The sequence below is a fragment of the Lathyrus oleraceus genome, chromosome 3, assembly GCF_024323335.1.
Source record: "Lathyrus oleraceus cultivar Zhongwan6 chromosome 3, CAAS_Psat_ZW6_1.0, whole genome shotgun sequence".
NCBI lineage: Eukaryota > Viridiplantae > Streptophyta > Magnoliopsida > Fabales > Fabaceae > Lathyrus > Lathyrus oleraceus.
Genome location: NC_066581.1, coordinates 494,491,507 through 494,563,595, shown reverse-complemented (window position 1 = coordinate 494,563,595; position 72,089 = coordinate 494,491,507). Strand labels below are relative to the sequence as shown.

General features: G+C 35.5%; 2 protein-coding genes across 2 annotated transcripts; one reads left to right on the top strand and one right to left on the bottom strand.

Annotated features, from left to right (window-relative positions):
• Positions 1–6,836: 6,836 nt before the first annotated feature.
• On the bottom strand, positions 6,837–9,088 carry LOC127128345 (CRIB domain-containing protein RIC4). The gene is made up of 3 exons (XM_051057598.1): positions 8,817–9,088; positions 8,581–8,718; positions 6,837–7,227 (listed from the first exon to the last, which is right to left on the bottom strand). Exons 1-3 carry the CDS (start codon positions 8,938–8,940, stop codon positions 6,983–6,985), a joined length of 507 nt encoding a protein of 168 aa, XP_050913555.1. The 5' UTR covers positions 8,941–9,088; the 3' UTR covers positions 6,837–6,982.
• A 12,230-nt stretch (positions 9,089–21,318) lies between these two features.
• Positions 21,319–32,443, top strand: LOC127131816 (uncharacterized). Its single transcript, XM_051060716.1, has 3 exons — positions 21,319–21,676; positions 22,058–22,249; positions 32,196–32,443. The coding sequence occupies exons 1-3, from the start codon at positions 21,319–21,321 to the stop codon at positions 32,441–32,443; spliced, it is 798 nt and encodes a 265-aa protein (XP_050916673.1).
• Positions 32,444–72,089: the final 39,646 nt, after the last annotated feature.

The window sequence follows — 72,089 nt, the reverse complement described above, 5'->3', positions numbered from 1 at the left end:
GATTTTTGATTTTTAAATTCAATTTCAAAATGATCATCATAAAACTTAATTATATTTAGCTAAAAAATAAATAAGAGTAGAAACAATTGGATGAAAAGTTCAACTTTATTTAATAGAATGGTAGTCTGTAAATGGCAAGACTCCATAGATCTTTACAAAAGTTGAAAAATGGTAATTTACATGGAAAAAGGTCTACATTGAATACAATGATCACTAATCCTTCTACCAACTTCAATATCCATTCTGCTTAATTTACATGGAGTTGTTCTTTTCTTTTTTGGGTGAAGTATTTCTTGATTGCATCGGAGTTCACAGGACAGGTGAACTCTTCACCATCCATAGTTGTAAGAATCAAAGCACCGCCTGAAAAGGCTCTCTTAACAACATATGAGCCTTCATAATTAGGAGTCCACTTGCCCCTAGAATCGGGTTTGAAAGATATAATTTTCTCGAGCACAAGCTCACCTTCTCTAAATACACGAGGCATGACCTTCTTATCAAAAGCTTTCTTCATTCTCTACTGGTATAACTGACCATGACACATGGCAGTTAACCTCTTCTCTTCAATCAAATTCAGCTGATCATACCTGGTCTGAACCATTCAGCTTCAGTCAACTTGGCTTCCATCAAAACACGTAATGATGGGATATTAACCTCTACTGGGAGCATAACTTCCATGCCATAAACAAGTGAGAAAAGGGTTGCCCCTGTTGAAGTGCAGATGGATGTATGGTACTCATGCAAGGAAAATGGGAGCATTTCATGCCAATCCTTATATGTCACAACCATTTTCTGAATGATCTTCTTGATGTTCCTATTTGCAGCTTTAACAACCCCATTCATCTTAGGTATGTAAGGAGAAGAATTATGGTGTGCAATCTTGAAGTCTTTGCAAAGAGCTTCCACCATATTATTATTCAAGTTAGACCCATCATCAGTAATGATCTTACTTGGCACACCATAAAGGCATATAATCTGATTCTTGATGAACCTTACAACAACTTGCTTGGTTACATTTGCATACGATGCCACTTCAACCCACTTTGTGAAGTAGTCAATAGCCACCAGAATGAAACGATATCCATTTGAGGCTTTGGGCTCAATCATGCCAATCATATCAATTTCCCACATGGAGAAGGGCCATGGAGAGGAAATGACATTCAACAGAGTTAGAGGAACATGAATCTTATTTGCATATATTTGACACTTGTGGCATTTCTTCATAAATTTGCAACAAACAGATTCCATTTTCAGCCAATAGTAACATGCTCTCAACATCTTCTTAGCCATAGCATGTCCATTGGAATGATTACCAAAGGAACCTTCATAGACTTCAGTCATCAATAAGTTTGCTTTGTGTCTATCCACGCATTTGAGCAGAACCATATTGAAATTTCTCTTGTATAACACATCACCATTCAGGTAGAAGTTGCCAACTAATCTTCTTAAAGTCTTCTTATCTTTCAAAGATGCCCCAGACGGGTAAATCTGACTTTGAAGGAAACACTTGATATCAAAATACCACGGCTTCTCATCTTTGACCTCTTCAACAGCAAACACACGAGTTGGCCTATCAAGATGCATCATAGTAAGATTGGGAACTTCATTCCAAAATTTCACCACAATCATTGAAGCCAACATTGCAAGAGCATCTGCCATCCGGTTTTCATCTCGAGGGATATGATGAAACTCAACCTTTGTAAAGAAAGTTGAAATCCTCCTTGCATAATATCTATGTGGTATCAAACTGGGTTAATTTGTCTCCTATTCACCTTTGATTTGATTCACAACCAAAGCTGAATCTCCATAGACGTCAAGATACTTGATTCTGAGATTAATGGCCTCTTCAAGCCCCATAATATAGGCTTCATACTCAACCATGTTATTTGTACCCTTGAAAGTCAATCTAGCTGTAAATGGAAAATGAGTGCATTGAGGAGTAATAATCGTCGCCCCAATACCATTACCATAATGATTAACAACTCCATCAAATACCATGCCCCAACGGGAACCAGGTTTTGGTCCTTCTTCAAGCAATGGTTCATCATAATCTTTCATTTTCAGGTACAAAATCTCTTCATCGGGAAAATCATATTGTATTAACTGATAATCTTCAATCGGTTGGTGAGCCAAATGGTCAGCCAAGACACTACCTTTAATTGCTTTTTGAGATTGGTATTCAATATCATACTCAGATAACAACATCTGCCAACGGGCCATCCTCCCAATTAAATGAGGCTTCTAAAAAATATACTTGATTGGATCCATTTTGGATATCAACCAAGTAGTATGATTTAACATATACTGGCACAGACGCTTAACAGTATAAGCCAATACGAAACAAGTCTTTTCAAGCATAGAATACCGAGTCTCATAGTCGGTGAACTTCTTACTGAGGTAGTAAATTGCATATTCTTTCTTTCCAGTTTCATCTTGCTGACCCAGAACACAACCCATACTCTCATCAAGCGCAGTTAAATACATTATCAAAGGTCTTCCTTCAATAGGCGGGAACAGAATCAAAGGCTCAAGTAGATACTCTTTGATACTGTCAAAAGCTTTATGGCAATCTTCGATCCAATCACAAGACTAATCTTTCCGAAGAATCTTGAATATAGGCGCACACGTGGCAGTCATATGCAAAATGAATCTTGAAATTCTGGTATCAGGTATGAGATGTTGACAGTAATGTCACGACACTAATATCTGAACAACAACTAAAATATAAATAGGATAAAAGACAAAGAAACAATAGTGCAAGTGACACAAGCAATTGTTAACCCAGTTCGGTGCAAACTCACCTAAGTCTGGGGGCTACCAAGCCAGGAAGGAAATCCACTAGACAGAATTAGTTGAAAGACTCTCAGTAAACAACTTCAAGTTATAGTCTTTTCACCTAATCTTTACCCGTGTGACTTCTATCTAAGAACTCTTAGATAAGAGACCCTACTCACTCCCCCTCAATCACAGCAGTGATATAAAAACAAATATTACAAAGAAAGAAGACACTCTTCAAGAACACATACTTGATCTTGCTTAAAAGCTTCAACCAAGTAAACACACATTCATGCTTCAAAGCTTAGAGTGGACAAAGTACAACACAAAAGTCAGTCCAATTCAATCATCAATAGGATGAATGAATGACTCACAATACACAACCTCACACAAGACTAAAACCCTTATTCTCTCTCACTATTTCATTCATTTTCTTGTGTGTTAAAACCAGGTTTTACATGGCCTTTAAATAGAAGCTTTTGAATGGGCTTGGACATCATAAAACCCTAAATCTATTTTCCTTTCGTATCTTCTTATAGGGATACTCCCCCTAGGGACTTCTTTCTTCCATAATGATCTCTCAAACTTGCTCCTTTTCCTCTATTAGAAGCTTTGTCTTAAGCACAACAACATGAATCTAGTCGATCTCAAGGCCAGTCTCTTTGACGAGACAACCATCCACCTTTAATACTTTGAAGTAGTCCAGCTCAGTGAGATCAATCTCAAGATAAAAATATGATAGTTATGCCCTTTCCTTCTCAAACCCTTGATCCCCCAAGAGGAGGAATTCTATTCAAGTCTCATCCAGATCCTTCATCAGGCCATCCACCTAGACCTCGACCCTGACAAGCTTGTCACTTGTGTTTTTGAAGGACTTATCTAAAGATTTTTTATACCTTAGAGGGAATATATCTCCTTGTCCACCTTATAAAGATTCACGCGATCATGTACTAAATATTTCATGAGAGGTTATGCTTTCATTTGCCCAAGTTAGCATAGTCTGATTAAACTCTTGGCCCTTCTTCATCTTCTTCATTTTAGCCTTCAAGTTGTTTTCTTGTTGGGTGAACAAGCTGAAATCTTTGAATAGAGCCCACCTTATCATGACACTCCTCATCAAATAAGTCCATCAAACTCTCCTTCTCAAGATCCTCATTGGCGTTAAGATGGTTGTAGAGGAACACCGTCCCATAAAACTTTGATCCAAAAAGTGAAATTCCCTCGCACCATAAGGCGAAAAGGAGCCTCCATGATGACGTCCACCACCACCCGCCATAACAACCACTGCTTCTAAATTAATTAAAGTAGCAACATCCACATCAACTAGCATATTTTTGGGATTAACCTTGCTCTTTTTTGCGTGAGGTACTTTGTACTCTCTATAGTAAGAACATGCATGATAGTGTTTAAGGGAACAACCTTCATTATTTCCCCCTCAAATGCATTCTTCCTTTTCTTGCCCAACATAATTTCTATGACGCACATGTCAACAAAGTCTGATTGACTAAAACTAATTCTGTCAAGATTGACTAAAAAAACAATAAAACTTTTAGAAGATGAACACATTACCTAGAAAACTCATAAACATGGGATTGTCTGTTTCATATCTAAATAAATCCCTCACCCACATGGTGCATAATTGCTTGAAGAAGTCCACCGCCTCCCTCTTTGTCTCGTTGAGTTTTTCCAGAAGAAAACCCTATGATAGTGAGAGGCTCATCCATCAAATAAAGGAGAAACCTACATGACCCGTCATCCTCAAAGATAAATTTATAACATTGGGCTCTGTCTCTAACCCTAATAAATTTTTCCTTCCAATTCTTTTAAGGGGGGTATAACGTGAAAGCATAGTCTTCTATAGGTTGGCGCTCATTGAGACCCGTCCACCCCTAAGATACACCTTTAGTTTCATGAAGATAGAGAAGATACCGACCATGGGTGTAACATCGGGACTCTATCAAAGAATATGAAACTCTAGACAAACACCTAACTATTTGGATGTAGCCAAGAATGGGCGACATTGAGCACTTGGAGAATATTATATTTAAATGGATTAAAGGGGATTTAGAACCTAAAATATTCAAAGACACCAATATAGAAATAAAAGAACTCATTTCAACCCAAGAGGGTCATTGCGTGCAAACCCTTTCATCTCGAATACATGGTTCTAAAATGATGTCGATTCTGATATCAATATTTGACATCTTCAGGCCCTTTCAAAATGCTTCTACCCAATCATCTTCAAGACAAAGGGAATCCAAACTCAGAACCTCTTCACAGGAAGAACTTGGGGGAGAGGTGGAGAGCACCAAGATGAATTCGACAGAACATGATGAAGAAAACCCCAAATAAGTGTCACTATCGTTAGATAAACTATTAGAAAATACAAACATCTCCCTCTCCATAAATTTTCATTATACTTTCCTATGTTCTATGTTTTGAAGATTTCAAGCCTCAAATCCACAACTTAGTTGTTTCTGAAATGTTTTAGGGGTTCCATGGCTTTCCCAAAGGCATCACACTCTCGAATAAAAACCATAACTTAGAGTAAATAAGAGAAAATGGTCGATATGTTACCTACAATTACTAGCGAATGGTGATTGGGAGAAGGGAAAGAGATTTGAGCAGAGAACACGAAAGAAACCCGTGTAAAAAACAAAAGATGAACTAACTTGAAATGGGAAGTGATGATGTCTACTTAAAGGCGTACATGGTAGATAAGAAGGCGACGACACTTAAGATTAGAAGCCTAGGGACATAGAGTTAATAATGACCCAACTTCTACGTGAGTCTCAACATAGACAATAATAATTAAAGCTAAACCCCTAATAAAATATGGAAGGTCAAGAGATAGGAAAAAAAACACTATAGGTTCGTGAGCGACTTTAGATACCCCTTACAAAAAGGTGAACATCTATTTCCCATATACCAGAAATAATATACATTCTGGTTCTTCACAAAAAAAGCATCTCGCATATACAAGCTCCATGTTTAAGGGATTGTGTGCATTCTAGTCTCTTACTCAAAGCATCTCTCCCTTACATGTATCATGTTTGAGGCACTATGTACATTTTGGCCTCTCACTCAAAGCATCTCACCCCTACATGCCTCATGCTTGAGGGATATTATACATTCCAATATCTTACTTAAAGCTTTTCACCTCTATAGGCCTCATGCCCGAGGAAATATGTACTTTCTAGCAATCTAGGTCGGATTCAAACACTGAGTAACATAACCTACATCGACTTAATTCATTTATGGGCAAAGACCAGGTTGGATCACTCCTATTAGGCCAGGTCAGGTAGACCAAACCAAATTTAAATACACTCAGTTTTTATTAATGCCCTTTATACATGCAAACAAGCATATAGGCCGTTAAATACTTTTAATTAAAATGACTGGGCTTAGACAAAGAAACATAAGACTTGATCCCCTTTTAATGTTTTGAGTTAGACAATAGACATATATCATAATAACAAATAAATTGATTATAAAAAACTCATAACAAAGAAGGCCTTGTATAAGCTATCAATCCCCGAACACAAATGACACATTCTTTCCTTACTACTTATACCTAAATTAAAATTACAACTTTGATTGATTTAACATCAATAGAGTTATCAACTAGTGTATACAACGTATAAAAATCAACTTTTTAATTTATTTTTTTATTATGTATGATCGTAATAAAATAATTATAAAAATAAGTACAATTTTAAATACTAATTTTTTAAAAATTGTAGTATTAAATACAATAAATATATATATATATATATATATATATATATATATATATATATATATATATATATATATATATATATATATATATATATATATATATATATATATATATATATATATATATATATATATATATATATATATATATATATATATATATATATATATATATATATATATATATATATATACCATTGGTCGAATTATCACACCAACACGCGATCATGCACGAGTATTATGCTAGTTTATGTGATAAAAACAATGAAATTCCTAAGTAATTTCAAGAATCAATTAAAACAAGTGAGAGTCCAAAGACAAAAGTTACAAGTATTAATGAAATTAAATTTTATGCACCATGTGAATTTCTACACATACATATCCTTATCAAGCATGATCAATATTAATCTACAATTAGAAGAGACTTATTATAATGGCAACAATAATGAGTCCCACAAGTATACTTTTAATCACATTTTGGAAAAGAATCATCAATGAGTGGTTGGTGAGCTTGGGTAGCCATGGCCAATTCAAATTGCTTTAAAGTAATTGGATTTAAAGAAAGTAATTCAGGTGGCTTAAGATTGTCCCAACCCTTAACATTATTCGTGGTTGTTGAGCCATCAAGTCCAATATGTGTTACATGCTTCACATCTGTTGGATACCCAATTTCCATGTCTTGTTCTATCTCTTCAATGTGTTCTTTGTAAACTATATCAATTCAAAAGAGAATATTCAAAATGTGTTACAAATTTAATATGAAGAGTTATAGCAACATAACACATACATGCGATGATAGCCGAATAATATTGTAAAAAATTTAGAGTGCATTTTGCTATTTTAGTTATAGTTTGATAAAATACTCATTCTAAAAAAATAAGGGTCTATATTAGCAAAATCATATAATAATAATAATAATAATAATAATAATAATAATAATAATAATAATAATAATAATAATTATAATAATAATAATAATAAATAATTGTTCGTCTAATATGGTTTTTTTAACGGAGGGGTATAGACCTATGATTTATCATATTCAAATTTAAGACTTATGGTTTATTATAAATTTAAGTCAAGTTAGACTTTTCTTTAAATAAAAAAGATTTAGGTTTTTTATAAGTATCTCTAGTTAAAAAGATTAGACTATGTCATATAATTTATTTTTTAAATCTATCAGATTGATGATTTAAATAAATCTGAATATTTTTTTATTATATTATATTCAGTAAATTAAATTAAAATAAAAAATAGAGCTTAGATATCTTAAAGAATTTATGAAAATAATTTTTAAAAAATCTTATAAATAATGTTAAAATTGTTTTATAAATTTTCTTAAAAAAATAATTTCAAAAAACTTGTATTATTAGTTATGCTAAGATAAGTTAATGTAAATATTTAATCTCTTAATATTTTAATTTATTAGTCTATTTAAATATTAATTAAATTATTTATTTATATATATTTAAATAAAATAAATTTTTAAATAGAAGCCAAACAAAAAAAATTCAAAAAGTGCAATCTTCAACCTAAAACTAAGTTTATATAGAATAAAAATAAAATTAAACTTAAACTATGACAACTTACTAAAATGTCAAGGCATACCATTGAAAACATATTTGACACATCTTTTAATTAGGGGTGATAAACTAACATATTATTTCTGTTTGGACCCGTTTTGCAAAAATTTGTAAAATAAATTATATATTTTAAGTAAAAAAATGCAAAAATTTATGTAAATATTCGTGTCCGCAAAAATTTGCGAAGATAACGTGGCTGGGCGGGACGAAACCTGCACTAAAATGCGGGAAAAAACGGGAATGTTCAACGGATCGGACCCATTTTATGACCCCTACTTCTAATAATAATAATAATAATATGAAATTGATATATATATATATATATATATATATATATATATATATATATATATATATATATTACAGAAAGTATTTGAAGAAATTAAAAAAAAAATCCAACTACAAACAAAAACATAATCTTTCTAATTCCAACGACAAAAAAATTGCAAATAAAATAAAGTAGAAGTTGTTATAAACTCACAAAATAATTGAGAAAAACTCTTGATACCCTTGATCAATCTCTGTAAGCCAGCAGCTACATGAGCCTTTGGAAGAACAAAAAATCCAGAAGATCTCTTTTTCTCCATTTTAGTTGCAACTATTTGTCCTTCTTGTCTTCCTTGCAAAAATAATAATAACAACAATTCAAGTTTACACATTTAGAACTCCAAACACCTAAGAAAAGAAAAATGAAAGAATAAAGAAAAAGAGAGATACTTGAAACAATGGAGTCTTTTGAATATTCTTTTGATTCTTTGGATTCACCTAACTCCACACTTGAATGTGAAGCACACCTCAAAGAGAAAGGAAGAACAACAAATCTTTCCATATAAGTTCTCATAATTTCTTATAAATCCCAAATATTTGTTTGTATAGTAGAAAATTCTTATGCTAGTTTGAGAGAGAATAGAATAATATCCTAGCTATGATTAATGAATAGAGAACCTACAGTTGGTGTTATTATATTTAGGTTCCTATTTGTCTTTGTAAGCAAGCTAGAATGATTAATGTGGGGAATTAATAAATTATTTTTAATCCATGTTTGGTATGTGAGATATAAAGTTTAAATTAAATTATAGTGGAGTGGGTATATGTCATTAGTGTAAGAGTTGTTAGTTGGTTAAACTGTGCTACTCAACTTGCTTTAGAGCTTTTGAATACTAAACCAAAATTGTTTTAACAATAATTAAATATAGATAATTTAATTTATATATATTATTTAATATAAATGTTTATTACTTTGTTAACTAATTATATATAATAGATAAATAAAATAAAATAATTTGATCTTTATTATAATTTTTCTAAAATTATTAGTTGTGTTTTAATTTGTTTACACTGACAATTTTTATTCTTATGGTTTATTAATATCAAGCTCTAATTATGATTGAGTTTTAAATTTATTTTTATTTTTATATAATTTCTCAAATAATAATATTAATGCCTATTTTAATAGTGGGCTCCTCCTTACTTGAATCACTTGTGTATTAAGGTATTCTTTTTGCAGACTTTTCACTTTACATCATAATAAAGTTTTTGTTTTTCTCATTTTATAAGTTTTGTTGGAACTTACTTCATTAGGTAACAATTTGAGCCAATGATTGAGTCTTACTTGTATATAAACAACACATGTGGTAGAGTGAATCTCAAGGAAATTCCGCAAATAATAGTCAAGCACGTGACCAAGGTATTTGTTATTGTCACCTCCTTTATGGTTTGGTAAAATATGTATATGTGTATTTGATTATTTATTTATTTAAATTAAATTTTAACAATTTGTAACCGATATAATTAGTTTTATGGTAGTATACCTTCAAATTTCAAGTGAAAAAAATAAATAATTAGGTATAATTAGTCATCAAGTCCTTTAACTTAATTTAATTTTTCACTTAATTTTTTAATTAAAAAATGTTATAAGTTAGTCTCTTAATTTCACTTCCGTTATTCTATTTAGTCTCTTTCATTAATTTATGAAAAAAACGTTAAATTTTTATGACGTAGCGTGACAACAAGACCATTGATACAAATCTAAGTCAGTATATGTAATTAAAAATGATACACATGTATAAATTGCAAAAACAATATCCTCGCAATTTAAATCGTGTATCAAATTTTAACTATATATTCTGACTCAGATTTGTACCAATGACCTTGTTGTCACGTCACGTCACGTCACTTGAACTTAATATATTTTTTTTGTTAAAAGTTGACGAAAAGGATCAAATAAGATAACAAAAGTGAAGTTAAGAGACTAACTTGTTATGTTTTTCAGTTAAATGACTAAAGCAGAACATTAAATAAAGTTAAGGGACTAAAACATGTATTAAGCCAAATAGTTATACTTTTGGTACGGTTAGTTTTTCAAACTTGTTCGCGGATCCGTTTGTTAATGAGTTATATCTTAGAACCATTAAAGTTTTGTTAATTATAAATATGATCTTCTATTATTTGTTGTTAACATAAGTCTTTTTTTAATAAATGTCAATATATATTAAATAGCAAAGGTGTTACGATAAGAAAATTGGGGCACAAATAAACCCCAACAAAACTAAGAGAGCCTAAAGAAATGTATATCTAACATTTTCTTTACAAAATTTCCTTTAATATCTAGAAGGTGTATAAAGTAGAAATTCTAAGGAGAACAAATAGTAGAAATGTTTAGGTTTTGACATCCTTTTCGGGTTACTAAATGGATTTGGGAAACAATTTAAACACTTTGGATTTGTGTGATCCTTGTATTAAGAATCAGAGAGATTTAGAAACACTTAAGAAGGGGGAGGTAGAAAATAGGGTTTAGTTTCAAAACTTTAACATGTATTGTCTTGTAACTCATATTGTAATCTCTTATGACAACTTTTTGAAGTATAATGAATAAGTGAATTGATGTACTCCCTAACGTAGATCGATTTGATCATATTGGGTAAACAATTTATTTATGTTCTCGTCTTTTTTTAGTTGCTTAAATCTCTTTTGTTGATTGCCATTATTCTTTGTCCCACATTTCAAAGTACGGGTGTTTAAAAATCATTTGTACTTATTTTCTCAACAAGCATTGCCTACTGTGGAAAAAAATGGGTTAAATTTATAAGTGAGCATGGGCTCCAAATGAGACATTGAGAAGTTTTCTAGAGACAACAACTTTAGACTATGGAAGGTGAATACAAAAGCAATACTAATTCAACAAAGGTGTGTAGAAGCATTGAAAGGAGAAACATTGATGCCTACAAGCCTAAAACAAGTTGAGAAGACCGAGATGCTAGATAAGACTAGAAGTTTCATTATCTTGTGCCTTAGAGATAAGGTGTCAAGGGAAGTCGCGAGGGAGAAGATCATGGTTGTGATGTGGGTCAAGTTTGAATCATTATATATGACTAAGTCATTAGCTCATAGATTGTGTCTGAAATAATAATTGTATTCTTTATCTATGATGGAGAATAAATTTATTGTAGAACATATGGAAAAATTCACAAGATTGTTGATGTTTTTCAAAATATTGAAGTAAAATATGAAGATGAGGACAAGGATATACTCTTGTTAAACTCATTACCCATATCTTTTAAACACTTTAAGGATGTCATACTTTTGGTAAGGAGGGTACTATCACTATGGGTAATGAACTTAACAAGAGTTTATCCTTGTCCACATCTTCATATTTTACTTCAACCATCAACAATCTTGTGAATTTTTCCATATGTTCTATAATAAATTTATTCTCCACCATAGATAAAGAATACAATTATTATTTCAGACACAACCTATGAGCTAATGACTTGGTCATATATGATGATTAAAACTTGACCTACATTACAACCATAAAGTGTAAGGATGTCATACTATGGATGAAGTCCAGACAACTTTAAGATCAAAGAAGTTATTATCAAAGTTGAAAGTTTTAAAGGTTAACGATAGTGGTGAAGGCTTAAGTGCCTTAAGAGGAAGGTGTGAGAATGGAGGAAACCAAAAAGGAAAAAGAGCCAAGTCAAAGTATAAATCTAAATTTTTTGATTAATCAAACTTTAAATGTGTTACTTGTCACAAAATTTGTCACTTCAAAAAGGATTGTCTTGAAAGAGAGAATTGGGATGATTATGTTCAGATTATGATTTCCTTCGACGAAGATCATTATAAAAGTGATGGAGCACTAGTATAAAAAGTTTAGAAAAAGAGAAAAGTCGGGTTATGGGCTCATGTTATTCTTATCACATGTGTCTAAGTAAAGAATAAATTCGTTTGGCTTGGAAACCATAAAGCGTGAAAAGTTCATGGTTTTGATACAATCAGATGAAAAATGTTCGATGAATGTGAACTCCTTCTATGCAATGTGAGATAACTTCTCGAACTTAAGACAACTTTATTCTCCATAAGCATATTTATGATCTAGGTTACTACACTAGAATGAATATGGGGTGTTGAAAATTTTGCATGATACATTTATAATAGCTAAAGGGTCCAAAATATGTGGGTTGTATATTTTGGTTGGTTCCACTATTATTAGTTGTGCATCAGTCGCTAGTTAAGACCTTCTTGATAAATCAAAGTTGTGGCATTTGAGATTACAACATGTTAGTGAAAGAGGTTTAGTTAAACTTATTAAACAAGGTTTGTTAGTGAGTGAGAAGTTAAATAAACTAAAATTTTGTGATAATTGAATTCTAGGAAAGCAACAGAGGATGAAGTTTGGGAGTGGTGTGCATAACTTTAGTAGACCTTTTGAGTATGTTCACTCAAATCTATGAGATCCAACAAGGGTGACAACTCATAGGGATGGATTATATTTCATATCTATTATTGATATTTTCTCTAGAAGAATTATTGGTCTAAAGTTCTAAAAAGTAAAAATAACACCTTTGAAAATTTTAATGAACGATATACTATTATAGTAAATCATTTGGAAACTAAACTTAATGTATTAAGAACTAACAATACTTCAGAGTTTGTTTTAGAGCAACTTAATGAGTTTTGGCACACCTCAACAAAATGGTTTAGTATAACACATGAATAGAATCATTTTAGAGGGAGTGAGGTTCATGTTGTTGGGAGATGGGTTACCAAAGAGTTTCTAGGATGAAGTTGTTTCTACAATAACTTTCTTGATTGACAGATGTCCATCCACAAATATAAACTTCAAGACATCTATGAAAGTTTGGAGTGGGAAAAATGAAAACAACTAAAATTTGAGAATTTTTGAAGCTTTGGCATTTGCTCATATCAAACACGGCAAACTTGATGCTAGGGCTATGAAGTGTGTCTTCATTGATTATTGTGCAGGAGTGAAAGGCTACAAACGGTGAAAGATGGATCATGGAGGATAAAAAATTATCATAACCAAGGATGTTACACAATTTTAATGAGACCTATATTGGGATGAAGTGAAGAGACATGGAGGTTAAAGAATAAAAAACTATGGTAGAAAAAATCTTAGTTTGAGGAGGAGGGTTCTATTATTGAGATTAGACACGAGGAGGTAGTTAAGACTGTAAAGACAAAGAGTCAGACAACATACGATCGCAAGTTTCGATGATGACAAAAGACCATCATGCACGTCTACAAACAAATGAAACACATCATCCACCATATCCTTTTCTACGCTTGTCTAAATCTATTATAATGACCAAAAAACATATGTGGACAAAGTGTAATCATGACGAAATGCATGAAAATCACAAAACACAGTCTTATGCAGATTTGAAGGCTTTGAGTCGACCATAGGGGTCAGCTCAAAGCTCACGGGTCAGCGCGAAGCTCAGCCCAACTGAAGATGGTCAGCGCATGATGCCTTGCGTCGACCATAAGGGTCGGCGCATACCTCACGGGTCAGCGCAAAACTCCTTTGAGTCGACCACAAGTCAGCGCTTAGCATAATGATGCTATCCTGGCTCAGCGCATGGAACAATGGGTCGACCATAGGGGTCGGCGCATCACTCACGGCTCAGCGCACGCCGACCTATGGTCGACCGCTCGCGCGTAAACTCAGTTTTCTGAGTTATTTTCCATGTTTGAAATTCTGTTATTTTTAATTGGTTTTGTCTGTTACTATATATAGAAGTTAAAACACTTTTATTAACTAACATTTGCTAATTGAGTTCAAGTGTTCAAGGAAACAAGAAAGTGTGAAAAAGGTGTCCAAGACTCATCATCTTCATCTTCAACATTTCACAACTCATCATCTGCAAACAATTACTTTTGATGTGGTTCGTGATCGAGCAAAGGTGATAAGGTTCGAAGCTGTGATCGAAGAATCCAGTTCGGGTTGATTCTTGTGGCAGGTTCTTTCTTGAATAAAACCGTTAGGGTTTTGTCCTCCAATACGGGTTTGTATTTGGGGGTTTTTGGACGAATCGTTCTTCAATATTCAGCCGAGCGAAGGTGATTGGGAAGAGGAAAGTCTTCATCAGTCTAGTAGCGGATTCGGTGGCATTGAAGTGAAGGATTCGGGTTCGACTCGTTGTGTTTGAGATCAGCCGGGCCGAGGGTTTGAAGAACGGAAGATTCTTCAACAAAGGGGCTGGAATCGGAGGTCTAACATCAACGATCGAAGGTCTTGATTCATCTTGAATCAAGGAGCAAGGATAAGAAGCATCATTCAACACATTGGAAGTTCTGTTGTTTACATGCTTTGCAATCCTTGTATAAACGATTAAATTTCACAGGTGATATATAATTAGTCATCTCAATTCTATTTTTAGAATTGAGGGCAGACGTACCCCGAAGCGAGGACGGCGGGGGAACTGCCTCATCAAATCTCGGTCTTCTTTAATTTTCTGCATAATCTGTTTTTTCAGCTTAAAAATTAAGTGATTTTAGTTTAAGCAATTTTACCAAACGTTGATATAAGTTGAGTAAGAGATTAAAACTGTTGTTTGAATACAAAGTACAATAGTGTATTGTACTAGATAAATTTGAATTACTTACTCAACTCAAATATCTCTTGGTGTGTATGCACACCAAGTGTTTGTGAACTTGCATAAGCCAAAGTTGTCTTAAATTTACATCCAGTTTAATTTGGTATTTTGGATCATTGGAACTAGGCTTGCTAGTTAGTGAAATATATCAATTGAGTGTGCAAATTGTGTAGTGATTAGTATTTCATTTTATCTCAAATCCATTAGCTTAACGCATATCCGGTTTTCCAATAACGGTTCGTTTTAGACTAAAATTTTCCTCGGCTGCTTTCGCACTTAAAACAATTTTTAAAGCCAATTTTCTTTTAAATTGGTAGCGCCGACTCAAGTTTTTAATTGGGATCTATTCAACCCCCCCTTCTAGATCCGTGCCATAGTCTAACAAGTGGTATCAGGAGCTCCGGTTCACTCTGTGCTTCAAAATACAACGTTGATAGAAAATGGCTAACGAACCTAAAGGGGCTTACAATAGAGCTCCCGTGTTTAATGGTGAAAATTATAGTTATTGGAAAGACTGTATGCGGGTGCACATAAATTCCATAGATAGAAAAATATGGAATGTTATTCTCAATGGTCCAATTCAAATAACCATGACAAATGAGAACAACGAAGTTGTGCCTAAGCCCGAAGCACAATGGACCGATGATGATGAAAAGAAATACAATTATGATTGGAAAGCCAAAAATATCCTAATCTCCTCATTAGGCGTAGATGAATATTATCGTGTATCCCATTGTCCTACTGCTAAGGCTATGTGGGATTCACTACAAATTGCCCATGAGGGGACGAATGATGTTAAATTGGCTAGAATCAATACACTAACACAAGAGTTTGATCTCTTTTTCATGGAGCAAGGGGAAACCATTGCCGACATGCAAAAGAGATTCACTCATCTCATCAATCGATTACATTCACTTGGTAGGCCTGTTTCCAATGATATTGCTACTAATAAGATCTTAAGATGTCTTAACAGGGAATGGCAGCCGAAAGTGACCGCCATAAAAGAGGCAAATGATCTTACCACATTGGACTTGACAACATTGTTCGGTAAACTACAAGAGCACGAACAAGTTCTCTTAAGCCTGGAACAACACGAAAAGAAAGACAAGAAAGACAAAGCAAAGGTGAGTGCAAAGAAATCAATAGCTCTAAAGACTTCCTCCTCAAAGTCTCAAGCAAAAGAGCAAAGTGATTATTCATCGAGTGACGAAGAAGAAGAGGACAAGAGTGAAGATATGGGGCTGTTCGTCAAACGCTACAACCGTTACGTGAGAAAGAACGGTATCCAACATTCCGAGAAGAACTTGGTAAACTTCCGGAAGCAATCTAGGTTCTCCAAAAATGATGACTCAAAAGGAAAAACAACTAGAGGGTCGTGCTATAAGTGTGGAAAGCCGGGTCACTACAAACCGGACTGTCCGATGAACAAAAAGACAAAAGAAAAAGACTCATACAAATCACACAAGAAACCATCAAAGCCAAGGAGAGCATAGATCGCTTGGGAAAGCGATAGCGACTCCTCCGATGATGAAAGCTCTAGTGATGAAGACGAAAATGCAAATCTATGTCTTTCTGCTCATCAAAAGAACAAAAAGAAACAGGTACGACATGCTAAATATGAAAAATCCTCTAGTATGTCTCATAATGAATTGCAAACTGCTTTTGATACTTTACACTATGAAGCAAAAGAAGCCTTTAAAAGGCTTGCCTCAAATAAGAAATTTTTTTCTCATTTGGAACATAAAATTCAAGAATCCGAACGGAAACTTGAGGCTCTTAAAGCTTCTATAGTGGAAAGCACAAAAACAAGTTATGAGGACCTTAAAAGTAGAATGATGAACTTTGGGTGTGATACTTGTTACATTTGGCAAGGTGAAGTAAGAAACCTAAAAGCCAAACTTGACAAGGCTCTTGAGCCCAAGATTACTTTTGCTATCGACAAATCAAATTTTCGAAAAAGTATGGTTAATCCATATCAAAAATATAAATATGTTATAAAAGATGAAGATAGCAAAAGCAATCCAAATGTAACTTTCTATTGTCTCTATTGTTGCAAGAAAGGCCATTCCATTGCTAAATGTAGATTTAGGAGGTTTTTAGTTCCTAAAGGCATTTATCAATGGATGCCCAAATGCAACCATTTCGTTCTTCACCACTCAGGACCCAATAAGCAATTGGGTACCTTCTCTTGTTAATTATCTTGTCACAGGTACAATGCCTCGAGACTACCGAGAGAAGATGGTTTCTCGACAGTGGATGCTCAAGGCACATGTCAGGTGACATATCTCTCTTCATTGACTTTGTGGCTAAGAAGAAGGGATATGTAACTTATGGTGATAACAACCGTGGAGCAATACTTGGTAAAGGTAGTGTAGGTAATCCCTCCTCTCCTACTATTTCTGATGTTTTGCTTGTCGAAGGTCTTAAACACAATCTACTTAGCATCAGTCAATTATGTGACAAAGGATACAATGTATCGTTTTCAAAAGATTGTTGCAAAATTGTACATAATGATGATAAGAAGAGTATGTTTAATGGTCTTCGTGTGAACAATGTCTATATGCTTGACTTAAATGAAGTATCGTTAACAAGTGACAAATGCCTCGTAACAATGAGTGAAGATTCATGGTTATGGCATAGGCGTTTAGCACATGTTAACTTTGACTTACTCAACAAAGTAGTCTCAAAAGATCTAGTCCTAGGTCTCCCCAAAATTAAGTTCACCAAGGATCACCTTTGTGATGCTTGTCAAAAGGGGAAGCAAACGAGGATCTCATTTAAATCCAAAAATATCGTTTCAACAACGAGACCTCTCGAGCTTCTCCATATGGATTTATTTGGGCCATCTAGGATTAAAAGTTTAGGAGGAAACAATTACGGTTTCGTAATAGTGGACGACTTTTCTCGATTTTGTTGGACTATTTTCTTAGTAAGTAAGAGTGACACATTCGCCGCCTTTGAACGATTTGCTAAGCTTTCCCAAAATAAACTAAATACAAACATTGTTGCAATTAGAAGCGATCATGGAGGTGAATTTGAAAATCACTTATTTGAAGAATATTGCGGTAACCATGGTATTGATCATAACTTCTCCGCTCCACGTACTCCTCAACAAAATGGGGTGGTGGAGCGTAAAAATCGAATTTTGGAAGAATTGGGAAGAACAATGATCAATGAAAGTGGCTTACCAAAATATTTTTGGGCTGACGCCATTAGTACGGCTTGTTACGTTTTGAATAGGGTGCTCATTCGCCCCATTCTAAACAAAACACCGTATGAACTTTTAAAAGGGCGAAAGCCAAATGTTTCTCACTTACATGTCTTTGGTTGCAAATGTTTTGTATTGAACAATGGAAAGGAAAACTTAGGGAAATTCGATTCCAAGGTCGACGAAGGTATCTTCCTTGGATACTCTCAATCTAGCAAAGCATATAGAATATACAACAAGCGATTACTTACTGTAGAAGAGTCTGTACATGTCACTTTTGATGAATCCAATCCGAGAAATGTCGGAAAGGGTAGTGTTTTACATGGTGCAGGTACATCTACTGAAGACATACTCAAAGGTGGCGAGCCGGGGATTGATCAACCCGACATAGTCAAAATTGAGGAGGACAAAGATGTACACCATGAGGAAACCGAGGTAGTTCATCCGCCTTCAAACGATGATCTCCCTCAAGCTTGGAAGTCTTCCAAAGACCATCCAATTGACAACATTCTCGGAGATATCTCAAAGGGTGTAACAACTCGATCTAAGCTAAGTAACTTCTGTTATCACTTCGCTTTCGTTTCGCAGATGGAACCTAAAAACCCTAAAGAAGCCCTACTCGATGAACACTGGTTTTTATCAATGCAGGAGGAACTTAATCAGTTCACCAGAAATGAGGTTTGGGACCTCGTCCCTCCTCCGCGAGATCATCGAGTAATCGGCACCCGATGGGTGTTTAGAAACAAGCTGGACGAAAACGGGGTAATAACCCGTAATAAGGCGCGTTTAGTCGCGCAAGGGTATAACCAAGAGGAAGGCATCTACTATGAGGAAACTTATGCGCCGGTTGCCCGACTCGAGGCTATACGCCTTCTCCTTGCTTTCGCTTGTGCGAAAGACTTTAAGTTATTCCAAATGGATGTCAAGAGTGCATTCCTTAACGGTCACATAAATGAAGAGGTTTATGTCGCACAACCTCCGGGTTTCGAATCCCATGAGTATCCTGATCATGTTTATAAACTAAAAAGGGCTTTGTATGGCCTCAAACAAGCTCCTAGAGCTTGGTATGAGCGACTAAGCAAATTTCTACTCGATCAAAGTTACTCAAGAGGAAAGGTTGACACAACCCTCTTCATTAAACGTCAAGGAAAGCACTTGATATTAGTGTAAATTTATGTAGATGATATCATATTTGGATCTACTAACATGAATCTTGTGAGAGAGTTTTCTGACCTTATGCAGGGCGAATTCGAGATGAGTATGATGGGGGAGCTCACATACTTTCTCGGTCTGCAAATCAAACAGCTCAAAGAAGGAACTTTCGTGAGCCAGACAAAGTACTGTTTGGACCTTATCAAGAGATTCGACATGGCAAAAGCTAAAGCCATAGACACCCCCATGCCTACGTGTACAAACTTGAACAAAGATGAAGACGGTAAGGAAGTAGATGTAAAACGGTATAGAGGTATGATTGGTTCACTCCTTTATCTTACTGCTTCTCGTCCCGATATTATGTTTAGCGTATGCATGTGCGCAAGATATCAATCATGTCCCAAGGAATCCCATTTAAAAGCCGTCAAACAAATACTTCGATACCTATCCGGTACTCCGAAGTATGGACTATGGTATTCCAAAGGTAATGATTGTTCATTTGTAGGTTTTTCCGATTCCGACTTTGCCGGTTGCAAATCGGATAGGAAGAGCACCAGTGGCACTTATCACTTATTTTCAAACTCTTTAGTCAGTTGGCATAGCAAGAAACAGGTTTCTGTTGCTTTGTCAACCGCCGAAGCGGAATACGTTGCCGCCGGTGGTTGTTGTGCCCAAATCCTATGGATTAAGCAACAACTATTGGATTTTAACCTCAAACTTGATCGTATTCCCATTTTTTGTGACAATACAAGTGCCATTAACCTAACCAAGAATCCTGTGCTACATTCTCGCACCAAACATATCGAAATACGACACCACTTTCTTCGGGATCATGTAGAGAAAGGTGACATTGTGTTTGAACATGTCAATACTGAAAATCAACTAGCGGACATTTTCACAAAGCCGCTAGCCACTGAACCTTTCTTTCATATCCGTCGAGAACTTGGCATTCTCGATATTTCGGAACGGGGACTGTAATCTGCTGTTTTACCTTATTCCATATAAGACTTTAATCTTGTGCCTCTAACCAAACTATGTTGTTGCAAGCACAAGTCTACCGTTCACTAAGTCACTCAGGCATTGAGGTGATAATGTTCCTCTCTTTCTCTCTCTGCAAAATCTCATGACTACAATAGTTATATCTCATAATGATGTTGTTTATATATATATATATATATATATATATATATATATATATATATATATATATATATATATATATATATATATATATATATATATATATATTATATATATATATATATATATATATATATATATATATATGATCTCTCCCTTTGGATGTTTATTGCTGTATGGTGTGTTAATTATGCATCAAACCTGTCATTGCATGTGGAAAATAGTGAAAAATTGAAATTTGGACTGTATGAGTCGACCGCAGCAGGGTTATGGTCGACGCAAGCAAATTAAATTATGCATTTTCACAAAAACCAAACAGTATGCGTCGACGCATACAGGGCTATGGTCGACGCATCGCTCGAAAATTTTGTTTTTCTGCAGAAAAATTTAAATCATTTTTCATGCATTCCCATCCAAAAATCATCATTAATGATGCATTTACATTCCATCACCTTTCAAACTACCCACTACTTTGTAACTTGCATCTACCTAGTGGCTATTGTTCTTTGATCTTCCATCTTCCCAAAACCCTAACCTTTCCACTATAAATTGGGAGAAACCTCTATCTAGCAGAATCACTCTCAAAACCCTTCTTAAACCTTCTCTCTATACCCAAACACTCCGTTTCAAACTTGCTCAAATGGCTACCACATCACACAGACCTTCCGGCAAGAGATCCCGAGAATCATCCGCCGCATCTCTACCCATATCTGCTGTATCACTCGTTCCACCCGCTCGCGTCGAAGTCTTCAACAGAGACATCAGCAAAAGAGGCGTTGTGCAACAACATGCGTTCTACAAACTTACCGCTGAACGCATGCATCTTCCTGAAGTCCTGGCTCTGCTGCAGCATCAGGGCTTTATCAACTTCTTGGAATGTAATTCCAAATACAGTGAAGACCTTGTTCGCGTGTTCTATGCCGGCCTTCATGACAACTTTCACGGGCACAAGTTTCACTCTAGAATTGGTCCGACAAAGGTACCGCTTAAATCAAATATCTGGAACCAATATTTTGATATGTCTGTTGATGATGATGGAAACCCTCTACCTGAGGTCACTGCCACTCACCACGTAGCTGGCTATGAGTTTAAAAATGCATTGAATGACATGCTGAGACGACCCTATACTGATCAGTTTGTGAACAGTGACGCGTTTCCACGAACTGTCACTGCCGGCAAGCTGAAAGCCGGAGAAAGGATCCTTCAGTGGGTTGTCTCACGAATCCTGCGCCCAAAGAAGGGAGGTCTCTCCAGAGTCGAACGGGCCGAGGTTCATCTGATTTACATTCTGAAAAATAAGATAAAAATCAACTGGCCATACTACATTGCCAGTAGAATGTTTGGGCTACGTGACTCCGGACGAGGAACGGCGCTTGCCTACGGATCTTTCATTCAAGAGGTCCTGACTGCAGCTAACGTTCATCATCCGTCTTTCAAGTACACTTCCATCTCATCTGACAAAGAGTTCAGTACAAAAACCATGTCTATGATGGGATATCTCTGGTGCAATGAGCGGAGGATGTATAAGTTTATTCGGAGAGCAAATATTCCTGCAGATGATGATAGTGACGAAAGCGAAGACCAAGAAGATGAAGAAGAAAATGAAGAAGAAGAAGTCAGGCACGATGTAGATTACAATGGTGGAGATGATGATCCTCCACCCGTTGACACTCAAGACTACTCGGACTCCGCTTGGGCTCAGCAGTCGCATTCAAATGAAGAAGATGCTCCACGCTGGGGTGGCTGGGGTGAATGGCAACACAAGGGCTGGTCAACTCAGCGTCAATTTTACCAGCCATATTACCAAGATGAGGAAGAATCTCCTCCGTCCCCTCCACAACAAGCTGATTCTTCAGAACTGTTGGATATGATGCATAATATGCAGATAGCTCAACAGTCCTTCATGCAAGCTCAAGATGAGCGCTATGCTCATATCAACGAGCAAATTCAAGCCCAAAATGCGCGTCTCGACTCCTTCTCTACAAGCATGAATGACCGGTTTGCAACCTTTTCGGCTTCATTTGAACTTCAAGAAAAGTCAATCGACGAGAGTCTCAAGCATCTGAACGGTGTCACCGAATACCTATCATCTCTGGCTGACCCTTACAAAAACCCGGGAATTTGTTATCATCCAGGACACCGCCACTAGGACATAGACATTCACATGCATTATGTAGTTTGACTGTCATTTTGAATGTATCTCTATGTTTTACTTGTTTGCCTTATAAATGACTATTGCTCAGAAATGACATTGGTGTGTTACTATTATCTGTTTATGTTATTTCCTGTGAAATTTCCTTGATATCTTGAAAAATCACTCTGTCTCTCTTTTTGATGTTGTCAAAGGGGGAGAAAGGTGCACAAAGCAGACAGACAAAAATGCCCACAACTAACAGTAGCTTTCTGCAGATAGCCTTAGATTACAAAAGAAAGGGGGAGTGTGGAAAATGTGTCAATATCACATGCTGTTCGTCATGCTGAATTATACAGGTTGTCATCATCAAAAAGGGGGAGTATGTAAAGACAAAGAGTCAGACAACATACGATCGCAAGTTTCGATGATGACAAAAGACCATCATGCACGTCTACAAACAAATGAAATACATCATCCACCATATCCTTTTCTACGCTTGTCTAAATCTATTATAATGACCAAAAAACATATGTGGACAAAGTGTAATCATGACGAAATGCATGAAAATCACAAAACACAGTCTTATGCAGATTTGAAGGCTTTGAGTCGACCATAGGGGTCAGCTCAAAGCTCACGGGTCAGCGCGAAGCTCAGCCCAACTGAAGATGGTCAGCGCATGATGCCTTGCGTCGACCATAAGGGTCGGCGCATACCTCACGGGTCAGCGCAAAACTCCTTTGAGTCAACCACAAGTCAGCGCTTAGCATAATGATGCTATCCTGGCTCAGCGCATGGAACAATGGGTCGACCATAGGGGTCGGCGCATCACTCACGGCTCAGCGCACGCCGACCTATGGTCGACCGCTCGCGCGTAAACTCAGTTTTCTGAGTTATTTTCCATGTTTGAAATTCTGTTATTTTTAATTGGTTTTGTCTGTTACTATATATAGAAGTTAAAACACTTTTATTAACTAACATTTGCTAATTGAGTTCAAGTGTTCAAGGAAACAAGAAAGTGTGAAAAAGGTGTCCAAGACTCATCATCTTCATCTTCAACATTTCACAACTCATCATCTGTAAACAATTACTTTTGATGTGGTTCGTGATCGAGCAAAGGTGATAAGGTTCGAAGCTGTGATCGAAGAATCCAGTTCGGGTTGATTCTTGTGGCAGGTTCTTTCTTGAATAAAACCGTTAGGGTTTTGTCCTCCAATACGGGTTTGTATTTGGGGGTTTTTGGACGAATCGTTCTTCAATATTCAGCCGAGCGAAGGTGATTGGGAAGAGGAAAGTCTTCATCAGTCTAGTAGCGGATTCGGTGGCATTGAAGTGAAGGATTCGGGTTCGACTCGTTGTGTTTGAGATCAGCCGGGCCGAGGGTTTGAAGAACGGAAGATTCTTCAACAAAGGGGCTGGAATCGGAGGTCTAGCATCAACGATCGAAGGTCTTGATTCATCTTGAATCAAGGAGCAAGGATAAGAAGCATCATTCAACACATTGGAAGTTCTGTTGTTTACATGCTTTGCAATCCTTGTATAAACGATTAAATTTCACAGGTGATATCTAATTAGTCATCTCAATTCTATTTTTAGAATTGAGGGCAGACGTACCCCGAAGCGAGGACGGCGGGGGAACTGCCTCATCAAATCTCGGTCTTCTTTAATTTTCTGCATAATCTGTTTTTTCAGCTTAAAAATTAAGTGATTTTAGTTTAAGCAATTTTACCAAACGTTGATATAAGTTGAGTAAGAGATTAAAACTGTTGTTTGAATACAAAGTACAATAGTGTATTGTACTAGATAAATTTGAATTACTTACTCAACTCAAATATCTCTTGGTGTGTATGCACACCAAGTGTTTGTGAACTTGCATAAGCCAAAGTTGTCTTAAATTTACATCCAGTTTAATTTGGTATTTTGGATCATTGGAACTAGGCTTGCTAGTTAGTGAAATATATCAATTGAGTGTGCAAATTGTGTAGTGATTAGTATTTCATTTTATCTCAAATCCATTAGCTTAACGCATATCCGGTTTTCCAATAACGGTTCGTTTTAGACTAAAATTTTCCTCGGCTGCTTCCGCACTTAAAACAATTTTTAAAGCCAATTTTCTTTTAAATTGGTAGCGCCGACTCAAGTTTTTAATTGGGATCTATTCAACCCCCCCTTCTAGATCCGTGCCATAGTCTAACAAGTGGTATCAGGAGCTCCGATTCACTCCGTGCTTCAAAATACAACGTTGATAGAAAATGGCTAACGAACCTAAAGGGGCTTACAATAGAGCTCCCGTGTTTAATGGTGAAAATTATAGTTATTGGAAAGACTGTATGCGGGTGCACATAAATTCCATAGATAGAAAAATATGGAATGTTATTCTCAATGGTCCAATTCAAATAACCATGACAAATGAGAACAACGAAGTTGTGCCTAAGCCCGAAGCACAATGGACCGATGATGATGAAAAGAAATACAATTATGATTGGAAAGCCAAAAATATCCTAATCTCCTCATTAGGCGTAGATGAATATTATCGTGTATCCCATTGTCCTACTGCTAAGGCTATGTGGGATTCACTACAAATTGCCCATGAGGGGACGAATGATGTTAAATTGGCTAGAATCAATACACTAACACAAGAGTTTGATCTCTTTTTCATGGAGCAAGGGGAAACCATTACTGACATGCAAAAGAGATTCACTCATCTCATCAATCGATTACATTCACTTGGTAGGCCTGTTTCCAATGATATTGCTACTAATAAGATCTTAAGATGTCTTAACAGGGAATGGCAGCCGAAAGTGACCGCCATAAAAGAGGCAAATGATCTTACCACATTGGACTTGACAACATTGTTCGGTAAACTACAAGAGCACGAACAAGTTCTCTTAAGCCTGGAACAACACGAAAAGAAAGACAAGAAAGACAAAGCAAAGGTGAGTGAAAAGAAATCAATAGCTCTAAAGACTTCCTCCTCAAAGTCTCAAGCAAAAGAGCAAAGTGATTATTCATCGAGTGACGAAGAAGAAGAGGACAAGAGTGAAGATATGGGGCTGTTCGTCAAACGCTACAACCGTTACGTGAGAAAGAACGGTATCCAACATTCCGAGAAGAACTTGGTAAACTTCCGGAAGCAATCTAGGTTCTCCAAAAATGATGACTCAAAAGGAAAAACAACTAGAGGGTCGTGCTATAAGTGTGGAAAGCCGGGTCACTACAAACCGGACTGTCCGATGAACAAAAAGACAAAAGAAAAAGACTCATACAAATCACACAAGAAACCATCAAAGCCAAGGAGAGCATACATCGCTTGGGAAAGCGATAGCGACTCCTCCGATGATGAAAACTCTAGTGATGAAGACGAAAATGCAAATCTATGTCTTTCTGCTCATCAAAAGAACAAAAAGAAACAGGTACGACATGCTAAATATGAAAAATCCTCTAGTATGTCTCATAATGAATTGCAAACTGCTTTTGATACTTTACACTATGAAGCAAAAGAAGCCTTTAAAAGGCTTGCCTCAAATAAGAAATTTTTTTCTCATTTGGAACATAAAATTCAAGAATCCGAACGGAAACTTGAGGCTCTTAAAGCTTCTATAGTGGAAAGCACAAAAACAAGTTATGAGGACCTTAAAAGTAGAATGATGAACTTTGGGTGTGATACTTGTTACATTTGGCAAGGTGAAGTAAGAAACCTAAAAGCCAAACTTGACAAGGCTCTTGAGCCCAAGATTACTTTTGCTATCGACAAATCAAATTTTCGAAAAAGTATGGTTAATCCATATCAAAAATATAAATATGTTATAAAAGATGAAGATAGCAAAAGCAATCCAAATTTAACTTTCTCTTGTCTCTATTGTTGCAAGAAAGGTCATTCCATTGCTAAATGTAGATTTAGGAGGTTTTTAGTTCCTAAAGGCATTTATCAATGGATGCCCAAATGAAACCATTTCGTTCCTCACCACTCAGGACCCAATAAGCAATTGGGTACCTTCTCTTGTTAATTATCTTGTCACAGGTACAATGCCTCGAGACTACCGAGAGAAGATGGTTTCTCGACAGTGGATGCTCAAGGCACATGTCAGGTGACATATCTCTCTTCATTGACTTTGTGGCTAAGAAGAAGGGATATGTAACTTATGGTGATAACAACCGTGGAGCAATACTTGGTAAAGGTAGTGTAAGTAATCCCTCCTCTACTACTATTTCTGATGTTTTGCTTGTCGAAGGTCTTAAACACAATCTACTTAGCATCAGTCAATTATGTGACAAAGGATACAATGTATCGTTTTCAAAAGATTGTTGCAAAATTGTACATAATGATGATAAGAAGAGTATGTTTAATGGTCTTCGTGTGAACAATGTCTATATGCTTGACTTAAATGAAGTATCGTTAACAAGTGACAAATGCCTTTTAACAATGAGTGAAGATTCATGGTTATGGCATAGGCGTTTAGCACATGTTAACTTTGACTTACTCAACAAAGTAGTCTCAAAAGATCTAGTCCTAGGTCTCCCCAAAATTAAGTTCACCAAGGATCACCTTTGTGATGCTTGTCAAAAGGGGAAGCAAACGAGGATCTCATTTAAATCCAAAAATATCGTTTCAACAACGAGACCTCTCGAGCTTCTCCATATGGATTTATTTGGGCCATCTAGGATTAAAAGTCTAGGAGGAAACAATTACGATTTCGTAATAGTGGACGACTTTTCTCGATTTTGTTGGACTATTTTCTTAGTAAGTAAGAGTGACACATTCGCCGCCTTTGTTATATTTAATTTTTAAGATAAATCTTTGTTCATAAAAACTTTTTATATTAGAATATTTATTTTTAGAAGAAATAAGAAAATAGAGAGATAAAATAAAGAGAGATGAATAACACTATAATATAAACAATAGAAAATAAAGATTAAATAGATAAAGAGACCACACTAGAGAATTACACTGATTCAACCTAACCACTTGACCTACTTCAGCCTCCAAGGATTTCTTCTTGAGATTTCCACTAAAATCAACCTTGATATTTTTCATAGAATTAGCATAAAAACCTTTCACAACAACTTGAGTTTTTGTACAGGATCAATCTAACAATCTTCCACAAACAACATAGAGCTTTTATACATGTTCAACTCAAAACCTAAACCACAATTTTCTCATGTTCACCTCAATAACCTTCACTAGTGCTTTAATACAAGCTAGGCTCAAAACCTGAATTCAAACTTATAACAGGTTAAGCTTACAACTTTAAAACACTATTATAAAGAGATTACAAGAGACTATTCTCTTGAATAAAACTTTGAAGCACAACACCAGTACGATGACTCTTAGAAGAAACTCTTCACTCTCTTGGCACTAAGAAAAATTTAGTGAAAATAAAAATTCAAAAAAGAAATGAGAGAAGGAAATGATAAAAGTATTTCTATTTAGAAAACTTGTGTGATTTAAAATGAGGACAAGCCTCTTTATAAAGAGAATTTTTTTACTAAAAAAGGAAACAACCCATAAGCCTTTTTAATGAGTTAATCAATGAAATCTATAAATTAATTGGTTCACTAAGCTAAAATAGAAAATTTTGAAAATCTAGACCACTTAATTGATTAAAAGGTGTTTCACTTTAATTTAATTGATTAAAAAAATATTTAATCAATTAGCCATTGTATTTTGGCCTTTCTAATTGATTAAGCGAACTTCCAATCAATTAAGATCTTGTCCATATTGATTTTAAAAAGTTTTAACAAAAGAGAAGAAGTTTGAAAAATATTTTATGTTTTTGTGTGATTGCATTAGTATCTCAAAACCTATTCTTGTTTCTTTTATAATAAATTGATCGATACTAGGAAAAATCCTAGGCACATGACCAGACATGTTTTCACACTTTCACACCTTCAAGACTTCTTCTAGCTTTATGATCATACCTTAAATTATTCAAGATCCTTTAGCATATGCATATAACATAGTAAGTTGGTTTCTAGAAAATCTTGGTTAGGTTCATTAGGAAGATTTGAAGTGGGTTATGAGGTATTTGAATGGTTCTTAAAGGGTGACTTAAAATATTTTAAGTTAACTCAAGAGGAAGACACTTGTAAGTATTTTGTAGATTCAAACTATGTTGTTAATATAGACACCACAAAATTTCTATCAGGTTTTGTGTTTATGTTGTTTGGAATAACTACAAGTTGGAAGACAATTCAACAATCAGTGATCGAGTTATCTAATACCTAGGAGGAGTAAATTTCCCTTCTTAAAGTTGCATAAGGTGCATACGATAGAAATCCTAGTGAGAAGTGAAATGTAGACATTTCTAGGATTATATTCTTTGGGTTTGGAAGCCTTTTAGTGTTATCAAAAGGATTTATGAAACACTTTAAATACTTTGCATTTGTGTGATTCTTATATTATGGTTGGAGAGATTGTAAAGTATTTGGGTAGAAAATAAAGTTTATTCAAGAACTCTAAAGACACTTTCTTATAACTCATATTTTAATCTCTTGAACATCTATTTGAAGTATAATAAATCTGATAAATGCTTCCTCCTCGGGTGTAAATTGGTTTGATTAAACTAGTTAAATAATTCCTCTTTGTTCTCACATTTTTTCCTACTTGATATCAAGTGTTACAAATACTTGTATTTATTTTCACAACAAGATTGAACATTACTATTTAAATTTAAATTTGAAATTTTATATTTTTGTGTGAATTTTTAGTAATTATTTATTATTTTGTTTTCAAATAAAAAAATATTTTAAGTTGGTCGAAGAAGATATTTTCATGGGTTGTTAAAGTGTAATCCAAATTCACATTAGTTGCATTTAACTTGCATTTGAATTTCATTTCAGGCTCAAATTAGTATATAAAAAAGTATGGTTTAGTTTAGTTTGTAACTCTGATCCATAATTGTTTTTATCAAGTTTGTTATAAAGTTTGTTACAGTCTCTCTCTCTCTCTCTCTCTCTCTCTCTCTCTCTCTCTCTCTCTCTCTCTCTCTCTCTTCATCATTAGCATCATCATCTTCCTCTTGTGCACCAACAATTTCTATCTAGAGCTCTGGTTTAGATCCACATGAAACACCAAAGGAAACATGAGTGAACGTGAGGCGTGTATGATTGATTTCGGTTCTGAAATTCACAGTGAATTGAAGTTCAAAATTATAACAGAATCACATTTCTTGATTCTAAGGGATTGGGAAACACGAGTGTTTGGTGAGATCTGAGTGAATTCCTGCACAAGATCAAAGATAAACGGTGGAAACATTAGCTTGAACACGAAGCTTTCAGTCTTTGATGGAAAGAATTGAAATCGATGGATGATTCAGATGCGTGTGTTGTTTGGTGCTCAAGATATTTCTGATCTCGTCAATGATGGTTATGCAGCTGTTATAACATATGCAATTGAAGCACAAAGGAACACATATATAAAGTTGAGGTAGAAGGATCATAAAGCTCTGTTCTACATCCATCTGTGTGTGGATGTGATTGTGTTTGAAAAGATCGCCGATTGAACAACAACGAAGGCTGCGTGAGACATACTGGTACTTTACTATGGAGGTGATGCATCAGTGGAGAAGGTGAAGCTTCAGTCTCTATGTAAGTTGTATGAGAATCTCAACATGAAGAGTAATGAGAAGATACCAAATTATATCTCTAGAGTGATTCTGATAACAAATGAGATGAAATCTTATGGAGAGACTCTTTCTGAACAAGTAATCATTGAGAAGGTATTGAGATCACTTACTCCTCAATTTGATTATATTGTTTTAGCAATTTAACATTATAAGGATCTGAGCACAATGAAAATTGAAGAGTTGCAAAGCAGTCTAGAGCCACAAGAGTTACGTCTGATTGAGAGAACCTCTGAAAGACATGTAGATCAGGCTCTAAAGGTGTCTTATGGTAAGAAGAATCAAAAACAGTCTTGGTCAGAGGCCAAGAAAAGACATGGTGGTGGTTATCAAAAGTCATAAGTCTCCAACTCTAACGAGAAGAAACATCATAAGGGAAATGAGAAGTTTGACAAGAAAAAGGTTTAATGCTACTATTGTAAAATGTTTGGTCACTTTGCTTCTTACTATTCGTCAAACAAGGAAAGAAAGTCAAAAGAAGCAAACATAACCAAAGGAGAATTTGATGATGAACCTGTGCTATTGATGGCTTATGGGTCTGATGGTGGATATTTGGTAGACTTGTGTTATATGGACATTGGCTGCTCAAATCACCTAACTGGAAATAAACAATGACTGATTAATTTTGACTCTAGAAAGAGGACAAAAATTGGATGTGCTGATGATAAGTATCTGAATGCTGAAAGAATAGGAAACGTCAAGGTCAGAGTGAAGAATGACAAAATTATTCTGATCAAGGATGTTTAGTATGTTCCTGGAATGAAGAGCAATTTGATAAGTGTAGATCATCTAATTGAGAAATGTTTCTCAGTTACTATGAAGGACAATCTCTTGAAGTTGTATGATTCTGATCAGAATCTGATTATGCAGTCTAAATAGGGAAGCAACAAAACATTAAAGGTGAGTGTTGAAATAGCTGAAACTAAATGCCTTAGTGCAGAAGGTGATAATGAGTTATGGCATAAGAGATTGGGGAATTTGAACTTCAGAAACTTAGGGCATCTGAGTTCTAAGAAGCTAGTACATGGAATTCATAAGATTGTGAAGCCTAAGAAGTCATGTGTGATATGCATGAAAGGGAAGCAACCTAGATTTCCCTTTGCACCAGAAGTGGCTCAAAAAGAAAAACATGTTTTAGGAGTAGTACATTTTGATGTATGTGGGCCATTTGAAGTACCTTCACTTGGAGGAAACAAGTACTTTGTGTCATTTGTGGATGAGTTCACAAGAATGACATGGGTAACACTCATCAAGGTTAAGCATGACATATTTGTTGAGTTTCAGAAGTTCAAGGTGAATGCTGAAAAATAGAGTGGTCAGAAGTTGAAAATTATCAGAACTGATGGTGGAGGTGAGTACAACTCTACATGATTCAGAAGGTTATGTGAGGAGAATGAAATTGAGCACGAGGTTACTGCTCCATATACTCCTCAACACAATAGTTTTGATGAAATAAGAAATATAACTTTACTTAATATGACAAGAAGCATGATGAAGGATAAGAAACTACCTCACACCTTGTGGGAGAAGCTGTTGCCATTGCAGCATATGTGCTTAATGGATGTCCAACCAAGAAGCTGAAGAAAATTGTTCCTTTGGAGAAAGGGACTAGAGATAGGCAAAGTGTGATCCATCTGAAGGTGATTGGTTTTATTTGTTATAAACATGTACCAAATGCTAAGAGAAGGAAGTTGGATGACAGAAGCAGAGTCATGTTGCTTGTAGGGTACCACAATATAAGTGCTTATAAACTCCACTATCTTATAACTAACAAAGAATTAAACATAGATGTCATTGTGAAAGAATTAGAAGCCTGAGATTTGAACAAGTTTCAATCCAACTCTAATGTAGTTTTAACACCTGAGTTGACTTCTGAAGATATTTCAGACTCTGAAGAAGAATCTGCCTCTGAATGAGATTTTGAGTCTGAATATGAGTTAGAGTTTGAAGGTGACTCTGATGATGAAGAAGATTTTGAAGGCGAATCTGATTCTGATCCAGAATCTGGTGGTAATCATGCCTCTAAAGGTCGTCCAACCTCTAAAGGTAGTCCAACATCTGAAGAAGATTCTGAACAAGTTCAGAGACTGCAAAAAATCAGACAAATACCAAGAAGATTTGTAGAGTTTAGCATGTTGCAAGATACTGAGATAAACTCTAAAGGGGAAGCCACTCAGTGTGCCATGTAGGTAGAATTTGGACCAATCAATACTGAATAAGTTGTCAAGAAAAAAGTGTGGCTGAAGACCATGAAGGAAGAAATTGAGGCTATATAAAGAAACAAGAATTGGGAGTTGACTGAGCTTCAAAAGAACAAGAAATCCATCAGTGTGAGATGGGTTTACAAGGTAAAACTAAAGTTAGATGGATCAATTAGAAAATACAAAGCAAGGTTAGTAGCTAGAAGATTTCTACAGAAATATGGACTAGATTACTTTGAGGTGTTTGCTCCTATAGCTAGACATGAAACAATCAGACTAGTGATTGTTATAGCTACTAATAGGAATTATCCTCTGATGCATTTAGATGCGAAATTTTCATTTCTAAATGGTCCTTTACAAGAAGAAGTTTATGTATCACAACCTCCTAGATTTGTAACAAAGAATCAGGAAGGGATGGTGTACAAGTTGCATAAAGCCTTGTATGGACTCAAACAAGCTACAAGAGCCTGTAATCTGAAAATTTCAAGCTTCAAGGAGTCAGAAATGTGAGATGGAGTATGGTGTTTATGTTCAACATATATCTTATAGCAATATGATTCTGGTGTGCCTTTATGTTGATGACATATTTCTAATAGGGATTTGTTCGATTGAGATAGCTAAGTTCAAGAAGGTGTTGATGAATGAGTTTGAGATAATTGGTCTAGGAAATATGACATCTTTTCTAGGGGTGGAGATTATGTACTATGATAAAGGTATAATCTTGCACTAGCTGGAGTATGAACTTGAGATTCTGAAGAGATTTGAGCTAATGAATTGAAAGTCTGCAATCACACCTGCTAAAACAAATCACAAGTTAGATTCTGATGTTGAGGATGATGATGTAGATACTGCAATTTTAAACAGTTGGTAGGCTCATTGAGATATCTCTGTAATATTAGACCTGATATTTGCTATGCAGTTGGAATGATGAGCAGGTTTATGAATAAACCAAAGTGGTCACATTACCAAGTTGCTATGAAGATACTGAGGTATATTAAGGGAACTCTGAATATGGAGTTTTATTTTCTTCGGGTGTTGAAACTGATTCAGAGCTGATATGTTATTCAGCCTCTGATTGGTGTGGAGACAGAGTTGATAGAAGAAGTAATTATGGATATTTTTGTAAGTATCAGGGAGGTCCTATTTATTGGTGCTCTAAGAAGTAACTAGTGATTGCATTGCCAACCTCTGAAACTGAGTACATTGCAGATGCTTTGTCTACTTGTCAAGCTGTGTGGATTCTAAACTTACTGTAGGATCTGAAGATCAAGGTGAGCAAGCCTATGAAGTTGATGATTGATAACAAATCATCTATAAGCGTTGCCAAGAATCCAGTACTGCATGGAAGAAGCAAGGACATCGACACAAAATCTCATTTTCTGAGAAACCAGGTTCATAATGGGGTGCTTGGAGTTGTTCACTGTAACCCTCAGAAGCAACTGTCAGATGTACTGACCAAGAAAATCAAGATTGAACACTTTATTAATTTGAGAGATGGAATTAGTGTTGTTGATTTTAGTCTTGAATGTGGATTAAGAGATGATGTTAAAGTGTAACCCAAATTCACATTAGTTGAATTTAACTTGCATTTGAATTTCATTTTTTGATTAGTATATAAACCAAGTAAGGTTTAGTTTGTAATGTGACTTTGGTCCATTTTTTTTATCAAATTTGTTAAAAAGTTTGTTACAGTTTTTCCTCTTTCTTCATCTTCATCATCTTATCTTGTACACCAACACAGGCAAAAAAAAATTTAAGATAAGGTAATGAGTTTTAACTCTACTAATTTTTGTTTTACTAATAAAAGTTTAGATTTAAAGTGAAACAGTATTTTATATATATATATATATATATATATATATATATATATATATATATATATATATATATATATATATAACTCTTGTAAATATAAAAAATTAAAAATATATCATTTTATGAAAATTGATTCTCATATATATATAACTTTTACATAAAATGAAATATGATTTCCCCCTTTTTAAATTCACTTAACCTAAACTTTTTATCTATTTTTTAATAGTTGGATATCACATGACTTTATTTTCTCATGTGAAAATTATATATGAGACGATTTATTTTCAAATTTCATAATTATAAAAACTAATTGTTGATTTAAAATTTGCCTGATATTTATAAAGTGAGAAATCTATTAAGAAATCTTAATACTTAAAATTTTCTTTTGATATGTACATTCAAGGTAAGTTAAAATACTTTGAAGTTAAAACATTTATTTTTTAAAAATACATATTTAATTTAAATTATTAATAAAATATTGATTTTTTTTAAATAAACAATTATAAAAAAAAGAAATATAAAATTCTAGTCATATAGTTAAGAGATCGAATTATTGAGTTGATTATAATTTTATGAATTAAAAATGATGGTTTATTCGTTATTCTCTCATGTGAAATTTGTACACTAGTATCAATTAGTTTATAAAGTTTTAAAAATTTGACGGATATTCATAAAACGACAGAAAACAACAGACACCAGCGGAAGAATAAACGACTTAAGGTACAGTTAAGGTATTTGTTGAAATATTTGAAGTTTAATTAGCTCAATTATATAAGTGTAACAAGTTTTGTTTTGGTAAATTTTCAAAATTCTGTTAGAGCAGTTTTCACATTTGGAAAGTAGTTTGTTAGAGGTAGTTGTTGAAGTTATTTAGATTAGTTGATAACTTCATTTACAAGCTATATATACATAGCTCTTGTATCAGTTTGAGATTAAGCACAAATGTATGCTTCATCAGTCATTTTTCTTCTTTTTCTTCTTTGAGTTTCTAAAGCTTCAAGCTTTATTTTCATGGAGTTTCTAAGCCAATGTCCTTAAATCTTTTTGGTCATATGCTGGCAATCATGCATTATACATTATAGTATATATTATGAATAGAGTTACCAGCTCCATTTTGAATAACAAACCACCTTTTTATCTTCTATTCAAGGAAGAACCTGGCTTGCATGTTTTGAAAATGTTTGATACCTTAACCTACATCCACATTCCAGTTCCATAGAATCAAACTTGACCATAAAGGTAAAAAATGCATTTTCTTGGGATTAAAGCAAGGTGTCAAAGGAGTGATTCTCTTAGACATTAGCAATAAATATATTTTCATTTTAAGGAATGTTGTTCATTATGAGCATATTTTCCATATTAGACAAATTGGAAATATCACACTTATCCTAACAATGAAACTCCAACATATGAAATTACGTCATTTGCACCCGATAATTCAAAATCAATTGACATTGATGACACACAACATGACCAAACCTGATCTTTCACAAAATGACCCCACCTATAGTGAACTAGTCCCCTAAATCACACAACCTAATGATGAAGTTCCTCGTTAAGTCGACCAATCAACCAACCTTAACTAAGAAACTTCACAAAGACCTATTAGAAGAAGGCATTATTCAGCTCACCTCAAGGTTTATGTGTGCAATAATTCAAAAAGTAAAGCTCTATCATCATTTTCATCTTCAGGTATACCATATCCCATTTCTTTTTTTCATTCCTTTAATTTTTTGTCTCTTAGTCATAAATTCTTTATCAATTCAGTCACACTAGACTCTGAGTCAAAAACTTATAAGGAAGCTTGCAAGGATGTCAATTGGTTAAAGGCTATGCATTATGAACTAGATGCACTAGCTATCAATGACACTTAAAAATTGGTTAATTTGCCACCAAACGTTAAACCTATTGGAAGCAAGTGGATTTATAAGATCAAACATAAAGTTGATGGTTCAGTAGAGAAATACAATGCCAAGTTGATTGCTAAAGGTTGTAATCAAATTGAAGGTCTAGATTTCTTTGACACATTTTTAATTGTAGCCAAGTTTTCCACAGTAAGAGTATTACTTGAAATGACATCCATTAAGAATTGACATTTACATCAATTGGATGTAAATAATGCTTTCTTACATGGTGACTTGGAAGAAGATGTATACGTGAGTGTTCCACGAGGAATTACACGTACGCTTAACTATGTGTGTAAATAATGCTTTCTCACATGCTTTTCGAGAAACTTCACAGGTCATCCATCCAAATATTACTTCAAGTCAAGCATGCTTAGCTATGGAGTTCTTATTTGTTAGGAAAACGAAAAGAATATGCATCTTGTTGGAATAGGTAGTACCAATCAATCCTTATAAGCCTTTCTTCAATCATACAGTCCCATCCCTACACAATCTCCAGATCCCTCTAATTCTGATGTGAATTCGGCAACCACTATCCGCCCTCTTCGGCCTCAAGTGTTACATCCACTTTCCGCTCTCTTCGTCCTCGGGTGTTACATCCCCACCAACTTCCGCTTGGTTCATCCCTGAACCACATCGTATTGGGAGAAGCCTAGATCTGAAACAATTTGTAATGCTCCAGACTTCTTTCAGGATTACCGACTGATCCCCAAAACCAACATGGGTTTTTTCCAACGTGTTTTATCCTCACTCACATGCTTTCCAAGAAACTTCCCATAAGGCCACCCATCAAAAAACTACTCCACGTCAAGCACACTTAACTATGGAGTTCTTATTTGTTAGACTACCTAAAAGAAGATGCATCTTATTGGTATAGGTAGTACCAATAAATCCTTATAACTCTTCCTTCAACCATGCAGTCTCACCCTGCACAACCTCAGGATCTCTCTCATAAGGATTCACCCAATACTACTAGTTCAAGAAGAAGGGTATATCAGATCAATGTTTTCCTAGGAAAACCTTACAAATTTTAGTTTCAAGAAAATTTATATGTGGAAGCCTATAAATTATAGTTTCCAAAAAATTTCTATATGGGAACTCTATGAATTTGATGAAGCTTATGATTAACTTTTCCTTGTTCTATTGTCATAATTAAAACCACACAGTGACTTAACCTGAATAAGACATAGAATCACACATCAATCAGACAATTTTTTGAGAAAAATTCCTTTTAATTTAAGAGGTACTTTAGTATCAGATGAAATACTTAATAACGTGATTCATTTCAACGATCCAACTTTAACTTTATGATTTATATCTCTTTCTATTTCTCATTTGTTTTTTATGGACCTAAAATATTTGATCTACATAACTTATAATATGATATACTCTTTTAACTTTCACCTATAAATATTTTTTTACCTTTGATAAAACTATATTTCATATACTTTGTCTTGCTTTTCCTCAAGCTTGACCCAAACACTTATAAAAGTCGTCTTAAGTATTTAACATACCATTAAATTACTCTATTAAATCTTCAAATAGTATTATATCATGTGCAAAAAATTATACTCTTGAGTGGGTTTTAAAAGAGTATCCCTTAGGAAGCCAACTAAATGTATTTTACAAATATATCTCTTACCACTTAAATTGGTTGAAACTCGTTTCCCCATAATTCAAGGAGAATAAAGTTGGTGATATTTATGGCTTACATGATAGTGATGTTATCAATATATTCATTATATAAGATATCCAACACCGAGTCTTTATGGAGTTCAAGGTAGCCAACCAATTTATCATCACATATATCAACAACAACAGTTGAAGCTACCATATTCTAAAATCCAACTCTCTTACAAGATAAATGCAAGTAATGGACTCCAATCCTTGAATATCATGATCTAGGATGTCAAAGACATTTTCATTAGGTGCTTTATGTGCTTCAACTATTTGCATATTCTTATTTTTGCATCAAGGGTATCTAACAATTATACTTACTTATCAAAAGTATGTCTCTCAACATTGAAGCGCCGCGAAAAATACAGAGTCGCCACCGGATTTTATTTATTCCAAAGGAAAGGGAAAATAGTGATAAAACCCCAAATGAGAGAAATGGTCTTGCAACCAAGAGCGGATTTGGAAGTCGGTTATGCAAGGGGAAGGTTTTAGCACCCCTCACATCCATGGTACTCCATAGGAACCACTTGCTCGTATCAAATGTGTATGGGTGTTTATTATCTGTAAGTTGCTTGCTATCGAAAATGAGATGAGAGAATAAGACGGGGGAGAAAATAAGTTTTAATTTAGTGTGCTCACCAAGGATTTGGGCCCTCGTGCTTACGTATCCCCATACGTGCAATAGGGAAGTCAGAGCTTCGTAGTTCGGCTAAAAAATGGCGTATTTGTTTGGTTGTTTTTACTGAACAGTATTGACGTTCGCGTGCTACTGTTCACTTACTTGTATACTCTGTCATGGGAGCGGAAAGTATTTTCTTATTTGCGGTAAAGTGGATACGCTTGGTTCGCACTCTAGCAGTTAAACATTACTTGCTCACACATGGAGGCTTAAGCTTCGTTCACGGTAGAACGAAAGTAACACGTCCTTATTGAAAGGTTTTGAAGAGTGCGCTAAGGCAAAAGATGATTTCATTTGTTGGGATCGATTTTATGCATGGAGACAAGCATTAGACCCCTGGCTAGATACAGTCAACGGTCCAATAACTCGGGACTTGAGGGGACAATGTTGTCCTGACCACTCTTTTTCATCCAAAAAGAGATTTGATTATGCAAGGAGTTTGGCAAGTTTAATCATTCGAACTTAGAGGGAGACAAGTCTCTAACCTTTGACTAAGTATGGTCAACGATCAAAGTACTTGAGAATCGAGAGGACAATGGAGTCATAACTATTCTTTTTCTTCCTCATACCACCTAGATCTAACTTGTTTGAATCATTAGATGTTTTAGGGGGGAAAGTCAAGTGTCGGGTCCTAAGGCTAGGCACGACCGACAACCCAATTACTTGAATGTTGTGTACAAACACGTACACCCCATTTGTATTCCAATTTGTTATGAAAATGGTTTTGAAAAAGGAACTTGACGTTGAATCAAGTGTTTGAATTTATTATGAAAATAGTGAGTGAAGAATGGAGGTGAGAGATAGAATGAGATTGAGAAGAGAATGGAGAAGATGTGAGAGAATGGATCATGGAATGGATGGAGAATACTTGATGTTAGACCAAGCATTCACGTTGAAATGGTGTGAGTTTTATTCGGAAAATAACTTGACGTTGGATCAAGTACCTTTTGTTTCTTTTGAAATGCTTTGTTTATCGTTTTGTATTTTATCTTTGATTATTAACATGCATAGTAAACTATCTAGAAAACAATAAAGCTAAGCTATTATATGATTAAGGGGAGGGGGACATTCGACCCACAATTAGGGGATGGATCCACACAATACAATGGAAAGGGAATGAAAGGAAAATACGAGTTAATAACCTATTAAACTATGTACCATGCCTAAGGCACACAAGTGACATAATACTTCAGACAATACAAAATTATTGAATGAAAATGGAAAGGTTAGGAGCGTGACTAGCTAATAGTGAGCTTGCTTCTCCAAGTTAACTTGTGGACACAAAACAACAAACGAGTTAGCGTGAATGAGAACGAACAAGAAGGATGCAACAATATGCAAATATGTACAATGGTTAAAATCGATTCAAAAGGTAATGGATTAATCAATGAAAAGTAATCAAAGATCTATCATATGATCAAGGCAAATGAAATTAGACATACAAAGTATTCATCACCTAAACTGAAATGGGATTTTCAATTTAATCAAAATGATCATAAACCAACGAAGTCGATTAAATGGACAATTAAAGTGACTATTAATTCTACGAATTAAAATCTACTTACACGTGGGTTATGATCACAATTAATCAAATGGAAAATTACCAATCTAAATTCAAGAATTGAATCTAATGACTATGATCACACAAATTGAATTGAGTCGACATTTAGTCTAAAGTTTAATCATGATACAATCCACATTAACCGTATTAATCCACATAAAAATCTACAAAAGAAATATCAAAACCTACCAACTAAAATTCTAATCGTGGCAAGGTTAATCAATCGTGAATTAATTCTGGAAAATTAAGAAATTAAATCTAATCTAAAAGTTTGAATAAACCTAATTCCTAAAAGATAATCACCTAATTAATCCTAATTACTAGAATTAATCCAATTACTCACTAAAACTAGTGATAATCCTAATTTAAAAAAATGAATCTTCCTAATGCTAACAGAAACCAGATTAATACAAAGAAATCATTCAAAATTAATGTAAATTAATAAGGATTAAAAATATTAGAGAGGATTACGCAAGAACAAACATGGGCCAAGGTGCAATCAATGGAGGGAGGTGCAGTGCAAGAAATAGGCTTGGGCCATACACTTTCTTGGGGCAAGCCCCAAAAACCACCCGAGTTCAAAACAACCACCAAAGTTGGACCAAGCTCCAAAACCCCAGTGTCGGCAATGCACAAGAGAACGAAACTAAAGCTTTACGCGTACCAATTTGAAAATCCCAGGTCAACGTTCTCATCAAGTGAGCTTCAATGCAAACGAGCAAAACTCGAAACAACAACATGATGCAAGAAGTTTCATCATGTTTCAATGGCCTTGCACACTCTCCCTTAAGAACAGAATTGAAGCAAAGACGGTGATGGAAAATGGCGATTCGAAGTTTCGATGCGACGATCCCAGGTTCTGATCTCCTTCTTCGCACGTTAAGCTTTTGTGTTCGTTGTTGAATCACGTCGTGTTGAGTTTCGTTGCGTTTTCCTATTTTCTGCTTCGATCTCCCCTCTGTGGCAACCTCCACCGATCACGAACTAATCAATAGGCTTAAATCAACAACGCCACAATCGAGGCCGCGATTCCAAATCATGTTCAAGAAATCGCTGAAGTTGTGGTACTGTAGCACAACACACATTATTCACGATAAATTTTTTCTCTGTACGATTATGAAGAGGAACTAATCTTCTAGAGTCAATCTATTGTAACCGAGTTTCCAACGTGTTAAGATCTTTATTCTATCAATTAAAATTCGTTTCTCTTTCAATTCTATTCTATAAAATTAATTTGCTTACTCTGTATTTTATGGAATGGTTTTGATTAAATTTGTATGATTGCATTCCTAAATGTTAATCGTTGTTTACGTGGCTTTGTCGTTAAATCGCGTTTGCTTAATTCACGATTGTATTTATCCATTTGTTTAATTCAGAATATAGGAATACCAATCTATCTTATATATATATTGCGCTTTTAAATCGATATTGAATCGAATAGAGATCGAAGCTGCTTAGGGAATTGGTAGGTAAAAACTAGTGATTATCCAGAAATCGAAAATAGTAGATTGACTTATTTTATAATAGCTTGTTGTAATCACTTATTTACTTTGTTTTCTAAATCGATCCCTAAACCATAAACCCCCGTAAATCAATTTCAGTAGGTTAATAATAATAGAAGAATCCTTGCGATACGATACTCGAGTTGTCGCTTCCACTAAACTACAATTTTCTAATTGCTCGTTTTGACCCGTGCGCGACAACAGATCAAATTGGCGCTGTTGTCGGGGATTCTTGTTGTTTTTAATCGTTAGTTAATTCATAGGTGTCGATTGTAGTGTTTTGGCCCCTCCGATTTGTTGTTTTGGCCAATTCGTGTTCGTTCGTCCGTTCTAGTCTGAAACCCCGGTTTTCTGAAAAATTGTGTTCGATTTAAAATCTGTTTTGTGTGCTGGGAGTAGAAAAATCGTGTGATCATTACTGTTTTCATGAATTTGGAAAGAGTTACGGGATACCACCCTCAAATTCCCAAATTATTTTTTTTCTATTTTTTATGATTTTTTTACTTTTTTCATAGTCTTGAAAAATTTCCAAAATTCTTATTTCACCTAGTTAGATTAAATTGTGTTTTTGTATTTTTCTGAATTTATTTTGATGATATTTCTTCTTTTGTTTTGTTTCTGCCTAATAAGGACATTGTTGGTATTTTCGAATTTGTTATTGCATTAGTTCTGGCTAGTAGGTCATGTTGTTCTGATCTTTTTTATTTTGATCCTGAGGTAGAGAGAGCCTTGCATGTACACCGTAGAGAAAATCAGGCTAGCACTAGTTCACCACCCGTTAGCGATTCTGATTCTGACTATTTGCATAACTTATTTGATTCTGATTCTGAACTTACTTTTGATAACATGGTTGACCAAAGAACACTAAGGCAACTTGATGCTCCTGATATGAAATACAATGGTTTATGTATTGAATATGTTGATGTTACTATTCCTTTTGAGTTGAAATTTGGTTTAATACACTTGTTGTCAAGGTTTAATGGTGTTGCAGGTGGGGATCCGCATAAGCATCTTAAGGAATTTCAGGTTGTTTGCTCTACACCATTGAGACCTGAAGGAATCATCGAAGATTACATCAAGCTGAGAGCTTTCCCGTTTTCACTAAAGGGTGCTGCCAAGGATTGGTTATATTATCTTGAGCCGAATTTTGTCACAACTTTGAATGATTTGAAGAAAGTCTTCCTTGAGAGATATTTTCCTGCCTCCAGAGCTGCATCAATCAGAAAAGAACTATGTGGTATTAGACAGGGATATGAGTCATTGGTTGAGTATTATGAGAGATTCCAACAATTAGTATACAGTTGCCCTTAACATCAAATTACCGAACAATTGCTTATTCAGTATTTCTATGAGGGATTATTACCAATGGATAGAAACATTCTTGATGTTGCTAGTGGTGGAGCACTTGTTGATAAAACTTCAGATGCTACCAAAGCCTTATTTGAGAACATGTCACTCATCTCCAACAGTTCACAACCAGAAATAATTATATGGTCCAAATAAAACGTGTGAACAAGATTCAAGTTTCCTCTTCCAACAAGGCTCTAGAAACTAGAATTGAAGATCTTCCTTCTTTAGTGAAACAAATGGTAGTGAGTAAATCTCAAACAGCAAAGTTGTGTGGTATTTGTACTTTCACTGAACATCCAACCGACACATGTCATATTCTTCAAGATGAGTCGGTCGCTGAGTTTCCTCAAGCATATGCAGCTAACTTTTTCAACCAAAGCAACAATCAGAAATGGTACAACATTCCTGACTTGTCCACCAACAAATACCATCTCAATTGGAGGAACGATCCAAACCTTCGATATGGAAACCAACAGCCCACCCATCAACAATTAGTCATACCCCTGACACAACCACAGACCACTCCCTAAGTTTCTACCTCTACACCTTTCATACCTTTATTAGAGGACTTGTCAAGCAAATGGTTGTGAACAATCTCCAATTTCAGCAACGAACAGATTCCAGTATTCAGACTTTGCAGACACAGATTGGATAACTTTCCACTTCAATGAATGCCATGCAGCAAGCCCAAGGATCAAACCAACTTCCTGCCCAAACAATTGTGAATCCAAAAGGCCCTAATGCTAATGTGAGTGCAATTTCCTTGAGATCCGGAAAGGTTACAAAACCAGCCCCAGAAAAAAATAAAAAAATTCTTGAGGTAACACATGAACCTTCTTCTATCATGATAGAAACTGAACCTTCTTTTGTTGTGATAGAAACTTAAAAAGAAAAAGAGAAGCAGTATGTACCACCGGTTCCTTTCCCACATAGAATACTGAAAAATAAAAGGACTGGTGATAGAGACAAAGAGAGAGAGATTTTAGATATGTTCAGAAAAGGAGCGGTAAACATTCCGCTTCTTGATGTGATTAAGCAGGTTCCAAAGTATGCAAAATTTCTGAAAGATTTGTGCACAAGTAAGAGGAGGTTGAAGGCCAATGAGAGAGTCAATTTGGGGCGAAACATTTAAGCCCTTATCCAGCCTAAACATTCACCTGAAAAAGCTATTGTTTCAACCCTCAATCAGGCCATACCCCAAAAGTGCAAGGATCCAGGAACTTTTGTTATTCCCTGTACCATTAGGGATAGTAAATTCGAAAATTGCAGGCTTGATTTGGAAGAAGGGATTAATGTTATGCCTACTTTTGTTCATAAAAATCTTGATATTGGTCCTTTGCAACATACAGGTTTAATCATTCAACTAGCGAACAGAAGCAATGATCGCCATATTGGAGTAGTGGAAGATGTGCTTGTTCAAGTTAATGACTTGATTTTTCCTGCAGATTTTTACATTTTGGGCATGTATGGAGAAACCAATTCAAGCAGATCACCCATCATTTTAGACAGACCATTCATGAAAATGGAGAAAACAAAAATTGAAGTTGACGATGGAACCATGTCCATGGAATTTGGTGGCATTGTCGCGAAATTTAACATTTTCGATGCCATGAAACATCCCTTGGAGGAACATTCCATTTTTCATATTGAGTTGATCTTTGAGTTGGTTGATGACACTTGTTCTGAATTGTTTTCAGCTGATTTTCCATCTCTATATGGTTTTGAGGATGTTTACTCATGTGATGATGCCTTGTAGGGTAACATTTTTCCTACAGGTGAAGTTGTCGATGAAGTTGTTTATACAGTTGAAGCTCTCGACATCCCGGCTGCCCAAAACACCCCATCCATTGAGCAACCACCTTCCCTAGAGCTGAAACAACTCCCTGGTAATCTGAAATATGCTTATTTAGAGAGTAATGTAAAACTCCCAGTTATAGTTTCTTCTAACCTTGATTTCGATCAAGAAAATAAGCTTTTGCAGGTTTTGAGGAAGCATAAAAAGGCGATTGGATGGACATTGGCTGACACCCCAAGCATTAGTCCCTCAATGTGTATGCACGGGATTTTACTTGAGGATGGTTCTAAAACAGTGAGATAGCCCTAAGGGAGGCTTAATCCTTTGATTCTCGATGTTTTGAAGAAAGAAGTAGCCAAACTCTTACAAGCAAGTATCATTTATCCTATCTCTAATAACAAATGGGTAAGTCCAGTGCAGGTTGTACCTAAGAAATTTGGACTCATAGTGGTCAAAAATGAAAAAAATGAACTTGTTCCCACTAGAGTTCAGAATAGCTGGAGAGTTTGTATTGATTATAGGAGATTGAACCAGACTACTAGAAAGGATCACTTCCCTTTGCCGTTCATTGACCAAATGCTTGAACGACTAGTTGGTAAATCACACTATTGTTTTCTTGATGGTTTTTCAGGTTACTTTCAGATTCATATTGCACCATGAGATTAAGAAAATACCACTTTTACGTGCCCATTTGATACATTTTCTTGCAGGAGGATGCCTTTTGGTCTTTGCAATGCTCATGGCACGTTTCAGCGATGCATGCTTAGCATTTTGGCTGATTTTATTGAAAATTGCATGAAGGTGTTTATGGATGATTTCACTATTTATGGTTCTTCATTTGATGCATGTTTGAACAGCTTAAATTTGGTTTTAGAGAGATGCATCAAAACAACCTTGTTTTAAATTATGAAAAATTCTAATTTATGACTGAACATGGAATTGTCCTGAGTCACATAATTTCTGAAAAAGGAATTTCAGTAGACCCTGCTAAGGTTGATGTTATTTTTACACTGCCTTACCCACCTTGCATTCGCGAGATTTGTTCTTTTCTTAGTTATGCAGGTTTTTACAGGTGTTTCCTAAACGCTTTTTCAGCAAGATAGCTCTTCCGCTGTTAAACTTTTTGAAGAATGACATCACTTTCAACTTCGATGACAATTGCAAAAAGGCATTTGACTTCTTGAAGAAAGCATTGACCTTCACTCCTATCATCCATTCCCCTGACTGGACCCTCCATTTCGAGATTATGTGTGATGCTTCTAACTATATTATTGGGGCGGTCCTTGCACAAAGAGTTGACAAGGCTGCTCATGTTATTTATTATGCTTTTAGGACTTTAGATTCTGCATGGTCTAACTACACCACCACTGAAAAGGAACTTCTAGCTATTGTTTTTGCTCTTGATAAATTCAGATCATATTTGCTAGGTTCCAAGGTTGTTGTTTTTATTGAGCATCCAACTTTAAAATACTTGTTGAAGAAGCCAGAAGCAAAACTGAGATTGATTATGTGGATGTTATTGCTCCAAGAGTTTAATTTAAAGATTAAAGATAAAAGTGGAGCTGAGAACTTGGTGGTTGATCATTTGAGCAGGATAGAAAGGGATGAAGATCCTTTTCCCATTTAGGATGACTTTCCTGATGAGGAGATTTTACTTTTGCATGGGGTTACTCCTTGGTTTGCTGATATTGTTAATTATCTTGTTGCTGGTGTTTTTCCTATAGGTGGATCTTTGACACAAATTCACAAACTCAAGAGTGATGCAAAATATTATATTTAGGATGATCCATATATTTGGAAGTTTGGTAGTGATCACGTAATTAGGAGATGTGTCCCTAACTATAAGATTGAATCTATTTTGTATCTTTCTCATGCTTCTCAAGTAAGGGGCACTTTGATCCTCAAAGGACTGCAAGAAAAGTCTTAGATTCAGGTTTCTATTGGCCCACTATTTTTAAAGATGCCTATAAGACCTACCGAACTTGTAAAGAGTTCCAAATAGCAGGTACAACTATCACTCGTAAGAGTGAAATGCCTCAGCAACCTATGGTTTTCTGTGAGGTATTTCATGTATGGGGAATCGACTTCATGGGTCCCTTTCCTATATCATTTGGTTTTATCTACATTTTGCTTATTGTTGATTATGTTTCAAAGTGGGATGAAGCTATCCCCACTAGAATTAATGATTCCAGAGTTGTTGTAGATTTTGTTAGGTCCAATATTTTTTTACAGGTTTGGAATTCCCCAAGCTATAATAAGTGACCAAGGCACTCACTTTTGTAACCAGACCATGGAAGGTTTGCTCCAGAAGTATGAAGTTATGCATAGATTCTCTACCATATATCAACCACAAACTAATGGACAAGCTGAGATCTCAAACACGGAGATGAAATGCGTTTTAGAGAAAATGGTACAACCAAACAGGAAGGACTGAAGCTTCCGTCTAGAAGATGCACTTTGGGCTCAAAGAACAACTTTCAAGACATCAATAGAGATGTCTCCCTATCGATTTGTTTTTGGTAAGGCTAGTAACCTTCTTGTAGAGATAGAACACCGTGCTTATTGGGAGGTAAAAAGTTGTAATTTAGAGATGCAACAAGCAGGTATTGAAAGAAAACTCCAATTACAGCAGCTTGAAGAGCTTAGGCTAGAGGCTTATGAGACTGTCATACCCTAAATTTTACCCTGAGTTTTTCACTCGCATCAACATAGCATAATCAATCCATTTTATCGTACATTTCATCAGTTAAAATAATTCATAAGGGTTTAGATGAAAAGTCATAAGTTCTGACATTTTATCTGGTCTTGTTGACATTCATTTAGTCATCTGTTGGTTAAGAAATCAAAAGATTTGATCTCTCAATCTCAGTGCATCATTTATTTCAATTGCATCGTGTTTTCAGAGGTTCAGAAGGTGATAATCAAGAGTATTGTCGTCATCTGAATCCGGGTAGAATTTAATTATGATTGGGAATTAGAGGTAAATGGTCCAAGGGCGATTCATTTACATCTGATTGTATGTTCATGATTATTCAGATAGCAATTCAATGCATTCACATGTTGTTTGATTTTTTTACATGTCACAACATGCATCTTGTTTCGCAGAGTGCTTGAAATATCGCTCGAAATGATTTTCCAAATCTACAGACAGACCGGGAATATCATTTCTCAATTGTACTTCGAATTAGAGGACGAAAAAATTCAAAATTGAGCTTGCAGACGTCAGTTATATTGATCTATGGTTTGTGTAGTTCAACTTGACATGCTCATTTTATTTTTTTCGACTACTTTTCCGGTCGCATTTTAACCAGCCTAAGCCTTTTAAACGGTCAATTTTTATTTTAAGATTTCATCAAACCGTATCTGTTTTCTAGAAGTTTCTTTCACATATATCATTTTGGTATATTCATTTTATTTTTTCGTATTTTACGCGGGTTAGAATTTATTCATTTCGGTTTATTTCAGTCTATGTTTGATTTTTAAAATAAAAATCAAAACAAAATAATTCAAGTTTATTGTATTTTTCAATTTTTTTAATTTTTATTTTTATCAATGAAAGAAAGGGTAATGTGGACATTTTATTTATCTTGATAAACCCTAATGTTTACTATAAATAAAGTGTGAACTGTGAGATGAGGGAGAACCTGAAAACAAATACCAATCTGCCGCCCTTTGTGTCCTTCTCTCTCACATGTGTGAATGAAAAAGAAAAGAAGCTAACAGAATAAGAGGATCAACCTTCATTTCTTTCTCAGTGGACAAGGAAACGATTTCACGTTATCCTCCTTTTATTCTTCATCGATACACACTTCAAACTTCATCCTTAAACCACCGTGTAGCTCACCATCACCACCAACTCAATGATTTCCAATCCAACAATACCACCATCAAGGGTCACTAACAACGGATCTCACCAAAACAGTAACAAACTTCCAGCACCAACAACACTTCTGTAATCCATCACTGAGACACTACAACTCGCTGCTCCGGCGCCGACACCACATCTTCACACCTCTATTGGTTGGTCCTCTTTATTTATTTCTTTTTTTTTCCAACTTGTCATTTTGTCGAGTTGCCTGATAAGTGGGTAATATGTTTCTGTTAGGTTAATGTGTTTATTCTTCTATTTCTATTTTTTGTATTGTTTATGTTTGATACAATTTTGTTAAGGAAAAAGAGATGAACGTGTATGTCGTGAGAGGAAAAGGGATTCAATCTATTGTATGATGATAAATTTGTATAGAGTTTTGTGTGTGTTTATAAAGAGTTTATGCAAGTTTCGGTTGCGAACCAGAATGGGTGAGTAATTGTATAGTTCATAATTGTTATGGTTTGGAGTATGTGCTTATTTTTATGTGTGTAAAGAAGCATCTTGGTTATGTTCACATAATATAGTATGGTGGTGTGTTGATGTGAATGTATGTATTTTAATCTGGCGTTCATCTGTGTGAATCTCCAATTGGATTCAAATACATGTTTGGATATTTGAGTTTAATTGATCACTGGATTTTATAATTATGGTCGTGAGAGGTGAATACATTAATCTATATATGATAATGATGAATATTATAGTATGACTTATGTTTTTCTTGGTGAAATAATTAAGTTGTTACTCCTTTTATATTGCTATTATGTATCAGGTATTTTTTGGAGTTCCATTGCAATTGATAATACTTTCATATTCACTCTGTATGAAAAATGTTCTTATTCTCATTATGAAAAATATTAAGGTACATTTTTGTATGTTTTTTATGAATTTTGAAAAGAAAGTATAATACACTAGATGAAGATGGTTCCATTTTGGTAGTACATTACAACTTGGTTAGTGACAGCGGCTATTAATTATATATATATATAAATAATAACGTTAATAAGAGAACAGGGTCATTATTATGTAGAAAGAGTATCAGCTAACAAATAAAGTGTATATTTCAATTCATGTTGCATGATTAGTGGTAGCTACTCTAATTGTCATTATATATTTTTTTCTTTCACATTTTCATTATAGTATTATAACTTAATTGAAACCAAAATGACTATTAACATGATGATTGATTAATTGCATGTTTACTATTTGTTAAATTTAGTTGTTAAAAAGTTGATTTTCTTATTCAAATATTTTTCGTTTCCAAAATCATTTTCACAATATTTTTTCGTTTCCAAAATCATTTTCACACTAAATTGGAATGAATAAGGTGATTGGGTTTAGACCTCTTTCCTTCCCGAATATTCAAATGTTGTTGTAGAGCTTCCTGTTCGAACATTCGTCTTCAATATTAAAATATAATTTACTAGAGTAAGATCATTTCTCTTATAGAAGAAAAAGATTGATTGGGTATCGACCTTCTCTTTCCCGATTATTTGAACATTGTTGTAGAGCTCTATATTTGAATAATTATCTTAAATTTTAAAAAAGGAACAAAAACAAACACTCAATCTAATGTCGAGTCATTATGTTTTCCAAATCAAATCCCAATCGAATACAAAGTCGAGTGTAGCCCCTGCCACATCCAAACTATTTTCATAAAGTCAACTTCATACGCTTGATCCAATGTCAAGTCTTCCCCCTATTTTCAAATGTTTTTCACAATAAAAATGGAAGAAACTGATTAAGTTTAGACTTTCTCTGTTTCGGATGTTAGGATACCGCTGTAGAGCTCAATGTTCAAACATTCGTCTTCTATATTAAAATATAATAATTACTAGAATTAAGTCATTTCTCTTATAGAAGAAAAAGATTGATTGGGTATCGACCTTCTCTTTCTCGATTATTTGGATACTGCTGTAGAGCTCTATGTCTTATTAATCGTTTTCCGTTAATGAACTTTGACCTAATTTGCCACACATTTTCATAACAAACTTTTGGATGAAAAGAGAGTGATTAGGCTTAGGCCTCTTCCTTTTCGATCATCTGAGTACTGTAGTAGAGCTCCCTGCTTGGATGCTTGTCTCTACTTAAAATCAACTTAAACTCATCAAACTTGTTTTTCGCCCGTGTGCAACTCCGAAAACATTTTCAGAAAAGAGTATGCAACATCTATTTTGATGCGAAACAAACAAAGACTTCAGCCTCCAAGAGTGAGCAGCAAGTAAAGGTTTAACCGCTCAAATGTGATCCAAACATCACTCTCTTTAAAAGCAATCCATCTAGTAGTTCTCTTTGTGTAGAACTACGTATGCCTTGTGTTCTTCATAGCACCTGAAGATACGTAGGAGCAAGATTGCAAAAACTTGTCAGGCACATTAATATTAAAAACCCTAAGTCTTTCCTTTCTTTCTTTGTCTTTCCTTATCCGATAAGTAGAAGATCGCAAACGATACCATGCTAACACTCTAACATGAAACTAACTAAATGGGTCCCATCGAGTACGATGGATGTGAGGGGTGCTAATACCTTCCCCTTGGATAACCGACTCCCAAACCCGATTTGGTTGCGATGACCATTTCTTTTTTATTTTCGTGGGTTTTATCGATATTTCCCCTTTCCCTCTTTGGGAATATATAAAGTTCGGTGGCGACTCTGTTTTGTTTATATTTCGATCGTTCCTTATGCTCGGGTATTTTTCGCGCCGCGATAGCTGGAAACTCTGCTGGGGAGATCTTTGCCTAAGCGAGCCCACCCTAGTTTAGTTTGTTTCTTATTTGAGTGTTTGCTTTTATCTGTTTATTTACTTCTTATTTGCTTTATCTATATATGCCTTTATTATCTATATTTCCAATTGTTGTATTATTGTTATATGGCATCATTAGAACTTTTTGGACTATTGGCATTGTGTGAGGAAAAGCTTTATAACCGAGCTATGAGAAAAACTTAAGTTAGGATGGTGGTTGTGTAGTATTGACCTGCGAGACATCAGACTCGTTAGGTTGATGCAAGAACCCCACTCAGATGAGATTCGTTGAAAGTATTACTGTCTTACGATTAGTCGTTTTGGCAGTGATACTTTCAACCTTGATCTATGATTCTGAGGACCTTTTGTAGAACACTGAACCTATGGCTTTTAGGACCGATGGTTGTGTAGTGTTGACCTATAAGACTTAGGACTCGTTGGGTTGATGCGAAAACCTCACCCAGAATAGATTCTTTTTAGGATATTTTTTATCTTACAAGCAGTCGTTCTGATGATAATATCGTTAGATGGGATCCATGACTCTGGGAATCATGTCTAGAACCGTGGAGTCGATGGTTGTGTAGTATTGACCTACGAGACTTGGGACTCGTTGGTTTAATACAAAGACCTAACCTAGAATAAATCCTCTTTAATATATTTTTGTCTTATGATTAGTCGTTCTGACGATAATATTCTTGAATTAGGTCCATGACTCTAGGAGCCTTTTTAAACCCTAGAGCCTACCCGTGGTTGGATTTCCTTTTCCTGGAACTTTTCCTCCATGAAACGATTAATCATAATGTTTAATGATCATGTACTCAACTCTGCATACATAAGCATGAGCATTTCATTTTGATAACATACATAATTTGAGCATAAAAACTGGTTGTGTATGCATGCATCAGACATGCATATGCACACATTAAAAAAAACTCATTCCATCATTTGTCCATAACCCGCAGTTGATTTCCTGACACTCGTATCAGACTCAAAGCAGCTTTCAAAGAATCATGGGCCCAGGGGATCAAAGCTAGTTTGTGTTAAGAGAAGATGTTGACCTATTGAAGAATCATACGAACCAACTCTGAAGAAGTATAACCCAACAATGAAGCAAGCCAGGAAGCTCATCCTCAACATTGACAATCATTTTGTTGTTTCATTCTATTTTGTAATTTCCTTTGCATGTTGAATGTTTATTTGCTTTTAAGTATTGTTGTTTTCTTTCAATGGTAATATTGATGAAGTCATCATACATTTTTTGAATCAATCATGTCGTATCACTCTTTTTTTTTCCATTTTTATCAAAAACAAAAAATATTTCTCCCATTCATTTTTTTATCAAACTGTTGTTTTAGCAAAAAAATTGAGGGAGGATGATGAAAACAAAAATATCCCAAATTGCTAACAAGTATGCTTTCAAACAAACTTTGTCGGTGATGTAAGGCATTGTTTCAACTCCTAAACATCGGAGATATAAGGAAGATAATCCCTTGTCAACCCCTTTGAGCCTAGAAGTTGGTGTTTTCTTTCTAAACAAAAAACCCTTTCTTCTGAACCCGAGGCAGGGTAGTTTTCAGTTAATTCGGTTATGCAATCGAATCTCAAAAGAATCATTCTGAACACCTAATAGGTGTAACCACATGATTTTCTTCACACACGTCAAGAAGTGTCAAAGTAGTCATGAAGAATCCAAAGGTATTGTGGTTGTTCCTTAAATAACCAATGACATGGCAGTCATAGTCAGTAGAAAAAGAAAAAAAATACATAAGACAAAGAGCCCGCTAAGTCGAATACCAAGAAGATGACTTAGGCAAAAATTTGGGCATCCCGGTGGACTGAAAGTTCAAAAGAACCAGTCCAAGAAAAAGTTAGGGCAAATATGAAAACAAAGAAACGAAATAGAAAATGAAGGTGGATAACCATAAAATCAAGAACCAAAGGGTCACCCAAAATTCCTGAACATAATCAAATTTCTGTGATTACCAAAGACATGTAACTGCCACCTCAAATGAATGATCATCATTAATTCTTAAGCCATCAGGTTCACACTTTCAAACTCTCTTGGAAATTGAATGCGTTTGTCAAATTAACTAAATTTAAGACTGGAGATCATCATGAAGAAGTGATGGGATAAAATTAAATTTTGAGCCTCATATCCTTTTTGTTCGAAACCGTGAACCAGACCACATTATAACCCTCAAAAGACCTAATTGAAGCAAGGTTTCTTTTGAAAGCACACTCAACAAGGATGTGTTGACTTGACTCCTAGATATTTGCTAATCCTCTATATTGATATCATATCTCATTTTCTTTTGTAAACCGAATAAAAACAATGATTTGTTCACTATATATCACTTTCTTTTCAATATTGATTGATTTCAAAATTTGCATGAGCATTGCGTTGAAATTACCATTTTTTGAATTAATAATTTTATTTGCAAATCAGCATTTTAGCATCAAGGAAATTCTTCCAGAGAGCAATCAGCTTAGTGCATGTCGCTCCAGGATTCAGTGAATCTGGGGCAATCACTTTGAGACGTAACAGGTCTCTCCAAAGCTTATATTGGGGCAAGCCACTTCCATAGTACAATGAAGCTCTCCACTCCATAATTCGGTCAATCAGGGGCATACTACTACAAAATTCAGAATACTGGGGCAAGCCGTCTTACAGTCATATCTTGGAAAACAGCTGTCATTCCCTTTTTTTCAAGGGAAGTTTTTCTTCAAAGGCCCAACAATCTGGAGCACAATAAGTTCACAAAGTGTGAAGCATATCATTGATCACCTTGATCTAAATCAAGTTTGAAAGGGTTTTTCTTCCAGAAGCAAGAAGTCTTCATTGAAGCCCGCTTGGCGGCGAAGCAGAAATCAGAGTTTTTGCAAAATTCTTTCGTGGTGTCAGTGCTATTCAAGACGACGCGTCGGGGAATCAGAGTTTGATGCCCACAAAATGCATGAACTAGTATATACATGCATTCATGTTCTTATTTCATATCATGTACAAAACATATCATGCATGGCCTCAGTTGGATTCAGCAACCTCTCAAAGAAATGTAGTGTAATCCTCAGCATAACCAAGATTCAAGAGGTGTTCTCAAGAGTAGAACATTTCTCTTCTTCATCGCTACATTACTTTCAGAATACAATCATTGTTGGTATTGATTCTTAAGACGAGTTTCTTCCCCAACAAGGTGATTGATTTTCTCCCGTTGGAACTATGGTGTAAACATGATTTCTGCTTGGTTTCTCCAGTAGATATTTCCCTACAGTGTTTCCCGTGTATTTTATTTTCTCAAGCAGAACTTCATGAACTCCCCAAGTGAGTTTCATACCCGTAGGATTCCTTGAGAAAGGTATCCCCAACAACATTATCTTCAACAAGTCTCTTTGAAGCAGCTGCCTAAGATGGATATCTCTTCATAAGTTAGCAATCTCCTTAGTGAGTCTAATGGACGAGAGTTCCATGAATAGACAAGCTCTATTGAATGTTCCTCTGTATATCTCCAACGAGTCTCCTGTGTGTTTATTTCCCAGAGAGTCTCTTGTATTCCCCAACAGTTTACTTCAATCAATCCCCGACAAAGTTAGTGTTCCATACTGGTCTACTATCTAGAAGCATTGAATTAGATGTGTTAGTCCGACAGTTGATGTTAATGCTAAGCCTTTTGGGTAGTATTAACCTTTCATCCCCAATAAGTCTCTAGGATATTCTTATTCCTCAGAGGAGTCTTCTTTCAGGCAAAAGCAGCTGAATATGCATCTATTCCCCAAAGAAAGTCCTTTGTTTATTTCCCAGCAATTTGCATCAACCAAGAGCAGTTGAATGAAGTGGTTTTAGCCAAGAGTAGTTGGACACCATTTTATTTTATGTGGTTTTAATCAACCAAGAGCAGTTGAATGCAGTGGTTTCAGCCAAGAGCAGTTGGACACCATTTTATTTTATGCAATAGTTTTAGCCAAGAGCAGCTGAACACTATTTTATTTTATGCAGTTTGCATCAATCAAGATCAGTTGAATGCAGAGGTTTCAGCCAAGAGGAGTTGGACACCATTTTATTCTATTCAGTAGTTTCAACCAAGAGCAGCAGAACACTATTTTTATTTCCCAGTTTTTCTTCAACCGAAAGCAGTTGAATGCAATGGTTTCAGTCAAGAGCAGTTGAACACTATTTTATTTTGTGCAGTTTTGCTTCAACCAAGAGCAGTTGAATGCAATAGTTCAGCCAAGAGTTGCTGAATATGACATCTTTAGCCAAGAGCAGCTGAATATGATCATTTGTTCCCCCAAGAATGTCTGCCTTCAACGAAGAACGTCTGAAGAATAATCAAATAGTTACTTTGTAACAAATCCATCCTAGAGATCTACCGTCAGTCAAGAGCGGCTGAACATGATTCTCTAAAATCCATCATTCGTATATCATTTGAGAAATCAAGAGCATTTCTCAGTACATGTACATTCATGATTAAGGAATCAAGAGTATTTCTTAACTCATATGCATTTTTATGATTAAGAAATCAAGAGTATTTATTAACTCATACATATTTCATTTGCATTCATGATTGAGAAATCAAGAGTATTTCTTAATTCATCTGCATTTTCATGATTAAGAAATCAAGAGCATTTCTTAAGTCATACATATTTCATTTGCATTCATGATTAAGGAATCAAGAGTATTTCTTAATTCATATACATTCTCATAATTAAGAAATCAAGGGTATTTCTCAATTCATATGCATGTCATATGAGAAATCAAGAGCATTTCTTGTCTCATTTACATTCATGATTAAGAAATCAAGAGTATTTCTTAACTCATTTGCATATCATCTGAGAAATCAAGAGTGTTTCTCAAATCATTTACATGTATGATTAAGGAATCAAGAGTATTTCTTAATTCATCTGCATTCTCATTGATTAAGAATTCAAGAGTACTTCTTAACTCATACCATTTCATATTTAAGAAGTCAAGAGTACTTCTTAAGATACATAGCATCTGAGAGATCAAGAGCATTTCTCATATCATTTGTCATCTAATGATTAAGAAATCAAGATTATTTCTTAATTCATCTGCATTTTCATTCAGCCATATGATGATTAAGAGATCAAAACTATTTCTTAATTAATTCATAACTAAGGAGTCAAGAGTACTTCTTAACTTCCATATCATTTGTTATTCATATAGTTGAGAAATCGATAGTATTTCTTAATTTATTTGCATTCATATTTTTTAGGAGTCAAGATTACTTCTTAACCTTCATTGCATCCCTGTCGCCCGACGATTAGGAAATCAAGAGTATTTCCTAAATATCATTACACTCATTTGCATTATCATCTGCTGATTAAGAAATCGAGAGTATTTCTTAATCTAAGTGCATTCAGTCATAACCATAAGCATATCATTCTTATACATAACAAGGAAAAATTTGGGTATGTTTGGTATTTAAACTATCTTTCCCCATGATGATTTGAAGAATAGTTCTTCATATCATCTAGTTAAAGATGTTTAAATAGGGGCAGTTGTCATACCTTAAATTTTACCCTGAAATTTTCACTCACATCAACATAGCATAATCAATCCATTTTATCGTGCATTTCATCAATTAAAAGAATTCATAAGGGTTTAGATGAAAAGTCATAAGTTCTGACATTTTATCTGGTCTTGTTGACATTCATTCAGTCATCTGTTGGTTAAGAAATCAAAAGATTTGATCTCTCAATCTCAGTGCATCGTTTATTTCAATTGCATCGTGTTTTCAGAGGTTCAGAAGGTGATAATCAAGAGTATTATCGTCATCTGAATTCGGGTAGAATTTAATTATGATTGGGAATTAGAGGTAAATGGTCCAAGGGCGATTCATTTACATTTGATTGTCTGTTCATGATTATTCAGCCATGAATTCAATGCATTCACATGCCGTTTGCAATTTTTACATGTCACAACGTGCATTTTGTTTCGCATAGTGCTTGAAATATCGCTCAAAATAATTTTCCAGATCTACCGACAGACCGGGAAAATCATTTCTCAATTGTACTTCGAATTAGAGGAGAAAAAATTCAAAATTGAGCTTGCAGACGTCAGTTATATTGATCTATGGTTCGCATAGTTCAACCTGACATGTTCATTTTATTTTTTTCGACTACTTTTTCGGTCGCATTTTAACCAGCCTGGGCCTTTTAAACAGTCAATTTTTATTTTAAGTTTGATCAAACTGTATCTGTTTTCTAGAAGTTTATTTTGCATATATCATTTTGGTATATTCATTTTATTTTTTCGGATTTTACGCGGGTTAGAATTTTATTCATTTCGGTTTATTTCAATCTATGTTTAATTTTTAAAATAAAAATCAAAACAAAATAGTTCACGTTTATTGTACTTTTCAGTTTTTTAATTTTTATTTTTATCAATGAAAGAAAGGGTAATGTGGACATTTTGTTTATCTTGAGAAACCCTAATGTTTACTATAAATAAAGTGTGAACTGTGAGATGAGGGAGAACCTAAAAACGAATACCAATTTGCCGCCCTTTATGTCCTTCTCTCTCACATGTGTGAATGAAAAAGAAAAGAAGCTAACGGAATAAGGGGATCAACCTTCATTTCTTTCTCAGTGGACAAGGAAACAATTTCACGTTATCCTCCTTTTATTCTTCATCGATACACACTTCAAACTTCATCCTTAAACCACCATGTAGCTCACCATCACCACCAAATCTCAATGATTTCCTATCCAACAATACCACCATCAAGGGTAACTAACAACGGATCTCACCAAAACAGTAACAAACTTCCAGCACCAACAACACTTCCGTAATCCATCACTGAGACACTACAACTCATTGCTCCAGCGCCGATACCACATCTTCGCACCTCTATTGGTTGGTCCTCTTTATTTATTTCTTTTTTTTTCCAACTTGTCATTTTGTCGAGTTGCCTGATAAGTGGGTAATATGTTTCTGTTAGGTTAATGTGTTTATTCTTCCATTTCTATTTTCTTGTATTGTTCATGTTTGATACAATCTTGTTAAGGAAAAAGAGACGAACGTGTATGTCGTGAGAGGAAAAGGGATTCAATCCATTTTATGATGTGAAATTTGTATAGAGTTTTGTGTGTGTTTAAAAAGAGTTTATGCAAGTTTCGGTTGCGATCCAGAATGGGTGAGTAATTGTATAGTTCATAATTGTTATGGCTTGGAGTATGTGCTTATTTTTATGTGTGTAAAGAAGCATCTTGGTTATGTTCACGTAATATAGTATGGTGGTGTGTTGATGTGAATGTATGTATTTTAATCTGGCGTTCATCTGTGTGAATCTCCAATTGGATTCAAATACATGTTTGGATATTTGAGTTTAATTGATCACTGGATTTTATAATTATGGTCGTGAGAGGTGAATACATTAATCTATATATGATGTTGATGAATATTATAGTATGAATTATGTTTTTCTTGGTGAAATAATTAAGTTGTTACTCCTTTTATATTGCTATTCTGTATCAGGTTTTTTTTTAGTTCCATTGCAATTGATAATACTTTCATATTCACTCTGTATGAAAAAATGTTCTTATTCTCACTATAAAAAATATTAAGGTACGTTTTTGTAAGTTTTTTATGAATTTGTCAAAGAAAGTATAATATACTAGATGAAGATGGTTCCATTTTGGTAGTACATTACAACTTGGTTAGTGACAGCAGCTATTCATTTTTTATATATAAAAATAATAACATTAATAAGAGAATAGGGTCATTATTATGTAGAAAGAGTACCAGCTAACAAATGAAGTGTATATATCAATTCATGTTGCATGATTAGTGGTAGCTACTCCAATTGTAATTATATATTTTTTCTTTCACATTTTCATTATAGTATTATAACTTAATTGAAACCAAAATGACTATTAACATGATGATTGATTAATTGCATGTTTATGATTTGTTAAATTTAGTTGTTAAAAAGTTGGTTTTCTTGTTCAAATATTTTTCGTTTCCAAAATCATTTTCACAATATTTTTTCGTTTCCAAAATCATTTTCACACTAAACTGGAATGAATAAGGTGATTGGGTTTAGACCTCTTTCCTTCCTGAATATTCGAATGCTGCTGTAGAGCTCCCTGTTCGAACATTCATCTTCCATATTAAAATATAATAATTACTAGAATAAGGTCATTTCTCTTATAGAAGAAAAAGATTTATTGGGTATCGATCTTCTCTTTCCCGATTATTTGAACATTGCTGTAGAGCTCTCTGTTTGAATAATTGTCTTAAATTTTAAAAAAGGAACAAAAACAAACACTCGATCCAATGTCGAGTCATTGTGTTTTCCAAATCAAATCACAATCGAATACAAAGTCGAGTGTAGCCCCCGCCACATCCAAACTATTTTCATAAAGTCAACTTCATACGCTTGATCCAATGTCAAGTCGTCCCCCTATTCTCAAAAGCTTTTCACAATAAAAATGGAAGAAACTGATTAAGTTTAGACTTTCTCTGTTTCGGATGTTAGGATACTGTTGTAGAGCTCAATGTTCAAACATTCGTCTTCCATATTAAAATACAATAATTACTAGAATTAGGTCATTTCTCTTATAGAAGAAAAAGATTGATTGGGTATCGACCTTCTCTTTCCCGATTATTTGGAGACTGTTGTAGAGCTCTATGTCTTATTAATCGTTTTACGTTAATGAAATTTGACCTAATTTTCCACACATTTTCATAACAAACTTTTGGATGAAAAGAGAGTGATTAGGCTTAGGCCTCTTCCTTTTCGATCATCTGAGTACTGCAGTAGAGCTCCCTGCTTGGATGCTTGTCTCCGCTTAAAATCAACTTAAACTCATCAAACTTGTTTTCCGCCCTTGTGCAACTCCGAAAATATTTTCAGAAAAGAGTATGCAACATCTATTTTGATGCAAATCAAACAAAGACTTCAGCCTCTAAGAGTGAGCAGCAAGTAAAGTTTTAACCGCTCAAATGTGATCCAAACATCACTCTCTTTAAAAGCAATCCATCCAGTAGTTCTCTTTGTGTAGAACTACGTATGCCTTGAGTTCTTCATAGCACCTGAAGATACGTAGGAGCAGGATTGAGAAATCTTGTGAGGCACATTAGTATTAAAAACCCTAAGTCTTTCCTTTCTTTCTTTCTCTTTCCTTACCCGATAAGTAGAAGATCGCAAACGATATCACGCTAACACTCTAACATGAAACTAACTAAATGGGTCTCATTGAGTACGATGGATGTGAGGGGTGCTAATACCTTCCCCTTGCATAACCGACTCCCGAACCCGATTTGGTTGCGATGACGATTTCTTTTTGATTTTCGTGGGTTTTATCGATATTTCCCCTTTCCCTCTTTGGGAATAAATAAAGTTCGGTGGCGACTCTGTTTTGTTTATATTTCGAGTGTTCCTTACGCCCGGGTATCTTTCGCGTCGCGACAGAGACCTCTAGGATTTATAAAGAGAAAACGAAGGACTTCCATGATAAAATGATTTCTAGGAAGGAACTCTCTATGGGCCAACAAGTTTTACTGTTTAACTCCTTAAGCTTATGGTTGGGAAACTTTGATCCAAGTGGATTGACCCTTTTGTTGTTACTAATGTTTTCCCTCATGATGCAGTAGAAATAAAAAGTGCAGGTACTGACAAAACCTTTAAGGTCAATGGGTAGCGCCTGAAGCTATTCCATGAAAGTTTGATGTCTGAAGATGCACTCTTAGAAGAACTTTCCTCGGAAAAGCCCACCTACTCTGCAACTTGACCAAGGAGTGCCTTTTCCTTTCTCTTACTCTTATTTAATAGTTGTGTCCTTTCATTGAGGATAATGCATGTTTTAAGTGTGGGGAAGGGAACCATTTATTTGTTTTGTTTTCTTTATTTTGTTTTCATTTTTCTCTGTTTTCGGTTTTTGTTTGCTTTCTTAAATAAAAAAATTGCATGTTTTTTTCCTTTGGTTTTTGAGTTACAATTATGAGTATTTTTCTTAGTTCTCTTGACTAAAGTCTTGTGGTGTGATGTGAAAAAGTTGATGTGCATTTTTAGTATGGTAGGTATGACTAAAATCTGAATTATACATATTTAGTAGTTCTTTAACCCTTTTGAGCTTTGAGCCTTATATGGATTGTTGGTGTAAGCCCTAGAGGCTAATACTTTTGGTACTTGTATCGAATTATTTATTAATAATAAAAGGCTTTTTCTTTATTACGTTTGTTTAATAAAGTCCCTAGAATAGTCAGTCCATTTAATGTATCAAGTGTGAATTGATCATGAGATCACATTAAACATAAGGACACTATTCTTAAAGTATCCGTAGTTGAGCTTTATTGTGAAGTGGGATAACATTAAAGCATTAAGACTATTATGTATATAGACTGATGATCATATCTCATGGATCATGGATAAGGAGTTATCAAGTCTTAAACATAGGTACGAATATTAAGAGTAATATTTATACTGGATTGACCCGCTATGAGAATACTATATAGAAAGTTATGCAAAGTGTCATAAGTTATTCTCATGGTGATAATGGTGCATACCACCCTTCAACCTGAAACCACTATGGACCCTAGATGTAGAGTGGAGTGCTTTATTGTTGATCAAACGTTGTCCGTAACTGGATAACCATAAAGACAGTTGATGGGTACTCCACGAAGCATGTTGAGGGACATGAGTGACCTAGATGGAATTTTCCCATCCTGCGTAACAGGATAAATGTCTATGGGCCCAATATTGAACTGGACAAGGATGACACGGTCTATACCTTGTGTTCAATATAGACATAAGGGCAAAAGGGTAATTGTACATATAAGTATTATCACAAAAGGATTTGTCAGATCACATGACATTTTCGTGTCTTGGGTAGCAGTGATGTGTTGCTAGATATCGCTCACTATTTATTATGTTAAATACGTGATTTAATATAATTGCCAATGCCGCGAAAACCTACAGGGTCACACACAAAAGGACGGATTGATGAGAGATAGAGTAACTAAGGAACACCGTAAGGTAAGATGTACTTAAGTAGAATACGAAATATGGTAAGGTACCATGTGCTTAAGTGATTTTGGGCATATTATAAGATATGGACCACATACACTGAAGTGGGCTTTTTAGCTTGAAGCCCACACAAGTGGTTCTATAAATAGAACCCTTGTGCAGAAGCATTCATTGCGGTTGCACTTTCGTTTTCTCTTTCTCTCTCTCTCTCTCTCTCTCTCTCTCACTCAAAGCCTTCATTCATAGCAGCTAGCATTGAGATTGAAGGAATCCGTTCGTGTGGACTGAGTAGAGGCGTTGTCGTCGTTCAACATTCGTGATCGCTCCGTAGATCTGCAACAAAGGTTTCAATCGTCACAAGAGGTAAATATTTTATCACTGATCATGCCCATTCGTAAGGATCACTAAAGGAGAAAATATTAATTTCCGCTGCGTTTTGGATCGCCAATCTCCTTCATGGATAACATACAAAACTCTGTCTCTTTCTTTCTTGTATGATTCACTCATGTATGTTAGTCTCTAGAACTTAAATTGACTCTTGTTGATGTTGTTGTTTACTTCTGCATACTGATATGATAAAGGAAATTTTATTTTTTATTTTTTATTTTTTATTTTTAGTCAGTTAGCCAAAAAGTCAACCCTGAAATAATATTATCCCTTGTTTGAAACCCCCTTGAAACTATTAACCATTTTTTTTGTTTAAAACTCATTGTAAGCCGAGAAGTGAAAAACAATGTTATCACCCTGCTCAAAGGGTTAAAAGATTCTTGTTTGGAGTTGTGTGGGGTTGAATAATTATATTTGTAATATTTCAGAAGTTGACAGAAAAAGAAAAAAATATAGAAAAAAAAATTAATGAAAAAAAATAGAATGATGTCAATACATACTCCTTCTAAAAAAGAAATAAAAAGAGAAAGGATAAGAGAAATCAATTGCTATAGAGTTGTTGTTGAAGTGAATGAAATGTTTTGTAAATTCAACTCCCATAGTTTATTTCAAGTCTCTTTTGTCTCTTTGAATTTTAGCCTAGTACCTCTTTAGGATTTATCTCACTCTTACCTTGACCACGTTACAACCAAATAAAAGTTCTTTTGGTAGTACTAACTTTCATGTTGTGCTTTGAGTGTAAACAATTATCCTAAATACTTGAGAGTTGAGTGAATTTTATCCTGTGAGGATCTTACTGCTTTTGATGTACTCTTTGGTAATTTGTTTTCCTATCTGCTTTGAATGTCATAAAAAGTTACTCACTAACACCATATTCTTGAAGCTTAGACTTAGAATTCCGCTTGTACCTCGTATCTTGAAAACTTTTTGAAGTGCATGCTCTGCTTTTCTCCTTTTGTTTTGAAATTATAATTTTGTTTGGTCTGCAAAAGTTCAAGTGTGGGGGAATTTGATCAGTGCATTTTGATGCATATTCTTCTATAATTGTCGAATATGACTGACGTATTTGACTTTGTACTTACCAGGGCAACCCTGGACCATGTTGACAAACTTCCCATGCTCGGACAATAGGTTCTTCTTCATGTTAGGACTTACATCCTCGAAACACAGAATGCCACACCTCACAAGGTCTTGAACCTTGGTCTTCAAAGGGTAACAATTCTCCATGTCGTGGCCGGGAGCACCAGAATGGTAGACACAGTGTAATTCTGGCTTATACCACCACTAGGGGTTAGTAGGTATAACCAGTGGGTCTCGTGGAGTAATCAACTTCCTCTTTATCAAAGAGGGATATAATTCTGCATACGTCATCGGAATAGGATCGAAGGTGACCCTTTTCCTCTCGTAACTTGTGCTGGTTTGATTACTGTTTCGAGGCTGGTAGGCCTGCTGTTGCGGACGGTGTTGTTGTTGTTGATATTGCGGATGTGGTGGTTGCTGATTGTTGTTATGTTGCTGGTACTGCTGATTATCTCTGAAGACAGGTGCTATATGAGCCACCTGGTGTTGGTTACCGGCGGGACGCATGGTCTTCCTCCTCGCAGAGGGTCTTCTTGGTTTCATATGGGAGGTCACAACATGTGCTTCTCCATCTTTCTTTTTCGCAAACGCCCCATAACATTTGGCAGAAGAGCCTTCTTCTCTTGTCAGACGCCCTTCTCTAACCCCTTCTTCTAGACGCATCCGCATATTCACCATCTCGGTGAAGTCAGAAGGAGCGCTAGCAATCATCCGCTCATAATAAAAAGAACTCAAGGTCTTCAAGAAGATCATAGTCATCTCTTTCTCTTCTAGCGGGGGCACGATCTGTGCTGCTACCTCTCGCCACCTCTGGGCGTATTCTTTGAATGTTTCCTTGTCCTTCTGGGACATGGCTCTCAATTGATCCCTATCAAGAGCCATATCCATATTGTACTTGTATTGCTTGACGAAGGCCTCGCCAAGATCGTTGAAGGATCGGATGTTCGCACTGTCTAAACCCATGTACCAACGCAGAGCAGCACCGGACAAACTGTCCTGAAAGTTGTGGATGAGCAATTGGTCATTGTCGGTCTGAGTCGACATCTTCCTGGCATACATGACCAGGTGGCTGAGAGGGCAAGTATTTCCCTTGTATTTTTCAAAGTCAGGGACCTTGAATTTCACAGGGAAGTTCACATTAGGAACCAAGCAGAGTTCGGCAGCAGACTTGCCGAAAAGATCCTTTCCTCTGAGAGTCTTCAATTCCTTGCGAAGCTCAAGAAATTGATCGTTCATAGCGTCCATCTTCTCATAGACATCTGGGCCCTCAGACGGCTCAAACTGATAGATGGTGTCTTCTACTCTGGGAAGAGTATGCACGACAGGAGGAGGAACAACAAGGACCGGGCTTGATGCCGACATAGAAGCAAAGGTGGGAGCAGGACCCTCGGGCATGAAATTGGGAGGCATCCCCCACGGGAATCCAACTGGCATGGCCGTTGGAGCAAAGTGTGCACTGGCTGCAGGCACAGTCGAGGAGACAATCTCAGAGATAACTGTCCTCTGGGGAGGAGTTGAAGGTGTCGGAGAAGACTGGCTCTGGGCAACCATGAATGACTCCATCAAGGCACTTAATCTGGCCACTTCCTCCTTCAGCTCGCGGTTCTCTTGTTCCAAATGATCCATCAGTCTTGAAATGTTGGCTCTGGTGTAGTACCAGTGAGTCAGCTTGTCTTCAAAATAAATGAAGAGCATAGAGTTAGACCACAGGACAAGAAGCCGGGAACAAAACCTGCTTATGCACATGATGCATGCAATGCTTGTGCATATGATTTGTTTTTTTCTTTTTATTCCAAAGGAACTTTAGGGTTCTATTTGCAAATTTTTGGAAATATTAAACATTTATCACATATGGAAATATCTCATCAAATAATATTTGGAAACATTTTTTACACTAAGGAAGTACAGTTTTGGTAACCATATACAAGAGAAAAAGAAAATAATCATCCCATGGATCCCTAGAAACAATCATCTAAAGCTCAGGACACAGGGAGATAGGATGCACGAAGTCTCTTCACCTCCCTCTCGTAGGCTGCCCTCCATATCTGCCTTCTCCTTGGCGAGTCGATCGTACTTCCTTTTCCAAAACTTGGAAGACTGAGGAAGTAGAGAAGTCCATGCATCATCAGGATCATCAATAACCTGATGCTCGAGAAACTCAATCAAAGCATCCTTCTCCTTAATCTGCTGAAGCAACTCTTCTCGTTCACGGATCCAAGCACGTGATCGGTCTTCGTCTCTCAACTCCTCTACTCCTTGGTCAGGGAGGGTTGAAGGCCCAACCATAACCAAAGGTGTAGGTCTTGGATACTCGTAAGGCATGAGATACTCAGACGCTCACTTCCTAACCCAAGCAGTGTAAGGCTCCATAGCAACACAATTCTTAGGACCCAACTCTTTCCTTCCTTTCCTATGAATCTTGCACCAAGCGTGGACCATTCTGCCCTTCAAGTTTTGGGGATCTTTACCCTCCTGAAAGAACACACCCTCTAACAGAATGTTATTAGGTTTATCCTTTAGGGGGAACCCAAGCTGACGACGTGCCAAAACAGGGTTGTAGTTAATCCCACCACATGTACCAAGAAGAGGTACATTGGAGAATTCGCCACAAGAGTCGATAATCTGCACACCATCATACACACGGTTATACCAAGAGATATCATCATTGGTGAGAGACATGAGTCTCGTGGACCACCGTAGGCATCCTTTGTTTTCCTTGGAGGCGCCCGTCTGCGGCAAGTGAGAAATAAACCACTTATACAACAAAGGCAAACAGCACACAATGGCACCACCGCCCTTTGCATTCCTCATATGCAAAGAGAAATAAGTGTCACCCAATAGAGTCGGAACGGGATTAAGAGTAGAGAAAATCCTAATAGCGTTCATATCCACAAACTTGTCGATGTTGGGGAATAACACTAACCCATAGATGAGAAGTACAAATATGGCTTCAAAGGCATCCTCACTCATGGCCTTCCCATAGGCAGTAGCTTGAGCAATGAGGAACTCAGAAGGGAGACCTTGAATTCCACTTTTGGTAGTCATATGAGCACCAACCAGAGATTCATCTATATGTAACATATCAGCTATCTCTTGAGAAGTAGGAATACTCTCCAAGCCACTGAACGACAACTGGTCTAGAATCGGTATACCCACAAGGTAGGCATACTCCTCAAGTGTAGGCAAAAGCTGGAAGTCCGGAAACGTGAAGCAACGGTACAAGGGATCATAAAACTGCACCAATACACTCATCAACCCTTCATTCACCTGAGTAGTCAGAAGAGGAAGAAGCTTCCCATAACGAGCCTTGAAACCCAAGGGATCTAGTACATAGGATGTCAGATTCCTTAACTCTTTCAAATCTGGTTGTCTGAAACTGTACTTCTTTGTCTTGCCATGTCTGAAAATTTGCAAATAGACCTCTTAAGTTCCTTGAAAATTTTCTTCATTATTGATGATATGGATGCAAATGGATGCATGAATGCATGAATGCAACAATAACACTCAAGGATCAAGCAAAGCACACCAAACAAAGGTCGTGGGATGGATAATATCATCCTTAATATCAATCGTCCATTTTGGTGGATTATGGTTTACACCTTATCAACACCCAAGTTCCATTGATATTAAGGATACATGAACGGATCAACCACGAATCAAGGGTTTGTTGCGAGTCACGAGCATGGAGTCTCGGTTAAGAACCACCCAAAAGGAGTGTACTAGGGTTTAAACCTGCCAAACATGTTCTACAAGAGGTTCCCATAGTCATCATCCCATCTTTCGAATATTATCAGAGAAACGACTACTCGCATTCCAAAAATATTCTCAAGAGAGACTCTTATGAGTGTAGTATCGCGTAACAATCATATCAAATCTTACATTTGAACGACTTTCGCACTACATCCTAAGAATAGGCCAAGATGGGCTTGGTAAACTAAGGTCCTTGGCTTCTAAGGTCTATATTGGAAAGAGTAATGTCTAACCACAAGTACTTGTGTGACATTATTGATCCCAACATGACCTCCACCAAGTGAATGGACTTGCAAGTTAACTTGCTAAGGAATAACACCACACAAGTCAACAAGACTACGCCATTCTCCTATCCTAAGTGCACTCGAGTCCGGGTATAGAACTCATCTCACAAAGATCACCAAGCATACAAGGAATATAATATTCAAGCAATTCAATCATTACATACAATACAGTAATCCCAAATTGCACAAAAATATGTCACAAAGCAATACAATACAACAAATGTGGAAAGTAGGCTAAACCCACTAGGGTAATTTGTCGAAGTCCCCAGCAGAGTCGCCACTTTTCTGTAGCGGGGTATTCGTTACCATTAGAGATATTGACTAAATCCAAGGTAAATCATACAAGTCGAGTCGCCACCACACTTCTATTTATCCAAAGGAATGGTTAGAAAGCGAACAAAAACCTAAAAGTTTTTAACAAAAACTAGTAAAAGAGAAACAGAGATCTGGGTAGGGGGTTGGTTATGCAATGGGAAGGTGTTAGGCACCCAAAACATCCTAGGTACTCCTAGGGAGCCCTTTCATACTTGTGGTAAGGTTGTTCTGTTGTGAAAATTTATTTGGGCAAACATGATTGAAGGGATGAGAAGAGAATATACGAGTTATTTACATTTTGTGTTTGGATGGATAAACCCATTGCCTACGTACCATCTTAAAAAAGATTAGGATCAAAACCTCGTAGTTCGGGGTAAAAAACTGAAAACAAGTTGGTGAATTGATTGGTCCAAAAGCCTTAAGATCTTTTGTTATCCAAGGGAGAAAACTCAACCTAAAACCACAAATCCACCATGTGAGGATAGCTTCAACATGCTAATGAGGGGTTAACCCTATAATAAGCATGGAAGACTCATTGTCCAACACTAAGGATATAGGTGAGTATTACATCTACCACAAGGATAACTCAAACCTAATAGCTAAAGGTTATGAAAAAGTTTTGATTAGAAAGTGGCCATTGAAACCACAAAAAGACATTTGAATGGGTTATATTTACCAATTAGAAGTATATACAAAATGGTCAAAGTGGACTTAAAGATTCAATTCAAAATGAGTATTAAGAAAAGAAAGTTTGAAAATCAAAAGCATAAGGCTTAGGTTTCTAATATTGAAAACAAGTGTTAGATGTTTGCACAAAATTTTGGCTTGGGTTAGAGTGGAGAGAAGAAGAAGAAGGGCTAAAGTCCTAAGCAATGCAAAAAAAAAGGTGAGGGAAAAGAAACAAAACCATAAATGGAGTTCCTCTCTTGAGATCATATTAATGATCCAAGTAGCTCCCATCCTTTGGGAATAAGCAATCACACAAAGCATAAACTCAAGCAATCAACAATCAAATGAACTCTTGGAAAAGCTCCTCAATGCATCATGGATCTCTCTCTTTTGGAAGCTCATGGAAATGGTTCCTCAATTAAGCTCAAGTTGGAACTCCTAGCACAAGAAAACACACATCAAAAGGTTCTATAATACAATCAAAGAATGGACAAGTGGGAGTTTAGAATATGGTCCTTTCAATGTTCATCTTCAAGCTTAAGCATTCTAAAGGCCCAATGCCTAGTTGCTCTTTGACTTTTTATAACACTCTAAAGGCCCAATGCCTAGTTGCTCTTTGACTCCAAATTTGCATAGGGAAAGTCCTAAGATCTAAGTCCATTTTGTCCAATTCTTTGCATTTGGTTCACAACAATCAAAACAAAACACAAGCACAATAGTATATACACAATTATGTGCTCAAGTGAGCAAAAGGCAAATGGCATTAACATAAACATGTGCTCAAGTGAGCAAAGGAAAAAGCAAATGGATAATATGTGCAAGAATAGTAAATAGCATTAAATTAAAGAGCAAAAAGAAAATGTTAATTGTTAATAGTTAGTGTTAGTAGTTAGTGTGTCATAAGGCAAATTTAGTGCTATGTTAAGCAATCGTAATTGGACTTATGTAGAAGTCACAACTATCTGAGGCCGGTCAATAATAATGTAGGCAACAACACAAGTTAGAAGTCTTGATTAGTGAACCAAGCTCCAACAACTTGCCATGCCAAAAAGAAGAAGAGAATTGATCTTGTATTGGTTTAAGTCTTTTGCATAATTTAGGAAACAACCTATCCTTAATGCAAAGCCATTCACTTGATCAATTGATCAAGATGAACTAGATTTGAATCAAGGAAGGTTAAGTCTCCCTAATCAATGCTAACTTATCAACCTTCAACTCATTGATCCAAAAGAAAAAGAAAAAGAAGAGAGAGATGAATAATGGAAAAGGAAATGGAAAGAATAAAGTGCATAAGGTGAAATAAAATGTACCAATCCATGTGTATTGACCAAATGACATTGAAAGTCAAAGTCAAACAATGAGAAATCAGAAATGAGATGAAGATTGGAGATCAAAAAATAAGCAAAATATTTTTGGCATTTTAATATTAAAATAAACTTGAATTAAAAAATAAAAGAAAGGTCAAACTTCAAAATCACTTCAAATCAACCTTGAGAGGTCCAAGTGATTTATCCCAAGTTCAACAAGGTCAAACAAAGTTTGACAAAAAAATTTCAGCATTTTTAAGAGTCAGAAACTATTTTTAATCAATTAAAAATGAACAAAATTAACCTAATTGAACTAAAATCTCAAATAAATCTCAAATCAATTAAAAAATTGATGAGAATATTTTTCATAGATTCATCATCATTCAAATAGGTTGGGAAAATATTTTTGTATTTTTTGAATATCAAAAACTATTTAAAATGAATTAAAATAACCAGGAAAGAGAAACTTCACAAAAAATACCAAATGACAAAATAAAAAATATTAAAAATCAAAATTAGAAACTAGAAATTATTTGGAGAAAAATGCAATTGGTCCCATAATTTTTGGATTTAAAATGAAGAAGATATGAATTTTAGAAAATAATGGAAATAAAAGAAATAAAATCAGAAAATAAGAAAATCAAAAAAACAAGGAGCGTTAGATCTGAGCTCATTAATTGAGCTGGCAGATCATACGCTCTAGAAGCGCGCTTCCACCATAGGTCCAAGTCAATGCGCTACACATGGCATTATTAAAAGTCAAAAGATCCAAGGGCTGGGATATAAACTAGAGATCAGATCCAATGGTCCACAACGCATCTGGCAAAGGGACGGCCACCGGAGCCACCTTTTTCTCCGGTGAGCATGAAGATTCCGGTGACATTTGCAGGTTTCAAAAGCTTAACCAAAATACACGATCCATACATCGTTGGAAAGCTGGGACGATGTACATCATCCCTGTACCACTCAATTCCACTCTAGATCTCTATATTGAGAGAAATCAGAGATGGAAATTCTGTGATGTTCAAGTGAACTTCATGGATTTCAATAATTGAGCATACAAAACAATTGCCTCTATGAATAGGACTTCAGCCAATACAAAATCCAAGCAAATAGATCAATAATTGGTGAGATTCAAAGAAAAAACTAGTTGAAGAACAACCTTGAATTATGGAGATTTGAGCTTGCTTCCTTGCTTCCTTTGGCCAAACAAAATATCAATGGAGTATGAGAGAGAGGTCTAGGAGCTTTAGATCCAAAGATTCAACCAGATGTAGTTGAATTTTAGATCTGAAAAAAAATGAAGAAAAGTGAAATAGCTCATTTGGTGAGAGGTTAGGTTTTCAGTTCAACAGCATTTCAGGTTGATTCATCGATGAGATTTGAATGGAATGGAGCTCTTATTTATAGATGGAATGGCAAGGAGAGTGTGATTCGATCCGTGTGCATGGAATTGGATATCCATTGCATGGGCTTGCATGATCATGCAAAAGACCCAAAATCAATGCCAAATGCAATCTGAAATGAATGTGAGATGATTTGGACGCGTAGCTTGGAGTGAAATGGCTTGTGCATGGAGTTTTGATGTGTTATACATAATTGAACCAAAAACTTCCCCTCTTCGAAAATGCCATTTGCCAAATCCAAACAAGAGCATGTGAGTAATGGTTGGAAAGGTTTTGATGTGAGGAATAATTGTTATGTTGGGAAAAATACCATTTGAAGTATGGAAATTGGTGAAATTGGAGTTTAAAGTGCAAGGTGCAAAACATGTAAAGGCAAAGTTTCTAAATTTGGCCAATGTTCAAGCCCTTCTGTTTTGATGATACAAGCCTCAAATGAAAAAACCTCCAACATCAAAGTTGTAGATCTCTTCAAGACAATTAAAATGGACTTACATTTCTCATCATTTGGATTTTTGATGAAAGAGTTATGGGCACTTGAAGTTGGACTTTTTTGCCTT

What these genes read in the sequence shown, in the direction of transcription:
- LOC127131816 (XM_051060716.1), top strand. Translation starts at nt 21,319, where the DNA reads ATGCATCTTCCTGAAGTCCTGGCTCTGCTGCAGCATCAGGGCTTTATC. An exon ending in TCCACGAACTGTCACTGCCG is followed by an intron (nt 21,677 to 22,057) that starts GCAAGCTGAAAG and finishes ATATTCCTGCAG; the next exon opens with ATGATGATAGTGACGAAAGC. An exon ending in TCCACGCTGGGGTGGCTGGG is followed by an intron (nt 22,250 to 32,195) that starts GTGAATGGCAAC and finishes AATATGAGTTAG; the next exon opens with AGTTTGAAGGTGACTCTGAT.
- LOC127128345 (XM_051057598.1), bottom strand. Translation starts at nt 8,940, where the DNA reads ATGAGAACTTATATGGAAAGATTTGTTGTTCTTCCTTTCTCTTTGAGG. An exon ending in AAAAGACTCCATTGTTTCAA is followed by an intron (nt 8,719 to 8,816) that starts GTATCTCTCTTT and finishes TATTTTTGCAAG; the next exon opens with GAAGACAAGAAGGACAAATA. An exon ending in GAGTTTTTCTCAATTATTTT is followed by an intron (nt 7,228 to 8,580) that starts GTGAGTTTATAA and finishes GAATTGATATAG; the next exon opens with TTTACAAAGAACACATTGAA.